This window comes from Triticum dicoccoides, chromosome 5B, assembly GCF_002162155.2.
Source record: "Triticum dicoccoides isolate Atlit2015 ecotype Zavitan chromosome 5B, WEW_v2.0, whole genome shotgun sequence".
NCBI lineage: Eukaryota > Viridiplantae > Streptophyta > Magnoliopsida > Poales > Poaceae > Triticum > Triticum dicoccoides.
The window spans coordinates 722,851,239-722,919,487 of record NC_041389.1 but is presented as its reverse complement, the minus strand read 5'-3'; the positions used below and the strand labels follow the sequence as shown (position 1 = coordinate 722,919,487).

Below are 68,249 nucleotides of genomic sequence, written 5' to 3'. Positions count from 1 at the left end.
ACACCAATATAAATAAAGAATGAGTTCATTACAGTACCTTAAAGTGGTGATTTATTTTCTTATACTAACGGAGCTCATGACATTTTCTGTTGAAGTTTTGTGTTGTGAAGTTTTCAAGATTTGGGTAAGGATTTGATGGAGTATGGAATAAGAAGTGGCAAGAGCCTAAGCTTGGGGATGCCCAAGGAACCCCAAGGTAATATTCAAGGACAACCAAGAGCCTAAGCTTGGGAATGCCCCGGAAGGCATCCCCTCTTTCGTCTTCGTTCATCCGTAACTTTACTTGAAGCTATATTTTTATTCACCACATGATATGTGTTTTGCTTGGAGCCTCATTTTGTCTTATTTTGTTTTACTTGCTGTTTGAATAATATTCCAAGATCTGAAATTCTTAAATATTAGAGAGTCTTCACATAGTTGCATAATTATTCGACTACTCATTGATCTTCACTTTTATCTTTTGGAGTAGTTTGTCGTTTTCTCTAGTGCTTCACTCATATCTTTTTTAGAGCACGATGGTAGTTTTATTTTTGAAGAAATTGATGAACTCTCATGCTTCACTTATATTATTTTGAGAGTCTTTTAGAACAACATGGTAATTTACTTTGGTTATAAAACTAGTCCTAATATGATAGGCATCCAAGAGGGATATAATAAAACTTTCCTAAAAAGTGCGTTGAATACTATGAAGTTTGGTTCTTGATGATTGTTTTGAGATAGAAGATGGTGATATTAGAGTCATGCTAGTAGAGTAATTGTGGATTGTAGAAATACTTGTGTTAAAGTTTGTGATTCCCGTAGCATGCACGTATGGTGAACCGCTATGTGATGAAGTCGGAGCATGATTTATTTACTGATTGTCTTCCTTATGAGTGACGGTCCGGGACAAGCGATGGTCTTTTCCTACCAATCTATCCACCTAGGAGCATGCGTGTAGTACTTCGTTTCGATAACTAATAGATTTTTGCAATAAGTTTGTGAGTTCTTTATGACTAATGTTGAGTCCATGGATTATACGCACTCTCACCCTTCCACCATTGCTAGCATCTCTAGTAACGCGCAACTTTCGCCGATAGCATACACCCACCATATACCATCCTCAAAATAGCCACCATACCTACCTATTACGACATTTCCATAGCTATTCCGAGATATATGTTGGGGAACGTTGCAGAAAATTAAAATTTTTCCTACGGTTTCACCAAGATCCATCTATGAGTTCATCTAGCAACGAGTCATGGGAGAGTGATTGCATCTACATACCACTTGTAGATCGCGTGCGGAAGCGTTCAATGGAACGGGGATGATGGAGTCGTACTCGCCGTGATTCAGATCACCGATGACCTAGTGCTGAACGGACAGCACCTCCGCGTTCAACACACGTACGGAGCGGATGACGTCTCCTCCTTCTTGATCCAGCAAGGGGGAAGGAGAGGTTGATGATGATCCAGCAGCACGACGGCGTGGTGGTGGATGCAGCAGAACTCCGGCAGGGCTTCGCTAAGCAACTACGGGAGGAGGAGGAGGTGTTGCAGGGAGGAGGGAGGCGCCAGGGCTTATGGGTGCGGCCACCCCTCCCTCCCCTCCCTTTATATAGGTGCAAGAGAGGGGGGAGGGCGCAGCCTTGCCCCTTCCTCCAAGGAAGGGGTGCGGCCAAGAGGGGGGAGGAGTCCATCCTCCCCAAGGCAACTCGGAGGTGCCTTCCCCCTTTAGGACTCTCCCCATTTTCTTATATCTTGGCGCATGGGCCTCTTGGGGCTGGTGCCCTTGGCCCATATAGGCCAAGGCGCACCCCCTACAGCCCATGTGCCCCCCCCCCGGGGGGCTGGTGGAGCCCCCGGTGGACCCCCGGACCCCTTTCGGCACTCCCGGTACAATACCGATAACGCGCGAAACTATTCCGGCGACCAAAATAAGACTTCCTATATATAAATCTTTACCTCCTGACCATTCCGGAACTCCTCGTGACGTCCGGGATCTCATCCGGGACTCCGAACAACATTCGGTTTGCTGCATACTCATATTCATACAACCCTAGCGTCACCGAACCTTAAGTGTGTAGACCCTACGGGTTCGGGAGACATGCAGACATGACCGAGACGGCTCTCGAGCAATAACCAACAGCGGGATCTGGATACCCATGTTGGCTCCCACATGCTCCTCGATGATATCATCGGATGAACCACGATGTCGAGGATTCAAACAACCCCGTATACAATTCCCTTTGTCAATCGATATTTTACTTGCCCGAGATCCGATCGTCGGTATCCTAATACCTCGTTCAATCTCGTTACCGGCAAGTCACTTTACTCGTACCGTAATGCATGATCCCGTGACCAAACACTTGGTCACTTTGAGCTCATTATGATGATGCACTACCGAGTGGGCCCAGTGATACCTCTTAGTCATACGGAGTGACAAATCCCAGTCTCGATCCGTGTCAACCCAACAGACACTTTCGGAGATACCTGTAATGCACCTTTATAGTCACCCAGTTACGTTGTGACGTTTGGTACACCCAAAGCACTCCTACGGTATCCGGGAGTTACACGATCTCATGGTCTAAGGAAGAGATACTTGACATTGGGAAAGCTCTAGCAAAACGAACTACACGATCTTGTGCTATGCTTAGAATTGGGTCTTGTCCATCACATCATTCTCCTAATGATGTGATCCCGTTATCAATGACATCCAATGTCCATAGTCAGGAAACCATGACTATCTGTTGATCAACGAGCTAGTCAACTAGAGGCTCACTAGGGACATATTGTGGTCTATGTATTCACACGTGTATTACGATTTCCGGATAATACAATTATAGCATGAATAAAAGACAATTATCATGAACAAGGAAATATAATAATAATACTTTTATTATTGCCTCTAGGGCATATTTCCAACAGTCTCCCACTTGCACTAGAGTCAATAATCTAGTTACATTGTGATGAATCACACACCCATAGAGTTCTGGTGTTGATCATGTTTTGCTCACGGAAGAGGTTTAGTCAACGGATCTGCGACATTCAGATCCGTATGCACTTTGCAAATTTCTATGTCTCCATCTTGAACATTTTCACGGATGGAGTTGAAGGGACGCTTGATGTGCCTGGTCTTCTTGTGAAACCTGGGCTCCTTGGCAAGGGAAATAGCTCCAGTGTTGTCACAGAAGAGTTTGATTGGCCCCGACGCATTGGGTATGACTCCTAGGTCGGTGATGAACTCCTTCACCCAAATTGCTTCATGCGCTGCCTCCGAGGCTGCCATGTACTCCGCTTCACATGTAGATCCCGCCACGACGCTCTGCTTGCAGCTGCACCAGCTTACTGCTTCACCATTCAACATATACACGTATCCGGTTTGTGACTTAGAGTCATCCAGATCTGTGTCGAAGCTAGCATCGACGTAACCCTTTACGACGAGCTCTTCGTCACCTCCATAAACGAGAAACATGTCCTTTGTCCTTTTCAGGTACTTCAGGATATTCTTGACCGCTGTCCAGTGTTCCTTGCCGGGATTACTTTGGTACCTTCCTACCAAACTTACGGCAAGGTTTACATCAGGTCTGGTACACAGCATGGCATACATAATAGATCCTATGGCTGAGGCATAGGGGATGACGCTCATCTCTTCTTTATCTTTTGCCATGGTCGGGCATTGAGCCGAGCTCAATCTCACACCTTGTAGTACAGGCAAGAACCCTTTCTTGGACTGATCCATTTTGAACTTCTTCAAAATCTTATCAAGGTATGTGCTTTGTGAAAGACCTATGAGGCGTCTCGATCTATCCCTATAGATCTTGATGCCTAATATGTAAGCATCTTCTCCAAGGTCCTTCATTGAAAAACACTTATTCAAGTAGGCCTTAATGCTATCCAAGAATTCTATATCATTTCCCATCAAAAGTATGTCACCTACATATAATATGAGAAATGCTACAGAGCTCCCACTCACTTTCTTGTAAACGCAGGCTTCTCCATAAGTCTGCATAAACCCAAACGCTTTGATCATCTCATCAAAGCGAATGTTCCAACTCCGAGATGCTTGCACCAGCCCATAAATGGATCACTGGAGCTTGCATACTTTGTTAGCATTCTTAGGATCGACAAAACCCTCTGGTTGCATCATATACAGTTCTTCCTTAAGATGCCCGTTAAGGAATGCCGTTTTGACGTCCATCTACCATATCTCATAATCATAGTATGCGGCAATTGCTAACATGATTCGGACGAACTTAAGCTTCGCTACGGGAGAGAAAGTCTCATCGTAGTCAATCCCTTGAACTTGCCGATAACCCTTAGTGACAAGTCGAGCTTTATAGATGGTGACATTTCCATCCGCGTCCGTCTTCTTCTTAAAGATCCATTTGTTTTCTATCGCTCGCCGATCATCGGGCAAGTCAGTCAAAGTCCATACTTTGTTTTCATACATGGATTCTATCTCGGATTTCATGGCTTCTAGCCATTTGTTGGAATCTGGGCCCGCCATTGCTTCTTCATAGTTTGAAGGTTCACCGTTGTGCAACAACATGATTTCCAGGACAGGGTTCCCGTACCACTCTGGTGCGGACCGTGTCCTTGTGTACCTACGAAGTTCAGTAGCAACTTGATCTGAAGTACCTTGATCATCATCATTATTTTCCTCTTCAGTTGGTGTAGGCATCACAGGAACATTTTCTTGAGCTGCACTACTATCCCGTTCAAGAGGTAGTACTTCATCGAGTTCTACTTTCCTCCCACTTACTTCTTTCGAGAGAAACTCTTTTTCCAGAAAGGATCCGTTCTTGGCAACAAAGATCTTGCCCTCGGATCTTAAGTAGAAGGTATACCAAATGGTTTCTTTAGAGTATCCTATGAAGATGCATTTTTCCAACTTGGGTTCGAGCTTTTTAGGTTGAAGTTTCTTGACATAAGCATCGCATCCCCAAACTTTTAGAAACGACAGCTTAGGTTTCTTCCCAAACCATAATTCATACAGTGCCGTCTCAACGGATTTAGACGGTGCCCTATTTAAAGTGAATGTAGCTGTCTCTAGAGCGTATCCCCAAAATGATAGCGGTAAATCGGTAAGAGACATCATAGATCGCACCATATCCAATAGAGTGCGATTACGACGTTCGGACACACCGTTACGCTGAGGTGTTCCAGGCGGCGTGAGTTGTGAAACGATTCCACATTTTCTTAAGTGTGTACCAAATTCGTGACTTAAATATTCTCCTCCACGATCCGATCGTAAGAATTTTATCTTTCCGTCACGTTGATTCTCTACTTCATTCTGAAATTCCTTGAACATTTCGAAGGTCTCAGACTTGTGTTTCATCAAGTAGACATACCCATATCTACTCAAGTCATCAGTGAGAGTGAGAACATAACGATATCCTCCGCGAGCCTCAATGCTCATTGGACCGCACACATCGGTATGTATGATTTCCAACAAGTTGGTTGCTCGCTCCATTGTTCCGGAGAACGGGGTCTTGGTCATTTTGCCCATGAGGCATGGTTCGCATGTGTCAAATGATTCATAATCGAGAGACTCTAAAAGTCCATCAGCATGGAGCCTCTTCATGTGCTTGACACCAATGTGACCAAAGCGGCAGTGCCACAAGTATGTGGGACTATCGTTATCAACTTTACATCTTTTGGTATTCACGCTATGAATATGTGTAACATTACGTTCGAGATTCATTAAGAATAAACCATTGACCATCGGGGCATGACCATAAAACATATTTCTCATATAAATAGAACAACCATTATTCTCGGATTTAAATGAGTAGCCATCTCGTATTAAACGAGATCCAGATACAATGTTCATGCTCAAACTTGGCACTAAATAACAATTATTGAGGTTTAAAACTAATCCCGTAGGTAAATGTAGAGGTAGCGTGCCGACGGCGATCACATCGACCTTGGAACCATTCCCGACGCGCATCGTCACCTCGTCCTTCGCCAGTCTCTGCTTATTCCGCAGCTCCTGTTGTGAGTTACAAATGTGAGCAACGGCACCGGTATCAAATACCCAGGAGTTACTATGAGTATTGGTAAGGTACACATCAATTACATGTATATCAAATATACCTTTAGTGTTGCCGGCCTTCTTGTCCGCTAAGTATTTGGGGCAGTTCCACTTCCAGTGACCCTTCCCCTTGCAATAAAAGCACTCAGTTTCAGGCTTGGTCCATTCTTTGACTTCTTCCCGGCAACTGGCTTACCGGGCGCGGCAACATCTTTGCCGTCCTTCTTGAAGTTCTTCTTACCCTTGCCCTTCTTGAACTTAGTGGTCTTATTGACCATCAACACTTGATGTTCCTTCTTGATTTCAACCTCTGCTGACTTCAGCATTGAAAATACTTCAGGAATGGTCTTCACCATCCCCTGCATATTGTAGTTCATCACAAAGCTCTTGTAGCTTGGTGGGAGCGACTGAAGGATTCTGTCAATGACCGCCTCATCTGGGAGGTTAATGTCCAGCTGGGACAGGCGGTTGTGCAACCCAGACATTTTGAGTATATGCTCACTGACAGAACTATTTTCCTCCATCTTACAACTATAGAACTTGTCGGAGACTTCATATCTCTCGACCCAGGCATGAGCTTGGAAAACTAGTTTCAGCTCCTCGAACATCTCATATGCTCCGTGTTGCTCAAAACGCTTTTGGAGCCCCGGTTCTAAGCTGTAAAGCATGCCGCACTGAACGAGGGAGTAGTCATCAGCGCGAGACTGCCAAGCATTCATAATGTCTTGGTTCTGTGGGACGGGTGCATCACCTAGCGGTCCTTCTAGGACATATTGTTTCCTGGCAGCTATGAGGATGATCCTCAGGTTCCGGACCCAGTCCGTATAGTTGCTGCCATCATCTTTTAGCTTGGTTTTCTCTAGGAACGCGTTGAAGTTCATGTTGACATGAGCGTTGGCCATTTGATCTACAAGACATATTTGCAAAGGTTTTAGACTAAGTTCATGATAATTAAGTTCATCTAATCAAATTATTGAATGAACTCCCACTCAGATTTGACATCCCTCTAGTCATCTAAGTGTTACATGATCCGAGTCGACTAGGCCGTGTCCGATCATCACGTGAGACGGACTAGTCATCGTCGGTGAACATCTCCATGTTGATCGTATCTTCCATACGACTCGTGTTCGACCTTTCGGTCTCTGTGTTGCGAGGCCATGTCTGTACATGCTAGGCTCGTCAAGTTAACCCTAAGTGTTTTGCATGTGTAAATCTGTCTTACACCCGTTGTATGTGAACGTAAGGATCTATCACACCCGATCATCACGTGGTGCTTCGAAACGACGAACTTTAGCAACGGTGCATAGTTAGGGGGAACACTTTCTTGAAATTATTATAAGGGATCATCTTATTTACAACCGCCGTTCTAAGTAAACAAGATGCATAAAACATAATAAACATCACATGCAATTATATAGTAGTGACATGATATGGCCAATATCATATAGCTCCTTTGATCTCCATCTTCGGGGCTCCATGATCATCTTCGTCACTGGCATGACACCATGATCTCCATCATCATGATCTCCATCATTGTGTCTTCATGAAGTTGTCACGCCAACGACTACTTCTACTTCTATGGCTAACGCGTTTAGCAATAAAGTAAAGTAATTTACATGGCGTTCTTCAATGACACGCAGGTCATACAAAAAATAAAGACAACTCCTATGGCTCCTGCCGGTTGTCATACTCATCGACATGCAAGTCGTGATTCCTATTACAAGAACATGATCTCATACATCACAATATATCATTCATCATGCATCACAACTTCTGGCCATATCACATCACATGACAATTGCTGCAAAAACAAGTTAGACGTCCTCTAATTGTTGTTGCATCTTTTACGTGGCTGCAATTGGGTTCTAGCAAGAACGTTTTCTTACCTAGGAATAACCACAACGTGATTTTGTCAACTTCTATTTACCCTTCATAAGGACCCTTTTCATCGAATCCGCTCCAACTAAAGTGGGAGAGACAGACACCCGCCAGCCACCTTATGCAACTAGTGCATGTCAGTCGGTGGAACCGGTCTCATGTAAGCGTACATGTAAGGTTGGTACGGGCCGCTTCATCCCACAATACCGCTGAAGCAAGATAAGACTAGTAGCGGCAAGAAAGTTGACAACATCTACGCCCACAACAAAATTGTGTTCTACTCGTGCAATAGAGAACTATGCATAGACCTAGCTCATGATGCCACTGTTGGGGAACGTTGCAGAAAATTAAAAAATTTCCTACGGTTTCACCAAGATCCATCTATGAGTTCATCTAGCAACGAGTCATGGGAGAGTGATTGCATCTACATACCACTTGTAGATCGCGTGCGGAAGCGTTCAATGGAACGGGGATGATGGAGTCGTACTCGCCGTGATTCAGATCACCGATGACCTAGTGCTGAACGGACAGCACCTCCGCGTTCAACACACATACGGAGCGGATGACGTCTCCTCCTTCTTGATCCAGCAAGGGGGAAGGAGAGGTTGATGATGATCCAGCAGCACGACGGCGTGGTGGTGGATGCAGCAGAACTCCGGCAGGGCTTCGCTAAGCAACTACAGGAGGAGGAGGAGGTGTTGCAGGGAGGAGGGAGGCGCCAGGGCTTATGGGTGCGGCCACCCCTTCCTCCCCTCCCTTTATATAGGTGCAAGAGAGGGGGGGAGGGCGCAGCCTTGCCCCTTCCTCCAAGGAAGGGGTGCGGCCAAGAGGGGGGAGGAGTCCATCCTCCCCAAGGCACCTCGGAGGTGCCTTCCCCCTTTAGGACTCTCCCCTTTTTCTTATATCTTGGTGCATGGGCCTCTTGGGGCTCGTGCCCTTGGCCCATATAGGCCAAGGCGCACCCCCTACAGCCCATGTGGCCCCCCGGGGCAGGTGGACCCCCCCGGTGGACCCCCGGACCCCTTTCGGCACTCCCGGTACAATACCGATAACGCACGAAACTATTCCGGCGACCAAAATAAGACTTCCTATATATAAATATTTACCTCCTGACCATTCCGGAACTCCTCGTGACGTCCGGGATCTCATCTGGGACTCCGAACAACATTCGGTTTGCTGCATACTCATATTCATACAACCCTAGCGTCACCGAACCTTAAGTGTGTAGACCCTACGGGTTCGGGAGACATGCAGACATGACCGAGACGGCTCTCGAGCAATAACCAACAGCGGGATCTGGATACCCATGTTGGCTCCCACATGCTCCTCGATGATATCATCGGATGAACCACGATGTCGAGGATTCAAACAACCCCGTATACAATTCCCTTTGTCAATCGGTATTTTACTTGCCCGAGATTCGATCGTCGGTATCCCAATACCTTGTTCAATCTCGTTACCGGCAAGTCACTTTACTCGTACCGTAATGCATGATCCCGTGACCAAACACTTGGTCACTTTGAGCTCATTATGATGATGCACTACCGAGTGGGCCCAGTGATACCTCTCCGTCATACGGAATGACAAATCCCAGTCTCGATCCGTGTCAACCCAACAGACACTTTCGAAGATACCTGTAATGCACCTTTATAGTCACCCAGTTACGTTGTGACGTTTGGTACACCCAAAGCACTCCTACGGTATCCGGGAGTTACACGATCTCATGGTCTAAGGAAGAGATACTTGACATTGGAAAAGCTCTAGCAAAACGAACTACACGATCTTGTGCTATGCTTAGAATTGGGTCTTGTCCATCACATCATTCTTCTAATGATGTGATCCCGTTATCAATGACATCCAATGTCCATAGTCGGGAAACCATGACTATCTGTTGATCAACGTGCTAGTCAACTAGAGGCTCACTAGGGACATATTGTGGTCTATGTATTCACACGTGTATTACGATTTCCGGATAATACAATTATAGCATGAATAAAAGACAATTATCATGAACAAGGAAATATAATAATAATACTTTTATTATTGCCTCTAGGGCATATTTCCAACAATATATTGCCATGCAACTTTTCACCGTTCCGTTTATTATGACACGCTTCATCATTGTCATATTGCTTTGCATGATCATGTAGTTGACATAGTATTTGTGGCAAAGCCACCTTTCATAATTCTTTCATTCATGTCACTCTTGATTCATTGCACATCCCGGTACAGCGTCGGAGGCATTCATATAGAGTCATATTTTGTTCTAAGTATCGAGTTGTAATTCTTGAGTTGGAAGTAAATAAAAGTGTGATAATCTTCATTATTAGAGCATTGTCCCAGTGAGGAAAGGACGATGGAGACTATGATTCCCCGAAAAGTGGGATGAGACTCTGGACGAAAAATAAATAAAATAAAATAAAATAAGAGGCAAAAAAGAGAGTGCCCCAAAAAAGAGAAACAAAAAAGAAAACAAAAAAATGAGAGAGAAAACGAGAAGGGACAATGCTACTATCCTTTTACCACACTTGTGCTTCAAAGTAGCACCATGATCTTCATGATAAAGAGTCTCCTATGTTGTCACTTTCATATACTAGTGGGAATTTTTCATTATAGAACTTGGCTTGTATATTCTGATGATAGGCTTCCTCAAAGTGCCCTAGGTCTTCGTGAGCAAGCGAGTTAAATGCACACCCACTTAGTTTCTTTTTGAGCTTTCATACACTTATAGCTCTAGTGCATTCGTTGCATGGCAATCCCTACTCGCCCACATTGATATTTATTGATGGTCATCTCCATAGCCCGTTGATACGCCTAGTTGATGTGAGACTGTCTTCTCCTTTTTGTCTTCTCCACAACCACCATTCTATTCCACCTATAGTGCTATGTCCATGGCTCACGCTCATGTATTGCATGAAGATTGAAAAAGTTTGAGGATATCAAAAGTATGAAGCGAAACAATTGCTTGGCTTGTCATCGGGGTTGTGCATGATTAAATATTTTGTGTGATGAAGATAGAGCATAGCCAGACTATATGATTTTGTAGGGATAGCTTTCTTTGGCCATGTTATTTTGAGAAGACATGATTGCTTTGTTAGTATGCTTGAAGTATTATTGTTTTTATGTCAATATTAAACTTTTGTTTTGAATCTTCTGGATCTGAATATTCTTGCCACAATAGAGAATATTACATTGATAAATATGTTAGGTAGCATTCCACATCAAAAATTCTGTTTTTATCATTTACCTACTCGGGGACGAGCAGGAATTAAGCTTGGGGATGCTTGATACGCCTCCAACTATTATATTGTCCATCTTGGATGTTTTATGTGCATTTATATGCTATTTTATATGATTTTTGGTACTAACCTATTAACCTAGAGCCAGTGTCAGTTTCTGTTTTTTCCTTGTTTTTGAGTTTTATAGAAAAGGAATATCAAACGGAGTCCAATTGACCTGGCAATTTTTGTGGATTTTTTATGGACCAAAAGAAGCCCCGAAAGTGAAAGAGTTGGGCCAGAAGAGTCCTGAGCCATCCACAAGGGTGGAGGGCGCGCCCCCCTATCACATGGATGACTCGGAGACCCCCCTGACGTGAGACCGACGCCAAAAATTCCTATAAATACAGAAACCCCCGAAAAGAAACCTAGATTGGGAGTTCCGCCGCCGCAAGCCTCTGTAGCCACGAAAAACCAACCACGACCCTGTTCCGGCACCCTGCCGGAGGGGGGATCCGTCACCGGTGGCCATCTTCATCATCCCGGCACTCTTCATGACGAGGAGGGAGTAGTTCACCCTCGGGGCTGAGGGTATGTACTAGTAGTTATGTGTTTGATCTCTCTCTCTCTCTCTCTCTCTCTCTCTCTCTCTCTCTCTCTCTCGTGTTCTTGATATGGCACGATCTTGATGTATCGCGAGCTTTGCTATTATAGTTGGATCTTATGATGTTTCTCCCCCTCTATTCTCTTGTAATGGATTGAGTTTTCCCTTTGAAGTTATCTTATCGGACTGAGTCTTTAAGGATTTGAGAACACTTGATGTATGTCTTGCGTGGGATACCCATGGTGACAATGGGGTATTCTATTGATTCACTTGATGTTTGTTTTGGTGATCAACTTGCGGGTTCCGTGACCTTGAGAATCTATGCATAGGGGTTGGCACACGTTTTCGTCTTGACTCTCCGGCAGAAACTTTGGGGCACTCTTTGAAGTTCTTTGTGTTGGTTGAATAGATGAATCTGAGAATTGTGTGATGCATATCGTATAATCATATCCATGGATACTTGAGGTGACATTGGAGTATCTAGGTGATATTAGGGTTTTGGTTGATTTGTGTCTTAAGGTGTTATTTTACTACGAACTCTGGGGCTGTTTGTGATACTTATAGGAATAGCCCAATGGATTGATCGAAAAGAATAACTTTGAGGTGGTTTCGTACCCTACAATAATCTCTTCGTTTGTTCTTCTCTATTAGTGACTTTGGAGTGACTCTTTGTTGCATGTTGAGGGATAGTTATATGATATAGTTATGTTATGATTGTTGAGAGAACTTGCACTAGTGAAAGTATGAACCCTAGGTCTTGTTTCGAAGCATTGCAATACCATTTTCGCTCGGTTTTATTACTTGCTACCTTGCTGTTTTTATATTTTCATATTACAAAAACCTATATCTACCATCCATATTGCACTCGTATCACCATCTCTTCGTCGAACTAGTGTACATATACAATTTACCATTGTATTGGGTATTTTGGGGACACAAGAGACTCTTTGTTATTTGGTTGCAGGGTTGTTTGAGAGAGACCATCTTCATCCTACGCCTCCCACGAATTGATAAACCTTAGGTCATCCACTTGAGGGAAATTTGCTACTGTCCTACAAACCTCTGCACTTGGAGGTCCAACAATGTTTACAAGAAGAAGGTTGTATAGTAGACATCACGCGGCCGTGTTGATCGCATCTTTGCGCAACGTGGGTGTGAACCGGGGTGTGTGGATCGTTGGGGTGTGTGAGTGGGGGTGCACCGTGGCGCGTTTGTGCGTGCATGTATAAGACACCCCCCCCCCTTGCTGTTGAGCTCAAACAAGGTCTCCTTGCTCTTCAGTGAGATCTGGCCAATTTAAACTAGAGATCAGATCAAGGGATTTTTGGAAGTAGAGACTGCCACCTTTGAGAGCAAATATCCGGGTCTTCCCACTCCTAAAGGCAGGATGAAAGAAGACAGCTTCGAGCCAATTATGGATAAGTATGGGAGGAGATGCAACGACTGAAATAACTACATATCACATCCCTTGTCCAAGCCCTCCCCACCTTGGCCATGGGATTTTCAAAACTATTTCAAGGTTTTTGCGAGAAGTATGAGAAACTGATCCGTGATTTTTTGGTGGGGAGATGAAGGTCACAAGAAAGTTCATTGGATGCCATGGGACTGCATCACGAAACCGAAAAGAGCGGCATGCATTCGGTTCAAGGATATGCATCTTTTTAGCCAAGCATTATGTGCTAGGGCACTCAAGTCTAAGTATTATTCTAACGGCAAAATACCGAGACAAGGTTTTGGCTTCGGATGCGTCCCCGACATGGAGGGGAATAGGTCTCATCCAACGTGTGGGAAATGGCAATAGGATTCAATTTTTAGTGAGATCAATGGCTGAAGAGGAAAGAGGTGTTGGAAATAAGCCATCCCCGTGGTGGTGGCGACCGGGGTGACCGAAACCTGATAGACCGAAGAGTAACTTGTTACCACATACATGCAAAAGGGTTCTTGTGATTCCTAGCCACAAACGTGAAACAAGACACGTGAATATACATTCATTTGGCAGGTAGAGTGTTTTAGGAACAACAAAACGGGAAAAGTCAGAAAAAGGCACTCATGAACAACAAGGAACTAAGACCATATGAACCTCTCGCAACTCATTGAAGGTGCTAGCATCTCCAGCATGTCACCAATGTTGGTCTCAAATGTCAAGAGTACATCGGATCTTGAGTCATGTTCTGATAAGCAAGTTCTTCCATCCATGCTTGAAGAAGATGCGACCATCAAGTGCGGTGGCGCTTCGATTCCTACAACTAGCGGTGGCCAGAAAACTGCAAGTCACAAAGTTGTGAAGATGCGGGTTGTGGAGCCGCAAAGGCGCAGTTTGCGAAGCAGCAAAGACGAGGGTGGTGGAGACGCACGTCCAATGCCATGAGGATGATGGCCGGGGGGCACATGCCGCAAAGTTATGAAGACACATGTTGATAGGCCGTGAAGATGCATGCTGAGAAGCCGCGAAGACGCCAGGCATGAAGCTACCAAGATGTCACTGCAAAATCGGAGCCTCCGAAGTTAGGGAGCCCCAGAGCACGGGGATTAGAAGCTCCGAGACCCCGACGAACCATTCCTACAGGTGGCACCATCGTCAAAGCCCGAAGGATATCGAAGCCAGGCTGCCAGAAAATGGCCCGCACTTATCTCTCATGTGAAAGGATCCTGCCTGTATTTTGCTCTCAAGGGTAGAGGCCCCAAAACTCCACACAAGCTCGGGGACTACTGGTGGTATAATATATCAGGGGTGGCCCATGGCACCTACGGTTTTCTGCACCGTCAGTTTGCATGAACTAGGTAGCATAGATGGACTAAACGGATGATAGGAGACTGGAGTCAATCAGCAACGCAACTGAAGTTCATATTGTCTAGGTCGTAGGGCTCAGACGCACCCCTTGTGCGCCACTCCTCGGCCGCCCGCGTGATGTGTCTCTATGGAGGCCAAGATCACACAAATGTCTTCCTCCTCCTCCTCCTCCTCCCAGTGGTCGAGTTGTTGGAGGTAGGAGAGATGGGGCTGCTCGACGGACTCGAGGTAGGGGGGGACTCGGAAAAAAAAGGGAAATATTGTCTTGAGCATCCAACACATTTGTTTTTGACAACAAAGGGAAAGACGACGAAAAGAAGTGGGTTTGGTTTACCAAAAGCAGATCGAGGGGCTCAAGAAAGTCGGCTCCAACGTCCTCTCCTACGTAGTAGTACGTGCAGAGGAAGCAACTGACTTGCGGGCCCCACACGCTTCTCCTTCATCCGTCTTCTTCCTCCTCGTGACAATCCAAGACCGTTTGGGTTTCTTGTTCCCGTGGGATGCTTTGCTCTTGCCGCCCGCCTCCGCCTCTCTCCATCCATCCTTGTACAGCAGCACAGCACAAGACCGACAAGGAGACCAGCACGCGCACTACTTGCGGGGATACTACACACACAACGTATAAAGATTCGATTTGGTATATATTGATTTCAAAGCCCATTCAATCCTGTTTCGTCGTTCGTCGCGAGCAGGGCCTAATCTAAATCGCCGAATTGCTTCGTCGCCAATCAACCGATCAATCAATCAAGAGTAAGAGCAATCCAATCCCCCCGGTCCTTCTTGATCCGCTCGCCTCCTCTAATCTCCGCCCAAATCACACGAATTTTCTCCATGATTCTCGTTCTTCTTCTTGGGGAGGGATAACTAACCGCAGGTTGATTTTTTTTCCTTTGTTCCGCTGGCGCAGGCTCGCCACTCGTCGACGGACACCGACCAAGCCCCGGCCGGCCATGGTGGTGCGGGGCCAGCAAGATCTGGACATCAACATCGTCCGCTGGGGGCTCCACCACCTCCTCGACGGCGGCGCCTCTCCCGGCGGCGGCGGCTGCGTGCACCGCCCTCAATCCCCCACCACCGACTACGCCCCGCCGCCGCCGCAGCCCCACCGCGCCCGCGCCCTTCTCGACGGCTACGACATGGCCCCCGCACCCGCCCCCGAGGTCAGGGTCGACGCGGTCGAGAACGACGAGGTCATCGCGCACGCGCTGCAGGAGGAGCTCGCGCAGGTCGCCATGGCCGAGGCGTCCGGGGCCGTCGGCGGCAGCGAGCCCGAGCGCCGCGCCACCGTCCTCGCGCAGCAGTGGTTCCGCCCCGAGGTCGTCAGCCATCTGCCCTCAGGTACTACTAATCTTCAGTTACCAACATACACGCAACACACAGTAAATTCAGACATGTCATCCCCTCCTGACTCGTTCCCCTTTCCTGAACAAACGCCGGTGCACCACCGCCGTATGTAGAAGAAGCAGAGGGCTCAAGTCCACGTTCGAGCCCCGAAGAAGATCGCAATGCGCGCGACGGCCACGGGTGCTCGATAGAGCTCGTGGACGATTTCTCTGCTCTCGACGACGAAGTCGGCAAAAGACTGAATGACATGGTCCCTGTCCCTGTAAGTAGCACCGCTCTCTTCCTACTGATCCCAGATTATATATCATCCATTATGACAGAACAATTGCTAGAATGGTTGGGACATATGCTAGAATTTATTCACTGCATAATGGGGTTAAGTACAATAGTTTTGGGTTTCTACAGTTTCAAGGGGATTCAAAGTTCCACCTCTGATAGATATCTTATCAAACCATACTCTGAAATTTAGATGGGTTTGGGGATTGCTAGTTCCTGCTAGGTCATCAGAATAGTGCTTCGGCCATTGACTTGAGGATGCCAGACACTATTTACGGTAGAGATCATATGTTAAATGCAGACAATGCTTTTGATTTATGTGAATTATCAATCAACCTAGTAGATCCCCGATCATATATCTGTTCCTATCAATGCCAATGCTGAGCCCTGTTCCACTTTCACTGCCCTACATTATAGTTTCACAGCCTGAAGGGGTTAAGTACAGCAGTTTTGGGCTTCTACAGTTTCAAGGGGTTCAGAGTTCCAGCTTTGGTGTATTATCTAAATTGTCAAATAACCATGCTCTGAAGTTTAGGGGAGTTGGTATTGCTAGTTCCTGCTAAGTAATCATAAGAATGCATGGGTTATTGCTGAAGGATGCCGGACACTATTTGCGGTTCAGATAATATGTTAAATGCAGAATTATCGTTCTACCTAGTAGATGCCCATGGTCCGATCTTATGTTTGTTCCTATCAATACAAATGCTGAGCTATGTTCCATTTTTACTGTTCTGTGTGATGATTTTTGCAACTTTACTTCCCATCTTAAGGCAAGCCCCATTTTAACATTTAATAATCAGTTTGTGACTCATCAAACTAGAAAATAAAAGTTCAGAACCTGCATCTCTAACTCTCCGTCGATTATTAAGAAGCTCATTCTTTGACGAATTTTCATTAACTTGCATGTGTTCCCTTGAAGATCAGTGTTATGTCTTACAATTTTGTTACTTGCTCACTGTGCTACTGCAGCATGTCCCTAAAACAAACGGAGACATTCCTTCTTTTGATGAAGCCTTTTCAGATCACCGAAGACTTCTTGACAGGTAAATACCCCTGCAGTATACTTGTCATCCCATAAATCTCTACATGAAGACATGTTCTGTATACTCTCTGTGCTCTGTGGTAGGTCTTTTCAGATTGTCTGTCATTTGATCCCAATATGATTTCTTATTTAGGTTGGTGCTGTATGGCCTGGTTGAGCTCAAGGTTAACGGAGATGGCAATTGTCAGGTATATTTACAGGATTCAGTTCTCTGTTTACTTTTCGAGAATAGCATATTTGGTGTCATCAGTACAGACCTGCTCTACAAGTGCTTATCTCGTTCTGAACCTTCCTGTTAAACAGTTTCGGGCATTGTCTGATCAATTCTACCGAACTCCTGAACACCATAGATTTGTACGGCAACAAGTGGTCAATCAGGTTAGTATATTCAAAATGGCTGCTTATATCAGTCTCCTTCTTACAGTAATGTGATACACTATTAGAATCACTTTGTCGGTCGATATACAGAGCTATGAGAACAGCTTGTGTCTCACTGTACTATTAAGAAGATGAAATTTTGTTACTTGTCAGATTCTCTTGTTCTGACAGTAATATGTTTCCATTCGCAGCTTCAGTCTCATCCTGAGATATATGCTGGATATGTCCCTATGGATTACAGAGAATATCTTAAGAAGATGCCAAAGTCCGTGCCCGCTCTTTCTCTACTAGTTACTAGTATTTATTTATCTCAGTAAATGTTAATTGATTAGAGTGTGAATATGCACATTCTTACTATTTTATGCTTACCAGGAATGGAGAGTGGGGTGACCATGTTACACTGCAGGCTGCTGCAGACTTGGTAAGCATGATTCCTCCTTCCTCACCATTTTTACTAGTAGTTGATCTGTCGTACCTGTACATACATTCTCATGGTATCTATGCAGCGTATATAGTACATCATTGACTAATAATTTACTCCCTCCATTCCATAATAATACAAGATGTTATTACTAGCAATATACTCACATATTGGTAGTAATAGCATATTATATTATAGGATGGAGAGAGTACCTTTCACTGCCATCATATATATATTAGAAGAGCTACGTTGCAATTTCACCACATGATTTTACAATGTGATTGAACTATCTCAATATGAGGTCATGGGTTCGAGTCCCGGAAATAACCTCTCGCAGAAATGTAGGGACAGATTGCGTACAAAAGACCCAAAGTGGTCGAACCCTTCCCCAGACCTTGCGCAAGTGGGAGTTACGTGCATTGAGCTGTCCTTAATTGTTGTTGTCAAAGACCTTCGATTTTATACCGTGTTGATCTTTCTGTCGGACTTTCTGACCCTCCTAGGCGCACCCTGGGGAAGTCTGTTTTAAACCTTGAATTTGTATGGGTGGTCGAAATCAAACCCCAACCTCTCAATCCTTGAGATCCCCATCTGCCACGCCTATATTGCGTGGCACATGACCTTATCGCTTGCCTCTTCACAAAGGATCTTTGCCGCCCACCTTAGGGTCACATCACAGCGCCACCACCGACGTGAAAGGCGTGCCCCTTCTTCATGAGTCTCAAATGCGCGCCTCTCCGACTGTCGCGGTCGCCCAGCACGTTGCTCTGGCCTTTTTCGAGTTTCGCATATGTTGTCGCCTCCCTGAGCCAACGCTGGTGACCGGAGACAAACCCTCGGAATCATCGTCAGACCACATCCAATGGCATGCCTGAATTAGTGACCAATGGCCTCCCCGGTGCCACGTGTGCAATCCCTGTTTGGAAACTGACGTAAACCCTAGTCTCCCCGGTGCCACGTGTGCAATCCCTGTTTGGAAACTGACGTAAACCCTAGTCTCCCCGGTGCCACGTGTGCAATCCCTGTTTGGAAACTGACGTAAACCCTAGTCTCCCCGGTGCCACATATGCAATCCCTGTTTGGAAACTGACGTAAACCCTAGTCTCCCCGGTGCCACATATGCAATCCTTGTTTGGAAACTGACGTAAACCCTAGTCTCCCCGGTGCCACATATGCAATCCTTGTTTGAAAACAGACTTAGCCGTGCTACTGACCGGGATTGTCGATTTCGGGATTGAGAGGTTAGGGCTTGATTCCAACAAGGCGTAAAAGTTCAAGGTTTATTTCATACTAGCCAAACCGGCTGGGCCCACAGGTCAGTGTGGCCAAACCGGGTGGCCCCACCGGTCAGCGAGCGGCGCACGGGGGCCACCATCCATCCACGTGAACCGCACCAGCCACCCAGAAAAAACCGAACCCACCACCGCCCCTGGCGGCCTCGCTCGCCCTTATCCCCCCGCCCGCCTCCACCACCCGCCGCCGCCGCCATTTACTCCACCACCACTCCCTCCCTCCCTCTTTCCCCCAGATCCAGATCTGAACCGCCGCCCGCCGCCGAGGGGCCATCCGATGGAGGCGAGGAAGAGCGCGCCGGGGCAGCCCTGGTCGGACGGCGAGACCATGCACCTCATCGACGTCTACGAGGACCGCTGGACCAGGCTGCGCCGGGGCCAGCTCAAGGCGCACCAGTGGGAGGACGTGGCCGCCGACGTCACCCGCCGCTGCGGCGGCCAGCGCAAGACCGGCACCCAGTGCCGCCACAAGCTCGAGAAGCTCCGCAAGCGCTACCGCACCGAGGCCGCCCGCCCCGTCACCTCCCTCTGGCCCTTCTTCCGCCGCATGGAGCGCCTCGAGCGCGGCCCCGTCCCCGTCTCCACCAACTCCTTCCCCGCCTCCCCGCCCGCCTCCGACGACGACCAAGACCAAGACCAGGACCACGATCTGGACCTGGACCTGGACCAGGAGGAGGAAGAAGAAGATGAAGAAGAGGAAGAGGATGGCGAGGAGGACCAAGAAGAGGAGGAGGAGGAGCAATTGCTCGTCGCCAGAAACAGGAGCATCAACGGCCTCGTGCGCGACGCCGGCGGGTTCAGGGGCCATCAGCAGCAGCAGCAGCGGCGGCGCCCGTCGCCGCCTGCTGTCACGCTGTCCACCGCGCCTCCACGCAAGAGGGTCTCCTATGAGGCCGCCATGTTCCAGTCCAAGGCCGCCGCTGCAGACAGGGTCAAGGCTGAGGAGGCTCCCGCCGTGGACCACCACTCCGTCGCAGGCGTGTTGAGGGACATCGGCGAGGGAATCAAGCGGCTGGAGAGGCGGAGAATGGAGGTGCAGTGGGAGATTGAGCGGGGGTGGAAGGAGACGGAGGCCCGCAGTAATCAGATGCTCCAGGACGCCCAGCGGCAGTTACAGGACACTCTCGCCGCACTGCCGCCGACGGGGAAGAAGGCCAGGAGGGACCATGGCAGCAGTGCAGACGGCTTGCAGGAGGCTAGCTAGCGATCGCTCGATCTCGATTGGGGGATAGGCAGGTTGAAAGCTGTTTATTTTCTTATCTGGTGGTAGTGAAGGGAGGCAAATAGATTGTTCCTAGTCTTCATCCTCTGCTCGGGATGTATGTATTTAGTTCTCGTCGTGAACGATTCTGACCATTGTTGCTTACTTCGGTACGCATGGCAAACCATGCTTCTTACCAGACCAGTTGCATTCTGTCTCTACTTTGGTTGGTCTTTGCAGTGATTGATGTCTTGGACAATTGCCATAACTTAATTGTATGCCCGTCACCTGATATGAGTGAAAAAATGTGACTTTTTGGGCAGCATCTCTTAAGAACCTCTTCTTGATGATGTGTAGTTTCTTGGCATTATTACCAGTGAGCTGCTCATGTCATATGACTGCTCTGCTATTTGTATATGCATTGATTTTTTTTTCAGTATGGTGTGAAGATTTTCATCCTAACATCATTCAGAGATACATGCTACATTGAAATTCTCCCAGTCGTTCAAAAATCAAATAGAGGTAATGTGTGTTTGTCATTGCTATGTTATTATTGATGAATTGATTTCTAAGTTTCACCAGATATTTCAGTCCATTTGTATCTAATAAGATTTTTCTTTCTTTCTTTCTGGACTCCAGTTATATGTTTGAGTTTTTGGGCCGAGGTGCACTACAACTCGATATATCCGGAAGGAGGTATATACGATCTATTGTATCATCGTTTGGATATCATTTTACCTTTTTATTCCCTTGGCTCTTGTATCTCACATGCTGATGATGATCTGCTGCATCCAGAGTTGCCAGTCGTGGAGAACAGAAAGAAGAGGTGGTGGCACTTGGAGTTCTAGACTTGTAGTGCTAAAACCAAAAGGGGAATAGAAGATTTGATTTGTTCTTTTGATCTCATGGCAGCTTGTCGGATCGACGGTCGTTTTGTTCGACCATGTGATTACGAGGGATCTGAGGAGCTGCGATGCCGTAGCACTGATGAAGAGATTGACTGACAGTTCGTTTGTACATATATAGCAGTATCTGCACTGTTGACTGGGTCTGTGATATGTGATGTGAACATTTGTTGTAGTACTTATAATATATCTATATACATCACTTATTTTTCTAGGAGAGGTTATGTCAATATTAGCAGAAAGCGTTGACAAAATGATACTCCCTCCATCCCAAAATGTAAGATCATTTTTGACACTATGGGACGGAGGGAGTATATTTCTTTGCACTTTGACACACGCCTTGTGGCACTGACAAGTGGCTTCAGGTCCCACATGTCAGTGATACAGGACGTCTCATTTGGGATGTCTGTGGTGCAAGGCACGCCAGTTTGTCAAAGCAAAACAAAAGTGGTGTAGGTCATTTTGTCAAATTCCCTGTAAATTGATCCATCGTCTTCGGCGTGGTGTGTGGTGCTCATGTTTTGCAATTAATTTAGTTAAATGTATTTTTAGTTTGAACTTTGATCCTGCTAAAGCCAGTTAATCTAGAGCAGAGCAGTGCTATCCTATACCTATAGTTGCCAGATATTTCAGTTGTGTGTTTTAGTTGTACTTGATCATATACTTTATAGTCTATCTATGTACTCACCTATGTACACTAATGTAAGACGTTTTAGAGACTTGACAATGTGTTAAGCTGGTGTTAACTTTTCTCCGAGCTCCGGTTAAATGTTCGAGTATTTGGGTCAAAGTGCATGGGGTGGGCAAAAAGCTCGAAGCTCGGTAAGTTTTGTCGGCTCATTTCAACCCGTGCTTGTTTTGCTAATGAGCCGAGCCAATCATTGTTTTTATGTAGTTTACTTGATCCGGACAAAGGAGTTTCACAAGCTGCCCGTCAAGCTTGTAACAATTCGTGTTAGAAGCTTTAGTCCATCCAGTCACAGTTAGTCAAGCCATCTCACAAACCTCAGCGCGCAAGTCTCCTATTATTTGACCCTTTTTTTTTTGCGAGAATCCTATTATTTGACTTATTATACCTGCTTGCTATGCTATGTTGATTTGTTGGTAGTTGCTAAAATATTAATGCATTTGTGATGCAGTCGTTTAAATTATCGTAAACTGTCGTTGAAGTGATGTGCTACTTGTACTTTTAAATGAGCTGTAATGAAAACGAGTTTTTTAGATTGTTAATGAAAACGAGCCTACCTATCCAATCCTTAACGAGCCAATCTTCTTACTAATTCATCCCTAAGATCCTCTCTATCCATTCTCTTATAAGTTATATTTGAGGAGAAAAAAAAACTCCCCCGGGCAAGTGTTCTTAGGACAAGTCGCGCTGCCTCCCGCTCGCCTACAACTTTCTTGCCTAGTCCTGATGTTGCCATTGCTCGGCCCGTCATCGATCATCCCCCTTCCCGATGATCGACGGAATGGAAAGCCCCTCCCACACTGCACACCCCTTGGCACCCATGTCGGCGCCAGAGACCCACCACCGGCCACGAATTTGAGCCGCTAGTGTCGGTGCTAAAACCCGCAGATCTCGGGTAGGGAGTCTCGAGCTAGTGATCTGTGCACTATGGTAACAGGAAGTAAAGGGGGCATAGTTTTACCTAGGTTCGGGCCCTCCCGAAGAGGTAAAACCCTACGTCCTGCTTGATGGTGGATGGGGATACAAAGTACAGAATGATCTACATTGAGATCGTATAAATGAGTTCTAACCTCTCAAAACCTTGCCTCTACAGACTAAACCCCTCAGCATATACAGGCATCAGGGGTATCTAGGGTTACAAGTAGGTCGGCTACAACTAGGGATAACATGCCAACCATTCAAATACGCCTTGAAGTGTACGCCAAGTCTTCGTAGGAGTACGCCGAGGGCCAGGACATGTGTGACGCATTCTTCAGTTGTTGGTGGGTCCTTGGCCCGGCCCATGACTGGCAGGCCGCGTGGTGTGCACCCCCAATCCAGGACACCGCCAGCTACCACCAAAATGGCGGTGATAAGGCATGGACATCATCAACAGAGGTTCGTCGCCGGCGGCTGTCATCACTCGCTCGGTCGCGACCATCCTACCGCCCTAGCACAAAGCTGATCAGCAAAAGGGACCATTGGCCATCGGGCAAGGCGTCCGGATAAAAAGAAGGGTGCAAACTCCCTGGTGCTTCCCCCTCGACCTCCCGTGGTGTCGGGAACTACTACACGGCCTCCGGCGGCCATGTTGCCACCCCTTTCACCCCTGACGGCTGAGGATGAGGTGGATTCATTCAAGACCATGAGCTAGACCGACATGCCCGAGGAAATACCCGCAAGGTAACATGATATGTCTCCAATGTATCTATAATTTTTTATTGTTCCATGCTATTAAATTATCTGTTTTGGATGTTTTATGTGCATTAATATGCTATTTTATATTATTTTTGGGACTAACCTATTAACCTAGAGCCCAGTGCCAGTTCCTGTTTTTTCCTTGTGTTTGGGTTTCGCAGAAAAGGAATACCAAACGGAATGAAACCTTCGCGATGATTTTTTTTGGACCAGAAGACAACCAGGAGACTTGGAGATGAAGTCGAAGGAGCCACGAGGCGGCCACAGGGACGGAGGGCGCACCCAGGGGGTAGGGCGCGCCTCCCACCCTTGTGCCCCCCCTGTGACCCTCCTAACCTAATTCTTTCGTCTATATATTTCCATATATCCCCAAACCACTAGAGGCATCCACGAAAACACTTTTCCGCCGCCGCAACCTTCTGTACCCGTGAGATCCCATCTAGGGACCTTTTCCAGCACCCTATCGGAGGGGCATTCGGTCGCGGAGGGCTTCTACATCAACTCTATTGCCCTTCCGATGAAGCGTGAGTAGTTACCACAGACCTACGGGTCCATAGCTAGTAGCTAGATGACTTCTTCTCTCTCTTTGATTCTCAATACCATGTTCTCCTCGACGTTCTTGGAGATCTATTCGATGTAATACTTTTTTTGCGGTGTATTTGTCAAGATCCGATGAATTGTGGATTTATGATCAGCTTATCTATGAATATTATTTGAATCTTCTCTGAATTCTTATATGCATGATTTGATATCTTTGTAATTCTCTTTGAACTATCGGTTTGGTTTGGCCAACTAGTTTGGTTTTTCTTGCAATGGGGGAAGTGCTTAGCTTTGGGTTCAATCTTGCGGTTGATAATCCCCAAGTGCAGGGAATCATTGTAGCAATTCCCAAAGGTGAAAGTGATAAGTATGGAGTGTCGAACCCACAAGGAGCTAAAGGCAAGATCATTATTCTCTCAAGTCCCATCTGCCACTGATACGACTCTACATACACCGAACGTTTGCTTCCAATTAAAAACAAGAAATAAACCTATGTTGTGGGTATGAAGAGGATAACTTTGCATGATATCGGAGAGCTAAAATATAAAAGTAGGTGTTGTTATCATCAAGTTAGAATGTATTACTAAATATTAGAAATAGCGAGTGTGGAACAATGATGGGTCGGTGCGGAATTATCCTAGGCAATTGTTAACAAGACTGGTAATCACTATTGCAATTTCATATGAGGGAGATGCATAAGCTAACATACTTTCTCTTCTTGGATCATATGCACTTATGATTGGAACTCTAGCAAGCATCCGCAACCACTAAAGATCATTAAGGTAAAACCCAACCATAACATTAACATATCAAGTCCCCTTTATCCCATACGCAACAACCCCCTTACTCGGGTTTATGCTTCTATCACTCAAGCAACCCACTATAAGCGAATCATGAACGTATTGCAACACCCTACAGCGGGAATCCATCATGCTTGCGTGACACGGAGGGCACAATAGGATAGAACCAAAATAAAACATACAACTCATACCAATCTTGATCATCAATCAACCCAAAGACAAAGGATATCTACTCAAAACATCATAGGATGGCAACACATCATTGGATCATAGTATGTGGCATAAAGCACCATGTTCAAGTAGGGATTACAGCAGGGTGCGGGAGAGTGGACCGCGTAAAAGAGATGAGGATGGTGATGATGATGAAGACGATCACCGCGGCGATGATTCCCCTCCTGATGGCACTCTGGCACCACCGAGAGAGAGAGGAGGAGAGGTTCTCCCCCTTGTGCTTCCTCCTCCATGGCCTCCCCCTGGATGGGGAGAGGTTCTCCCTCTGGTCCTTGGCCTCCATGGCGATGATGGCCCCTCCGAGATCGTTCCCCATGGTCTCCGGTGATGATGGCCCCCTCCGGCAGGGTGCCAGAGAGGGCCTAGATTGATTTCTCATGGCTACAGAGGCTTGCGGTGGCGGAACTTACGATCCAGGTTATTTTCTTTAGGTTTGGGAATTTATAGGAGAGGTTGGCATCAAGAACAAGTCAGGGGGGCCCATGGGAAGTCCACGAGGCACATGGGCGTGCCCTAGGGGGGTGGGCGCGCCCTCCACCCTCGTGGGGCCCACGGGACTCCCCTCCAGTAACTCTTTGTTCCATTATTTTTTATATTTTCCAGAAAAATTCTTCGTTGATTTTCAATGCATTCCGAGAACTTTTATTTCTGCACAAAGACAACACCACAATAGTTCTGCTGAAAACAGCGTCAGTCCAGGTTAGTTCTAATCAAATCATATAAAACTATTTTAACATGGCATGAATACTTCATAAATTATAGATATGTTGGAGACGTATCAGCATCCCCAAGCTTAATTCCTGCTCGTCCTCGAGTAGGTAAATGATAAAAGAAATAATTTATGAAGTGTGAATGCTAGCAAGTGCTTAAGTTTGATCAATGATAGTTTTAATCACTTTTCTAGCATCATTATATATCATAACAGTAGCACAACTCATAAAACTTCTCATGATCAAGTAACAAGCTACTCACATGTTAAACTATAGATCATAAACTTTCTTGAGAACTAAAAACCATGCTCTTGGTCATCAAACAATTGCAATTCATCTTATTTTCGAGAAGGGTCTATGTAAGAGCTTTGATTCAGCAAACTCCACATACTCAACTATCATTTAATCTTTCACAATTGCTAACACTTATGTGATATTTATGGGTTCAAAGTTTCAATTATATAGCTCCAACACAAAGTGCTTGCCAAAGGAAAAAGTGTAAAAAGCAAAGGTGATGATCACCATGACTCTTGTATAAGGGTAGAAGATAAAAGTAAAAGATAGGCCCTTCGCAGAGGGAAGCAGAGGTTGTCATGCGCTTTTAAGGTTGGATGCACAAAATATTAATGCAAAAGAACGTCACTTTGTATTGCCGCTTGTGATAAAGACCTTTATTATGCAGTCTGTCGCTTTTATTTCTTCCCTTTCACAAGTTCGTATAAAGCTTATTTTCTTCACACTAATAGATCATACATATTTAGAGAGAAATTTTTATTGCATGCACCGATGACAACTTACTTGACGGATCTTACTCAATCCATAGGGAGGTATGGTGGACTCTCATGGCAAAACTGGTTTAAGGGATGTTTGGAAGCACAAGTAGTATTTCTATTTGGTGCAAATAATTTGGCTAGCATGAGAGGGAAAGGCAAGCTCAACATGTTGGATGATCCAAGACAATATAACGTTTCAGATATAGGAAAACATAACCCATTAAATTGTCTTCCTTGTCCAACATCAACTCTTTAGCATGTCATATTTTAATGAGTGCTCACAACTACAAAACATGTCAAAGATAGTATATTTATATGTGAAATCTCTCTTCCTTCAATATTCTTTCATGAATTGTTCAAGTGACCAATACTATGTTTGCTAACTTTCAATAAATTTACCACTTATACTTATTATGTGGGAGGTCATTACTCCCCATGGTATAAGCATATGAAACATATATAAATTCAGATTTATGATATTCAATTCATTCAACCATTTACTCATAGGATATACGTGAAGCACGTGAGTAAATGACAAACTACTCTAAAAAGATATAAGTGAAGAATACTGAATAGTCGAATAATTAACTAGCTATGGGGGGATTCTTTTTCATTCAAGATTTCAGATCCAGTGATTTTATTCAAACAGCAAGTAAAATTGAAAATACGCTCCAAGAAAAACACATATCATGTGACGAATAAAAATATAGCTCCGAGTAAGGTATACCGATAGTTTTGAAGACGAAAGAGGGATGCCTTCCGGGGCATCCCCAAGCTTAGGCGCTTGAGTCTTCTTTGAATATTACCTTGGGGTGCCTTGGGCATCCCCAAGCTTAGGGTCTTTTCACTCCTTATTATCCTCATATCGATATCTCACTCAAAACTTGAAAACTTCAATCACACAAAACTTAACGGAACCTTGTGAGATGGGTTAGTATGAAAAGAGTAAATCATTCACTTTGGTACTACCAAAGACAAGATTCATAATTTTTCTCACACAATGCCTACTATACCATATCATTTCTACAATTTATATTGAGAAATATAAGCCATAGACACTAGAAAACAAGCAAACTATGCAATGAAAACTGAATCTGTCAGAAACAGAACAGGCTGTAATGATCTGAACAGCAACCATACTTCTGCTACTCCAAAAATCATAAAATAAATATTTGGACGTGAGGAATTTGTTTATTAATCTTCTTAAAAAAGAATCAACTCAAAAACACTCTTATGTAAAAAAATGACAGCTAATCTCGTGAGCGCAAAGTTTCTGTTTTTTACAGCAAGATCACATTAACTTTCACCCAAGTCTTCCCAAAGGTCTTACTTGGTACTTTATTGAAACAAAAGCTATAAAACATGATTAATACAGTAGCTTAATCATTTGAACACACAAAAACGGTAAGGGTAAATATTGGGTTGTCTCCCAACAAGCGCTTTTCTTTAATGCCTTTTAGCTAGGCATGATGATTTCAATGATGCTCACATAAATGATAAGAATTGAAACATAAAGAGAGCATCATGAAGAATATGGATAGCACATTTAAACCTAACCCACTTCCTATGCCTAGGGATTTTGTGAGCACACAATTCATAGGAACAAGAATCAACTAGCATAGGAAGGCAAAACAAGTATAACTTCAAAACTTTAGGCACATAGAGAGGAAACTTAATATTATTGTAACTCCTACAAGCATATATTCCTCCCTCATATTTTTTTCCAGTAGAATAATGAATGAATTTAACAATATAACCATCACAAAAATCATTCTTTTCATGTTATACAAGCATTGAAATTTTACACTCTCCACATAAGCAAAATTCTTCTCATTCAGAATAGTGGGAGTAAACTCAACAAAATAACTGTCATGTGAGGCATACACCAATTGAAAATTAAGAGCATGATGACAAGTTTCATGGTTAACATTATTCTTTATAACATACATGTCATCACAATAACAATCATAGATAGCAACTTTTGTTCTCATAATCAATTGGAACATCTTTCGAAATAGTGGAATCATTACTAATTAAAGTTGACACTCTTCCAAATCCACTTTCATAAATAACATACGAAGATTCAACACCCTCCAAAATAGTGGGATCACTAATTCCTAAAGTTGACACTCTTCCAAACCCACTTTCGATGATAGTATTATTCATACTCCAAAAGGTAGAAGTGAAGTTCATGGAGCATTCTACAATTAATAAAGACTAGCAAATATCCAAGCTCAAAATATATAAGTGAAGCACACGAAGCATTCTATAAAACCATACTCAAAAGATTTAAGTGAAGCACAAAGAGCATTCTATAAGATCATACTCAAAAGATATAAGTGAATCACATGAAGCATTCTATAAATCAATGAAGGGCTATCTCATACTAGCATCGTTCCTAAAGAAAAATAAAAACACAAAGGACACAAATCATGTGAACAAAACAAAAACCGAGGTATACCGATAATTGTTGAAGAAGAAAGATGGGATGCCAACCGGGGCATCTTCAAGCTTAGATGCTTGAGTATCCTTGAAATATTTACTTGGGGTGCCTTGGGCATCCCCAAGCTTGAACTCTTGCCTCTCTTTATTCTTCTCACATCGGTAACTCCTCGTTCCTCGAACACTTCATCCACACAAAACTTAACAAAAACTTTGTGAGAGCCGTTAGTATAATAAAGCAAATCACTACCTTTAGGTACTGTTGTAAAATCATTCCAATTTCATATTATCACTATATCTACTTTATTCCAACTTCACCATGGTTCATACCCCCCGATACTACCCTTAGATTCATCAAAATAAGCGAACACCACATAGAAAACAGAATCTGTCAAAAATAGGACAGTCTGTAGTAATCTGGAAATTTCGTATACTTATGTAACTCTAAAAATTCTAAAAAAATATGAAAATTTTAAAAAAATTGTACAGAAGTAATGTGCAAAAATTTCCATACCCATTTGAATTTCCAGTAAAAAAATGTAAATTCACATGCTACAGCCAAAGTTTCTGTTTTTGTACTGCACATATAGTAAACAAGCAATCTAATCATCCTAAAACCAAAGCTTGGCACATTATTTTTATAATACAATGGATATATAAAAGGCGATAATTATTTTCAAAGAAACTTCCATGAAAAATTCTACATTGTTTCCATGAGCATGAGCACAAGTGTTCAAGGTCGACCCTCACTTCTCCGATGCATAACTTTCCAACCACTTCTCTTTTTTGAAAAACTTTTTAGGCATATGAGGCAAGTAAATCTTTTTTTATTTTCATTTTTTAATTTTTTGTATGTTTCACCCACAACTAAGCAAAACAAAAAAAGAAAAAAAACTACTTAGTGAAGAAAGCAAACAAGCACACATAAGAATATCAATCCCACGCTATTGCTCCCCGGCAACGGCGCTAGAAAAGAGCTTGATAATCCCCAAGTGCAAGGAATCATCGTAGCAATTCCCAAAGGTGGAAGTGATAAGTACGGAGTGTCGAACCCACAAGGAGCTAAAGGCAAGATCAATATTCTATCAAGTCCTATCTGCCACTGATACGACTCTACGTACACCGAATGTTTGCTTCCAACTAAAAATGAGAAATAAAACTACGTTGTGGGTATGAAGAGGATAACTTTGCATGATATCAGACGGCTAAAATATAAAAGTAGGTGATGTTATCATAAAGTCAGAATATATTACTAAATATTATAAATAGTGAGTGTGGAATAATGATGGGTCGGTGTGCGGAATTATCCTAGGCAATTGTTAACAAGACCAGTAATCACTATTGCAATTTCATATGAGGGAGAGGCATAAGCTAACATACTTTCTCTTCTTAGATCATATGGACTTATGATTGGAACTCTAGCAAGCATCCGCAAATACTAAAGATCATTAAGGTAAAACCCAACCATAGCATTAACATATCAAGTCCCCTTTATCCCATACGCAACAACCCCTTTACTCGGGTTTATGCTTTTGTCACTCAAGCAACCCACTATAAGCGAATCATGAACATATTGCAACAACCTACAGCGGGAATCCCTCACGCTTGCACGACACAGAGGGCACAATAGGACAGCACCAAAATAAAACATACAACTCATACCAATCTAGATCATCAATCAACCCAAATACAAAGGATATCTAGTCAAAACATCATAGGATGGCAACACACCATTGGATCATAATATGTGGCATAAAGCACTAAGTTCTAGTAGGGATTACATCGGGGTGCGGGAGAGTGGACCGCATAAAAGAGATGAGGATGGTGATGTTGATGAAGACGATCACCACGACGATGATTCCCCTCCCGATGGCACTCCAGAGCCACCGAGAGAGAGGAGGAGAGGTTCTCCCCCTTGTGCTTCCTCCTCCATGGCCTCCCCCTTGGATGGGGAGAGGTTCTCCCTCTGGTCCTTGGCATCCATGGTGATGATGGCCCCTCCGAGATCCTTCCCCATGGCCTTCGGTGATGATGGCCCCCTCCGACAGGGTGCCAGAGAGGGCCTAGATTGATTTCTCGTGGCTACAGAGGCTTGCGGCGGCGGAACTTCCGATATAGGTTATTTTCTGGAGGTTTGGGCATTTATAGGAGAGGTTGACGTCGAAAACAAGTCAGGGGGCCCCACGAGAAGTCCATGAGGCACAAGGGAGCCCCAGGGGGGTGGGCGCACCCTCCACCCTCGTGGAGCCCACGGGACTCCCCTCGAGTAACTCTTTGTTCCATTATTTTTTATATTTTCCAGAAAAATTCTCCGTTGATTTTCAGCGCATTCCGAGAACTTTTATTTCTGCACAAAAACAACACCACGGTAGTACTGCTGAAAACAACATCAGTCTGGGTTAGTTCTAATCAAATCATACCAAAATCATTTAAAACTACTATGAACATGGCATGAATACTTCATAAATTTTAGATACGTTGGAGACGTATCAGCGGTGTCCTTTCCCAGTGACAGTAGGGGCAGCAAGGCACGTATGGTATTGTTGCCATCGAGGATAAAAGGATGGGGTTTTCATCATATTGCTTGAGTTAATTCCTCTACATCATGTCATCTTACTTAATACGTTACTCTGTTCTTTGTAAACTTAATACTCTAGATGCATGTTGGATAGTGGTCGATGTGTGGAGTAATAGTAGTAGAAGCAGAATCATTTTGGTCTACTTGACACAGACATGATGCCTATATTCATGATCATTGCCTTAGATATCGTCATAACTTTGCACTTTTCTACCAATTGCTAAGCCTCTAGTGAAACCTATGGCCTCTGGGTCTATTTTCCATCATATTAGTTTCCGATCTACTATTTTTGCAATCTTTAACTTCCCGATCTACAAACCAAAAGTACCAAAAATATTTACTTTATCTCTATCAGATCTCACTTTTGCAAGTAACCGTGAAGGGATTGACAACCCCTTTATCGCGTTGGGTGCAAGTTGTTTGATTGTTTGTGAAGGTATTTGGTGATTTGTGCGTTATCTCCTACTAGATTGATACCTTGGTTCTCAAACTGAGGGAAATACTTATCTCTACTTTGCTGCATCACCCTTTCCTCTTCAAGGGAAAAACCAACGCAAGCTCAAGAAGTAGCAGGAAGAATTTCTGGCGCCGTTGCTGGGGAGATCTACGCCAAGTCAAGACATACCAAGTACCCATCATAAACTCTCATCTCTTGCATTACATTATTTGCCATTCGCCTCTCATTTTCCTCTCCCCCACTTCTAAAATGATTTTTGAAAAGATTTACCTTTTTATTCGCCCTTCTTTTGTTCGATCTTATGTTTGCTTGTGTTTCCATGTGCGTTCTATTTTGCTTGCATCTCTGCTTGCTAAAAATCTATTGATATGGATCCACTCAAAGTTTTCTACCTGGATCATCTTCAATCCATTTGTGCTTGTGCTAAAACCCCAACTAGTTTAGTTAAGGAAAAATCTTTAGACGAGCATACTCATTTTTTGTGTCATCGTTTGTCTGAAAAAGGGAAGCTCTTAATGAATCAAATAAATTGTTTGCTTTGCGATGCTTGGAATCTTTGTGAAATTTGTGATTTTACTTGTTGCTCTAAGAACCCTAAAAAACACCTTCCCTGCCTATGTGAGCTTAATGATAATGAAATCTTATCTTCTTATGAAAAGGGTGTTTATATTTATTATGATATCGAACAAATTGAAGAATTTGTTGTTTTTAAGGGTGCTTATGAAGTTGTTTCTTTGATTGAAAAGTATGATATTACTCTCTACAAATCTGAAATTTTTGACATACTTAAATATTACTATGAGAACTATGCTCATAATGTCTATGTTCAGGAATTTATGAGAGAATGACCGTTGCTTTGGAAGAAAATAATGATATGCATGAATCTATAGATAATTATGATTCCGATGATTTGATTGAAATATCCCTTGATGAACATGATGCTTGCTATGCTTATGGCCATGATGCCAATATTAATTATGCTTATGGAGGTGAACTTGCTATAGTTCCTTTTGTTAAACATGAAATTATTGCTATTGCACCCACACTTGATAGTTCCTTCGATGAAAAGCGTGATTGCAATGATGTTATTATAAATTCTATTAATGTCAGTTGTGTTAATGATATGCAAAACCCTAAGCTTGGGGATGCTAGTTTTGCTATGTCCACTACTTGTTGCAATGATCATGATTGGGGTGATTCTTCTTATGATCTTGAAAAATTATTTAAGCCCTATGATGAATATGAGATAGATAATAGTGTTTGCAATAATATTGAAAGTGGGTTTGGAAGAGTGTCAACTTTTGATCCCACATATTTGGAGAATGTTCAATCTTATGATTTTTTATTAAAGTGGGTTTAGAGAGGTCATGAGTTAGTTAATGTTAATCCCACTATTTTGAAAGAGTGTCAACTTTGCATGCATGTGGATCATATAGAGAATATTTTATATGATAGCTATATTGTTGAATTTTTTTATGATCCTACATGTAATTATTATGAGAGAGGAGAATATGGTTGTAGAAATTTTCATGTTACTGAATTACCTCTCTTAATGTTGAGATTGCTATCGTCTCTTTCTTCTTCCTTGCATATGCTAGTTTTTGCTTGCCATGATAATTTGTTTGCTTATAAAATGCCTATTCATAGGAAGTATGTTAGACTTAGATGTGTTTGTCACGTGTTTTATGATGCTTTCTTTGCACTTCAGTTCTTGTCTTTCATGTGAGCATCATCGAAATCTCAATGCCTAACTAAGGGCATTAAACAATAGCGCTTGTTGGGAGGCAACCCAATTTTATTTTTTTGTTCCTTGCTTTTTGTTCCTGTTTTGTTTTGAATAATTCATCTAGCCTCTCATTAGATGTGGTTTTATGTTTTAATTAGTTTTTGTGCCAAGTAAGACCTTTGGGGTGGCTTACGGTGATAGTTGTTTTAACCTTGCTGAGAAACAGACTTCTGCACCCAGGAAAATAATTTTCATAATTCACAGAAACGTGATTTTCATCTGATTCTTTTGCACTGGATTGTTACACAAATTTCTCAGTTTATCCTAATTTTTTAGAATGATTGGAGTTACATAACTATTCGAGTGTAACAGATTGCTACAGACTGTTCTGTTTTTGACAGATTCTATTTTCTATGTGTTGTTTGCTTATTTTGATGAATCTATCTGTATATCGGGGGTATGAACCATGGAAAAGTTGGAATACAATAGATATTACACCAATATAAATAAATAATGAGTTCACAATAGTACCATAAAATGGTGATTTATTTTCTTATACTAACGGAGCTTATGAGATTTTCTGTTGAGTTTTGTGTTGTGAAGTTTTCAAGTTTTGGGTAAGGATTTGATGGACTATGGAATAAGGAGTGGCAAGAGCCTAAGCTTGGTATGACCAAGGCACCCCACGGTAATATTCAAGTACAACTAAGAGCCTAAGCTTGGGGATGCCCCGGAAGGCATCCCCTCTTTCATCTTCGTCTATCGGTAACTTTACTTGAGGCTATATTTTTATTCACCACATGATATGTGTTTTGCTTGGAGCGTCTTGTATGATTTGAGTCTTTTCTTTTTAGTTTTCCACAATCATCCTTGTTATACACACCTTTTGAGAGGGACACGCATGAATCGTGATTTATTAGAATACTCTATATGCTTCACTTATATTTTTTGAGCTAGGCAATATTGCTCTAGTGCTTCACTTGTATCTTTTAGAGCATGACAGTGGTTTTATTTTATAGAAATAGTTCAACTCTCATGCTTCACTTATATTATTTTGGGAGTCTTTAAACATCATGGTAATTTGCTTTGGTTATAAAATTAGTCCTAATATGATAGGCATCCAAGAGAGATATAATAAAAACCTTCATATAAAGTGCATTGAATACTATGAGAAGTTTGATTCCTTATGATTGTTTTCACATATGAAGATGATGATATTAGAGTCATTCTAGTGGAGTAACTGTGAATTTGAGAAATACTTGTGTTGAGGTTTGTGATTCCCGTAGCATGCATGTATGGTGAACCGTTATGTAATGAAGTTGGAGCATGATGTATTTTTTGATTGTCATCCTTTATGTGAAGGTCGGGATCGCGCAATGGTTAACTCCTACCAACCCTTCCCCTAGGAGCACGCGCGTACTGCTTGGTTTCCATGACTAATAGATTTTTGCAATAAGTATGTGAGTTCTTTATGACTAATGTTGAGTCCATGGATTATACACACACTCACCTTTCCACCATTGCTAGCCTCTCTTGTGCCGTGCAACTTTCGCCGGTACCATACACCCACCATATACCTTCCTCAAAACAGCCACCATACCTACCTATTATGGCATTTCCATAGCCGTTCCGAGATATATTTCCATGCAACTTTCCACTGTTCCGTTTATTATGACACGCTTTGTCATTGTCATATTCCTTTGCATGATCATGTAGTTAACATCGTATTTGTGGCAAAGCCACCCTTCACAATTCTTTTGTACATGTCACTCTTGATTCATTACACATCCTGGTACACCGCCGGAGGCATTCATATAGAGTCATATTTTTGTTTGAAGTATCGAGTTGTAATTTTTGAGTTGTAAGTAAACAAAAGTGTGATGATCTTCATTATTAGAGCATTGTCCTGATAAGTCCATTTTGCATCATGCTTTTATATCAATATTTATTGCATTATGGGCTATTATTACACAATATATCTCATTACTTATGGCTATTCTCTCTTATTTTACAAGGTTTACCATGAAGAGGGGGAATGCCGGCAGCTGGAATTCTGGCTGGAAAAGAAGCAAATGTTGGAAACCTATTCTGCACAACTCCAAAAGTCCTGAAACTCCATGAATCATTTTTTTGGGATTTATAAGAATTTCTGAGCAAAAAAATAGGCCAGGGGGCCCACACCCTGTCCAGGAGACAGGCCCCCTCCCTATGGGGTGCGCCCCATATCTCCTGGGCCCCCTGGCGGGCCTCCGGCGTCCATCTTCTGCTATATCATCACTTTTACCCTGGAAAAAATCGTGGGCAAGCTTACGGGACGAAACTCCGCCGCCACGAGGCGGGACCTTGGCGGAACCAATCTAGGGCTCTAGCAGAGCTGTTCTGCCGGGGACACTTCCCTCCGGGAGGGGGAAATCATCACCAACGTCATCACCAACGATCCTCTCATCGGGAGGGGGTCAATCTCCATCAACATCTTCACCAGCACCATCTCCTCTCAAACCCTAGTTCATCTCTTGTATCCAATCTTGTATCCAAAACCACAAATTGTTACCTGTGGGTTGCTAGTAGTGTTGATTACTCCTTGTAGTTGATACTTATTGGTTTACTTGGTGGAAGATCATATGTTCAGATCCTTAATGCATATTATTACACCTCTGATTATGAACATGAATATGCTTTGTGAGTAGTTACGTTTGTTCCTGAGGACATGGGTGAAGTCTTGCTATTAGTAGTCATGTGAATTTGGTATTCGTTCGATATTTTGATGAGACGTATGTTGTCTTCTCCTCTAGTGGTGTCATGTGAACGTCGACTACATGACACTTCACCATTATTGGTCCTAGAGGAGGGCATAGGGAAGTAATAAGTAGATGATGGGTTGCTAGAGTGACAGAAGCTTAAACCCTAGTTTATGCGTTGCTTCGTTAGGGGCTGATTTGGATCCACATGTTTCATGCTATGGTTAGGTTTACCTTAATACTTTTGTTGTAGTTGCGGATGCTTGCAATAGGGGTTAATCATAAGTGGGATGCTTGTCCAAGTAAGGGCAGTACCCAAGCACCGGTCCACCCACATATCAAATTATCAAAGTACCGAACGCGAATCATATGAGCGTGATGAAAACTAGCTTGACGATAATTCCCATGTGTCCTCGGGAGCTTCTTTCTCATTATTAGAAATTGTCCAGGCTTATCCTTTGCTAAATAAAGGATTGGGCCACCTTGCTGCACCTTATTTACTTTATTTACTTGTTACTCGTTACTATTTATCTTATCATAAAACTATCTATCACCTACAATTTCAGTGCTTGCAGAAAACCTTACTGAAAACCGCTTATCATTTCCTTCTGCTCCTCGTTGGGTTCGACACTCTTACTTATCGATAGGACTACGATAGATCCCCTACACTTGTGGGTCATCATGTCCCATGTGTGGAAATTAAAAAAAAAGAGAAAAGGGCCAAAAAAAAGAAGGCCCAAAAAAAGGGGGAAAAGAAAAAATGAGAGAAAAAGAGAGAAGGGAATGTTACTATCCTTTTTCCACACTTATGCTTCAAAGTAGCACCATGGTCTTCATGATAGAGAGTCTCCTATTTTGTCACTTTCATATACTAGTGGGAATTTTTCATTATAGAACTTGGCTTGTATATTCCAATGACGGGCTTCCTCAAATCGCACTAGGTCTTCATGAGCAAGCAAGTTGGATGCACACCCACTTAGTTTTTCTTTTTGAACTTTCATAAACTTATAGCTCTAGTGCATCCGTTGCATGGCAATCTCTACTCACTCACATTGATATCTATTGATGGGCATCTCCATAGCCCGTTGATACGCCTAGTTGATGTGATACTATCTCCCTCTTTTTGTCTTCTTCACAACCACCATATTCTATTCCATCTATAGTGTTATGTCCATGGCTGATGCTCATGTATTGCCTGAAAGTTGAAAAAGTCTGAGAATACTAAATTACGAAACAATTGCTTGGCTGAAACCGGGGTTGTGCATGATTTGAATATTTTATGTAATGAAGATGGAGCATAGCCAGCCTATATGATTTTGTAGGGATCAGCTTTCTTTGGCCATGTTATTTTGAGAAGACATAATTGCATTGTTAGTATGCTTGAAGTATTATTGTTTTTATGTCAATATTAAACTTTTGTTTTGAATCTTATGGATCTGAACATTCATGCCACAATAAAGAAAAATTACATGGATAAATATGTTAGGTAGCATTCCACATCAAAAGTTCTGCTTTTTTCATTTACCTACTCGACGACGAGCATGAATTAAACTTGGGGGTGCCTGATATGTCTCCAATGTATCTACAATTTTTGATTGTTACATGCTTTTATATTATCTGTTTTGGTGTTTTATATGCACTAATATGATATTTTATATTATTTTGGGGACTAACCTATTAACCTAGAGCCCAGTGCAAGTTCCTGTTTTTTTCCTTGTTTTGAGTTTCGCAGAAAAGGAATACCAAACGGAATGAAACCTTCACGATGATTTTTCTTGGACCAGAAGACAACCAGGAGACTTGGAGATGAAGTCGGAGGAGCCACGAGGCGGCCACAAGGATGAAGGGCATGCCCAGGGGGTAGGGCACGCCCCCACCCTTGTGGGCCTCCCGCGACCCTCCTGACCTAATTCTTTCGCCTATATATTCCCATATATCCTCAAACCACCAGAGGCATCCACGAAAACACTTTTCCACCGCCACAACCTTCTGTACCCGTGAGATACCATCTAGGGACCTTTTTCGGCACCCTGCCGGAGGGGAATTCGATCATGGAGGGCTTCTACATCAACTCTATCGCCCTTCCGATGAAGCGTGAGTAGTTTACCGTAGACCTATGGGTCCATAGCTAGTAGCTAGATGTCTTCTTCTCTCCATTGATTCTCAATACCATGTTCTCCTCGATGTTCTTGGAGATCTATTGGATGTAATACTTTTTTTGCGGTGTGTTTGTCGAGATCCGATGAATTGTGGATTTATGATGAGCTTATCTATGAATATTATTTGAATCTTCTCTGAATTCTTATATGCATGATTTGATATCTTTGTAATTCTTTTCAAACTATCGGCTTGGTTTGGCCAACTAGATTGTTTTTTCTTGCAATGGGTGAAGTGCTTAGCTTTGGGTTCAATCTTGCGGTGTCCTTTCGCAGTGACAGTAGGGCAGCAAGGCACGTATTGTATTGTTGCCATCGAGGATAAAAAGATGGGGTTTTCACTATATTGCTTGAGTTAATTCATCTACATCATGTCATCTTACTTAATGCGTTACTCCGTTCTTTATGAACTTAACACTCTAGATGCATGCTGGATAGCGGTCGATGTGTGGAGTAATAGTAGTAGATGGAGAATCGTTTCGGTCTACTTGACATGGACGTGATGCCTATATTCATGATCATTGCCTTAGATATCGTCATAACTTTGCGCTTTTCTATCAATTGCTCGGCAATAATATGTTCACCCACCGTATTATTTGCTATCTTGAGAGAAGCCTCTAGTGAAACCTATGCCCCCTGGGTCTTTTCCATCATATTAGTTTCCGATCTACTATTTTTGCAATCTTTTACTTTTCGATCTATAAACCAAAAATACCAAAAATATTTACTTTATCTCTATCAGATCTCACTTTTGCAAGTAACCGTGAAGGGATTGGCAACCCCTTTATCGCGTCGGGTGCAAGTTGTTTGATTGTTTGTGCAGGTATTCGGTGATTTGTGCGTTGTCTCCTACTGGACTGATACCTTGGTTCTCGAACTGAGGGAAATACTTATCTCTACTTAGCGGCATCACCCTTTCCTCTTCAAGGGAAAAACCAACACAAGCTCAAGAAGTAGCATTACACTTTGTCCTTCTTTTCATTTTTATTTGCAATTTTCTTAGGAAAGTGGTGCATGATTTTCTATTGATTGCTAGGTTCTTTGTATACTTTCGTAGTGAGCAATTAAATGATGATGTGGCCGCTTTTCATGCAAAAATTGAATGTAAGCCTCAAAACATGGCTTTGATGGCATTGCCATGTCAATAGCATATAGCAAAATGAGAGAGGCCATGGTGGTGGATGAGGTCGAGGAGATGAGGGGAGTCAAGTAAACAAGAAGAGGAGTATGTTGTGCAACTGCAAGATCAAGGAAGACAAATGCTTGTGTGAAGCTTGGGTCAACATCTCTCTCGATGCCACATTCAGTGCCTTCCAAACAATGGAGAACTTTTGGTAAAGGATAGAGGAGTACTACAACAACAAGGGCCGAGGAGCGTGCTATCATGTGGATGGATCCTAGCAAGATGGACGAGAAGGTGAGACAGTAATGGGTGTTTACTCGTGGGGACATCTTTGATAAGATGTGTAGTGGCGGCGGTAAGGGTGCTGTCGACGGTGACAACGACGTGAGTGCATGAGTCTCATTTGAACTACGAAGTGGATTTTGATCCATCATGTGTTTGTGGTTTTTTGGAATGAACTTGTTCATTCGGTGCCTTTCGACACAAATTATGGTTATGTTTGAAGGATTCGATGAACATTTTTTATGCTCGTAACTGAATTATTATGTAGTGCATTCAAGTTGTCTATGTTTGTGTTGAAATGGGATCAATTTATTTTAATTATTTGAGCAAAGGTTTTGATGAATTGACAAAAAAATTGGATAGGGATCTGCTAGATGAGCAAGAGTCATTTCCCTATAACAGTTTGGGGAAAACAAGGAGAAGGTTTTGGACTTTTAGGATAGGGGTCTGGTAGAGATGCTCTAACTACGACTCAATTTTACAGTTTACGGAGAGAGGTGCCATTTTACAGTTTACGTATTTTTTCTGCTTCTTAACTACTATTACCTCCGTCCCAAATTTAATTCGGCCAGAGATATCATATGCGAGGATCAATTCACTAGCCGGGAGCGGGCTAACATCATTTCGGTTATGTGGTCTGTTTGGCACTCAAGAAACAAGCTGACACATGGGGAAGACATACTTGATCCTGCGAATTCAGTTCGGAGAACCAGGTAGTCGCTCGCACTCCTGGACGTACCTCTTCGTCATGGTCTAGTCTTGCCAGGACATGGTTGGCGACCCCCGGATTCTGCTTGGGGTAAAGATCAACACCGACGCCGCTGTTCAGCGAGACGAAGGCGTTTGGGGTGGCAGAGGAGTTGCAAGGTCACTGAGTTCCTTCCAGGGGGCTTGGAGCAAACCATATCTAGGCGTAACAGATCCTCTCATCGCGGAGGCGATGGCAGCAAAAGATGGTGTCATCTTCGCCAAGTTGAGGGGCTTTTCGAGAGTCGTCCTCGAGACGGATTGCCAGGAGGTTGTAAACCTCTGGACCAATCGCCATGATTCATCCTCAGTCGTGGCACCGATCATAGTAGAGATTGGAGAGCTAGCTAGTAGTTTTACTTCTTTTGTAATCCAACATGTATCAAGGTTAGCGAACGGTCCGGCTCATATCTGTGCCAAGCATGCTTGCACGATTGACGTGACCGAGAGTTGGCTAGACAGTACTCCTAGCTTCTTGATCAGCAGCCTTTTGGCTGACTGCGTAGAGAATGCTTTTACTTAATAAAGCTCTCAAGTTTCCCCCGCAAAAAGAAATCGGGACGAAGGGAGTATATCTCAACATGCTAATCATGACCTGTTGCAAAGTTTCCCGTCGTAGAGAACATGAGGAAGAGTTGGTGGCATTTTGAGTTCTAAGGGCGGTTCTAACCCTTCCCTACAATATACCACACCTCCCTAAACTAAACACCGCAAAGTTTGAGTCGGATGACAATGGGCCTGTTTTCCACCATGGCACCATCTTCCTCGAGCATAACACCGCAAAGAACCTTCATTTTGAGCTCTAGAGCCTGATCCAAGGCGATGGAGAGGAGCACTGGAGGAAAAAGGGGCACCATCCATGGAGAAAAAGGCGGAAGACAAAGAAGGAGGAGGCCCGAGCTCCACCACGAGATCCATGGCGACTTACTAACGGAGCGGATGATGAGGAACAATAGAAGACGAGTAATCCAATGGAGGAAATGCTGCAGAAAGACACGTAGTGAAGAGAAGGAGCAAGTAGGCAACCATCCGTCGGTCCATATTACAGAACGATTTGTCACCATATGTGTATAAATCATTTGTCCAAACACATGTTACTTGTCTAGCCTCTATGTACAAAGAAAAAGAGTATATATGACTGCAATATGCAAGGAAACTCCGCTATTCTCAAAATGTTGCACTAATTTCATTAGCCTTTTGGTTTCGTGTACATTACATGGTACTATAACTAAGTTGAACGACTGAGAACCGAGAATACATGGAATGATGGAAAGGAGCTAAAACCATTAATTTGAAGCTCCAAAAACATTATATGGATGTTCATCTCAAATATCATGCATAACAAGAAGAGGCCAAAGCACAGCCATCAAGACAACAATGGCGCCGGCGGATCCAAAGCCCGCCGGCGCGGCCCCGCTGGGGGGCCCCGACGGTGGCTGGGCCTTGTCGGTGACCTTGACGACCAGCTTCTGCCCGCCCTGGCAGTGGCCGGTGACGCCGCTGATGAAGTAGAAGGGGCCGGGGCGGTCGAGGCGCACCTGGGTGTTACCGCTGTTGGAGAAGAAGATGGGGTGCGACGACTCGCACTTGTTGTACCCCTCCTCCGTCACCACCATCACCGAGTCCTGATTGTACTTGAAATCTATGCACGCAAGCACGATCACGCCACATACAAAAAAACAATTTATCAACCAAGATGTCGGTAGATCAACGACGGTGGGTGGGTCTTACGGACGATGTCGCCGACGTGGAAGTGGTTCTTGGACGCCCAATGGTTGTACGTTTGGGAATCGCCGGCCTGCGGGAGGACCCACTCGGCGTCGCCGCCGACCTCAAAGTTTGTGGCGCGCGACGTGTCGAGGAGCGCGAGGAGCAGCACGATGGAGAGGAGGCTCGCCATGGCTGGCCACCAAATTGCTGGCTACCTGATGAGACGCGCAGAGCGAACCGAGATTGACATGCAAGGGGAAGAAGATTAATAGGTGGTGGCGAGTTGGGGAGGCGTCGACGAGTATGTGGTGCATGTGTGGAGCCCGAGTTGGGTCGCCGCGGGAAAGCATCAGATCGATCCATCCTTGCTTTGACCCGCGCCCAAAGCCTATGTGGTGAAGAGTAAAAATAGGTGGGGATATGCATGCAGACCCTTTTGTTTTCTACTAGTACTAACTTAAATATTACAGTATATTTCTGGCCATCGTCTTATATTTGTTTACAAGGGAATAATGTATAAGATGTTTATTTTAAAAAAATGCACTCAAAAATATGCATGACTTCTAAATAGAAAAAGAAATATTTGTGGTCCCTCAAGTTCTTCAAAAGTAGATCTGGTTCCTCAAGAATTTTTGAGCGATATTTGATCCCTCCAGTCTCATAACCGAGTAACTTTCGTCCAAAACCGAGGCAAAGTGATATTCAGGTTGATGTGGTTGTTGAATCCCACCAGCCACATGAGTAATCCAAGTCAAATATCTCTCTCTCTCTCTCTCTCTCTCTCTCTCTCTCTCTCTCTCTCTCTCTCTCGGATGCACCGGCGAGCGGCAACAACCAACGCCGCCCTAGCCCCGGCTACCTCCCACCGCAATCACGCCTCGTCTCCGTACCATCTACAACCACCAACCCTCACCACAGCGCCCCTGCACCCCAAGGATCTGTCCACATGGGAGTTTGATGCGGCAGTTGCTTCCCTGCGGCGGATCGGGGTTGTTGACGACGGCGTATGTGTAACCAGACGGTGCCAATTCTAGGCCGATGGCGTTCGACTACGATGCTGCCTAGCTAGGCCAGCTGCATCTGATGGTCCCTGAAGACGGGCCCTAGATGGCGGGCAGGCTCAACCAGCTTTGACCCACATTTGGCGTATAGCAGCGTCGGCGTCTTGGTTTAGCTTGATTTTAGGGAGTCCCTATGTCTTGGTTGGGGCGGCGAGGCGGTGGCGTTGCCCAGTATAGGAATAATGTCCTTCCCATCATATCCTCGTTCTTTCAGTGTGCTTACCGTCAACAGATAACATGTGGAGGTGCGTCTCCGATGGATTTTCCTGGAACCCGACGACATTGGTCTCCAATGGATCCGTCTAGATTTGGTCGACGTTCATGGTCTTCTGAGCATCTACATGTTCTCTTCGGCATCTTCTCTTAGGGCCGGCTATTTCCAATGTAGACTATGACCGTTTGCGTCTTCTGGTCAATGTTACTTCCCGGGCGCTGCTTCTACAAGCTCCCGGTTTTTGACAATTTTGCTCCTCCCAGGCGAGGCCCAGAGGTGACATCGAGCTTTGTCTAAGGCACGCAGCCGGTGGATATATGAAGAAGCTTTTGCGACCCATAAGGATTTGGATGTAATCTTTTTCCTATAAAAGTGTGTTTGTAAGGACTTAGGATACTTAATGTATGCCCTTAGTCCTTTCCACAAAAATGTAATTTGTATGTGCGTTGCGTGTACAACTACTTATGTTACACAGTAAATTGTAGTGTACATAGGTTGCATGTCAAACCACTATTAGGAAGCGTAATGGTAATCAAATTTAATATACTTGTCTAAAATACATTTTCAGTCAAACCACTTTAATACCTTTACAACTCTTTTCAGGTTGCGGTATTCTGGATTTTAAATTGATTTTAACGTAAACCTAAAAAGAGTTTACTATACTTAACTTTCTTGGACGTAAGTTATATGGAAAATTCTAGATCGTGATTTGTTTTGTCTTGTTGAGTCCAAGGAACACGGCTATAAAGTTGCCCTATCGAGGGTAAATTTTGGACAAATTCCATCTGATTTTACTGACGGACGGGGTTTCACCCTATAACATAATTAAATAAAAAGAAAATCATAAATCCAATACAACAATGAATACAAAGCTTAGCGATGTCCTTTTTTTCATTGAGACAAAGGTGGTGTACCAATCGGGACACCATCCTTGATCGACAAAAAAAGAGTCTAAATTTACATAGAAAAATGTTTCTTATATGTAAATAAAATAATTACCCTTCTATTCAAATCCAAAGTTGATAATAGAAGAATATTGTAATCATTTGTGTGTATTGATTATGGTAACTTCAATAACGTATCTAATTTGCTTACCGCAGGGTTATCTTTATATTCAGTTAGGTGTCGAATATTCTACTCCCTCCATGCCATAATATAAGATTGTTTTGCAACAACTTGCAAAACAATCTTATATTATGGCATGGAGGGAGTAGATGGTATAATGTTTTGAAAGTTAAGAGGTAAGGACACCACACATGTCCAATGTCCAATTTTGCTAGTGGGTCTAGGCATTGTGCGGATATTCCGGTGTGTTGGAGCAGGGTCAGCAAGAACACAACACATATTTATTTCAATGTTGTCGGCGGTTTAAGGCATCGACTTAATAACCCACAATACTCAATGCATGAATTCCAAGGTAATCTTAGTGCAGTTTTTGAAAATACTCCTACTATAAAGAAGTATAAGATCATTTAGACCACTAATATAGTGATCTAAATGATTATATATTTCTTTACCGAAGGAGTGGTTGATTTTAATCAAAGGCAAGTTGTTGCTATTCGTCAACACTATTACATTATTCGCTCCAACCTGCAAGTACCGCCCTTTTTTTACCCATGCTTGCATTTTATTTGGTTTTCAAGGGCTAAGCAACCAAAGAGCCCGTGCAGCCTCGATGCAGGGTGTAGTTTTCTGACAAAACGTTATACCTCTCTACCTCACACTGTGATAATAACAAAAAAAAAGGTTGACATGCCTTGTGTCATTGACGGGTGACCCCAAACCACCCATGTCATTCGAAGCGTGAGGGGTGCCATTTTGTCAAAACTAAACGAAGACGTGTCATTCTGTCAAATTTCCCTGGAACTAATGGTTTTCAGTGCAGCGCACATAACCCGTAGTTAGCACAGCTAAATTTATTTGATTAGACCATTGATTTTGCTAAATTAAAGTTCATCTACAATAGAACAGAGCAGGAAAGAGCTGTTTGTAGTCGTCGCTAAATGGTGTATATGAATCTGGACGTAATTTTTATTTCTGATGTTTTTTGTACTACCTTGATAGTTGACGTATAAATTGGAAGTTTTCTAGGGAAAAAAAGAGAGCTGTTTGTTGGTTTTGTTTGAGCCGGCCGAGTGCACACATGAGACATGCACGGGGTGGGTTGGTGGGGTGGGGTGGCCGCAACGTTCTAGAATCTTCACAAACCCTCAACAAGGTTCCCCTCCCCTCCCTCCCTCCCCTGCTCCCCCCTCCTCTGTTCCTCCGCCCCATCACCGCAGCCGCCGCTCGCCCCCATCCAGAAAAGCCCTAGCTAGCTAGCTAGACCCCATCCATGGCGACCATCCCCACAACTGGCTCCGCCTCCCTCCTCCGGGGCTCCTCCGCCCTCCAGGTACCCTGATCCAATCTCTTTCTTTCTTTCTCCTCGTCCCGCCGGCGGCCGCCGTCTCTTCTTCTTGTGTTCCTTTTAAAAGCTGACCCCTTTTTCTTGCTCCTGCCTGCGGCAGAGGGACGGGAGGTCAACCAGGCCGTCGTCGGCGGCCAGGCCGCTCCCCGGGCGCCGCGCGCGCTCGGTGTCGGTGGTGCGCGCCTCCGCCAAGGACATCGCCTTCGACCAGGCCTCGCGCTCCGCCCTCCAGGCCGGCGTCGAGAAGCTCGCCGCCGCCGTCGGCGTCACCCTCGGCCCCAGAGGTTGCGCCCGCGATCCTCCCCACCCTGCATGATCCCCCCTTCCCCACCTCCCTTTCGTCCGAGCTTCATGTCGCTGTCTGCTCTTGTCCGTAGTGCCCCACGAATCTGTTTTTGGATGATGTCGAAACTTGGCAGTATACTGTTTACCTAATGATTAGTAGCATATCTGATCTGTGGTAGGATGTTTTATTTATGATTTAGCTGAGGTAAAAATTTCAAGATTTAGGACTTATAAGGCTGAATGTATGCTTCCACTCATTTAGAGGTTTAGTTTAGGCACAAAACTGAAGACCTTTTTATTTATATAAGGCTATGGTGTATGTGTGAGCTTATCACAGTTGACCGCCTAGGATGTTAGGATGGCCGATGGCCTCGTAGGTTCTCATGTGTTATTCTAGTGCGCCTTCCTTTGGGAATTTCTGGTCAATTGGTACATATGTATATCTGTGTGATTTTTTTACTCTGCTTGTGCAAGGCTCGCTGGTTCTTCCCCTGACCTCTACTCATTGCTTTGGTTTTATTGCAGGAAGGAATGTCGTTTTGGATGAGTTTGGCAGCCCCAAAGTGGTTAACGACGGTGTTACGATTGCTCGGGCTATTGAGCTTGCTGATCCCATGGAGAATGCTGGTGCTGCTTTGATTCGTGAAGTAAGCATTATGTTCTTGTTCTCTGTCACGCACAAATCAAAACCAATATGTGTTTTTTGGATGAGAATTTTTTTTTAATTATCACTTGATTCCTTACCTTACACATTTTTTTATCTGTCAAATGCAAGGTTGCTAGCAAGACAAATGACTCAGCGGGTGATGGGACCACGACCGCATCTGTTCTGGCTCGCGAGATCATAAAATTGGGGCTGTTGAGTGTTACCTCAGGGGCAAATCCAGTATCAATTAAGAAGGGCATAGATAAGACTGTTCAAAGTTTAGTTGAGGAACTTGAGAAGAAGTCACGACCTGTCAAGGGCAGTGGGGACATTAAAGGTGAGAGAGACACAGCTTTATAATGATGATGATTTCGATGCTTTTCATCTAACGTGGCCCTGATAGCTTGCTCTCTGTACAAGGAAGGAATATATTGTAAAACTCTTTGCTCTTCCATTTCAGCTATTGCTGCCATATCTGCTGGAAACGATGACTTTATTGGGACCATGATTGCGGAGGCTATTAACAAAGTTGGCCCTGATGGTGTCCTCTCCATTGAGTCATCATCGTCGTTTGAGACTACTGTTGAAGTTGAAGAAGGAATGGAGGTAAGCACTGCTATCTTGCTTATTCCGTTGTGTGGTTGAATATTTACATTACTTTTTTGTGATGTTGAAGTGGTAACTTGTTTTCACCCAATTGTACAGATTGATAGAGGATACATCTCTCCTCAGTTTGTCACAAACTCTGAGAAGTCAGTTGTTGAGTTTGAAAACGCTAGAGTTCTTGTCACTGATCAGAAGATTTCGTCAATTAAAGAAATCCTTCCTTTGTTGGAGCAAACCACACAGTTGAGAGCACCACTTCTCATAATTGCAGAGGATGTGTCTGGTGAGGCTTTGGCGACGCTGGTTGTCAACAAGCTTAGAGGAATTCTGAATGTAGCTGCGATTAAAGCTCCTGGTTTTGGTGAAAGGCGCAAGGCCCTCCTTCAGGACATTGCCATTGTTACAGGTGAGACTAGTCTCTACCGCTGATTGGGCTTCGGTTTTTATTCTCACATGATGCTCATCTTATTGCTACAATGTTTCTCCCCTGTCTCTTATGTCTCTTTAGCTTACGTTTAACTATAACATAGTCTTGGGTATACACATTACCTATTGTACTAGATAGAATATGGAAAATTAATGTGCTCCTCTGCTTTCTAACAAGCTATAATGTTTTGAATACCACCCTTTGTATTGATAGGAGTGGTGGTAAGTGATAGAAACAACATTGATTTCTTTGTACTTCAAGTTTCCAGTTCAGAAGTTAAAACAAAAACAACCTTATTTGCTCTGCAACTGGGGTTCCAGCTCTTTAATGTTCTAATCTGGAATATACTCATCTGTCCTTCTCTTTTATCAGGTGCTGAATTTCAAGCCAAAGATCTTGGCCAACTGATCGAGCAGACAACAGTGGAGCAGCTCGGCATAGCCAGGAAGGTGACAATCTCCGGGTCATCCACAACCATAATAGCAGATGTTGCCACCAAGGATGAGATCCAGGCTAGAATTGCACAGCTGAAGAGAGAGCTTTCTCAGACAGACTCGACATATGATTCTGAGAAGCTGGCAGAGAGAATAGCAAAGCTCTCTGGTGGAGTTGCTGTGATCAAGGTTGGAGCTGCAACCGAGACGGAGCTCGAGGACCGCAAGCTCCGCATAGAGGATGCCAAGAATGCAACTTTTGCGGCCATTGAGGAAGGTATAGTACCTGGAGGTGGTGCGGCCTATGTTCACCTGTCGACATTCGTACCAGCCATCAAGGAGAAGCTGGATGACCCTGAGGAGCGCCTCGGTGCTGATATCATTCAGAAGGTATTACTCCAAATGAGATGACTATACTGCAAATTGCTGCCCCTTAGTTTGTAGTGTTAAACAGTTAATTTGTTTATTATTACTGTGTATTATTAAAGTAAGAGCAGTTGTCAGTTTTAACTTTGACAGCATTCACAAGTCAGTAGTAGCTGGAGCATATTTAACTGTTCATTTATCTGACTGACGAGACTGCATTGGTGATGTGCAGGCTCTGGTGGCACCGGCATCATTGATAGCGCACAATGCCGGAGTCGAAGGGGAGGTGATTGTGGAGAAAATCAAGGACAGCGAGTGGGAATTCGGCTACAACGCGATGACCGACAAGCACGAGAACCTGGTTGAGGCTGGAGTCATCGACCCCGCGAAGGTGACGAGGTGCGCCCTGCAGAATGCGGCATCTGTGGCCGGAATGGTCCTGACCACCCAGGCGATCGTCGTGGAGAAGCCTAGCAAGAAGGCCCCCGCGCCCGCCGGGATGCCCCAGGGTATGATGTAGAAGCGCAACGATACGGTAGCAACCTGGGGGCATGCAATTTTAGGTGTTTTGCCAGGGGAGAGAAGTGTGGCACCTTAAGGAGGAAATCATGGTGTGTAATGGGTAACGATGATCTGTTCTATTGTCTATTTGGTACCGCTTCACGGTGAATGCCATGTTGAAACTATTTTGCCTAGCTGAGCTTGAGAAGAGTAATAAACTATTGATTTTTCTCTGATTGTTTGATCTGGGATTATAGGCAGCTGAATGTGCGCCAAAGGATTATAATTTGCTTACTCTTGCCTCATCTTGCTCGCCACGGTGGGCTTCTTTACGGGGTCAAGACCACGGTGGGCTCTTGCCTCATCATGCTCACCACTAACTTTGTATTAAAGTTAATGCAAAGTTGAGTCACTTATTTTGGGACGGAGGGAGCACATCAATATTTATAGAAAATGTGAAAAATGTTAAACTTATATGAGAATTTATTTAAATATACAGACCTTTCCAAAATTACTCAAACATATCACCGAAGATGTGAGCACTTTCTAAAAATATAAAAATGTTTCCAAATTCATAATTTAATTACATGTATTTTTTAAAATTATTGTGTAGATATTTTATGAAATTACATAAACTTTTAAATGTATTTTATTTTAATTATTAAGTAAATATTATTTATAACGCATAATTATAATTTACATATTTTTTACAAACTTTAAAAACAAAAAACTAACATGTTGAAAATGTGCTGCACTACGGTCCGTTTTAGCCACACGAGCCCATTATGTTACAAAAAGAAAATTATCCTAATTTTTAGTTGGAAATTTTTTCCTTATTATCAAGGGACTTTGTGTGCTGGTGTGGTATTTGCGACCGCTATATAGCCTTAGGTTGCAGGTTCAGATCATGCACTGCTCACCAATTTTGTTGGAATAAATTTCTTAAGGCCAGCGCTAGACGCTGGTCGACCGGCCCGAAATTCTGGGCCGGTCTCCGCGTAGCCGCTTTGATGGGAGTCATTGTCAGAGCTTAAGTCGATGGTGAGGAGGGCGACGGGGAAGCAGGATTTGACAGTGGTGGACACTCAGTATACAATTCCCAAATGTGATACTCCCTTCATTTTGCGTTTTTCGAGATTCAAGTTTGACCATAAATTTAACCAACATTGGCGGCTATGGCAGGAGCAAAAATTATACCATTGAATTCGTATTCGAAAGAAGTTTTCAACGGAAGTGCAGATCCAAACAAGTTGTAGAGTGTAAGGCGGCACAATACTAATAGCAGGTTGCACTGAATATAGTCAAAATGGCTGGAAAAACACTGGAAGGGGTTTACAATTGGATAATCGCCGGATTTTTAAGGCCAAGCAAACCATGACGCAGAGCTGTGTGAATTTTTGTTTGCCTCTTGCTCTGAAATGGCTTAATTACTGCCCTAGAAAACGTAAAGGGTCAAAACTAACCACTAGCCCAGTTAATTGGGAGAAACTTTCCCAAAACGTAAAGGTTCAAACACGGTTCAGGTGTAAAGAAAAAAAATGAAACTTAATTCCTCCACCAGTCTTCTAACCAGACTCTACAATGACTTTAACCAGTGTATGACTATCTATCATGCTTTGCTGCCACAAATTTTTGGGAAGGTTGTTGCTAATGCGAAATGCTAGAATTAAGAGCTTGTCCTGCAGGTGGCTCTCCTGAAACTATTGCTCTACTTGTGGCTGCGCTGCCTGCCTTAGACAATTCAAGATAGTGATAATCTGTTTCTCGTATTGAGGAACGTTGTCCCTCATAGCAGGCTGGATGATACTCTTGCTAATTTGCAGCATTTGTAGTATACGTTCCAACAATGTTTTAAAGCTCTTCATTCTACCATGCAGCTCAGATGGAACCGGAGGCGGTGTAATGCTCTCAACATGCTGTAGCTTCACACATATCTTATTGTACAGTTCACTGAGGTCTGCAAAGTATTGGTCCTTCAACATCTTGACCTGTCGAAAACACAGACCACGTACACGCACGCATAAATTTGGTGCAGAAACAAACTATATACAGATGAAAACAGAACAGCTAGTAGGCCATGGTTGGCTGTTAAGTCGGTGTGGCAAGATATTTCAACTAGCTTTTACAAGCATATACAAATCTAAAACAAAATAAGAAACTATGATGCCCATTAAATATTATTTTTTTTTTGCTAACTGCCTTTGAGGCTTTACTGCATCTAGATACTCTGTATGGTTGTATGCTCCATCCTCCGCTTCCATGCAGAATTCCATATACATATAATAAAGTATCTTGTAAGAAGACTGCCAGAATGTAGTGCATCTACACACGTGTTGTATGAAATTCCGGTTTCAATTCCAGAAGAGCAGCAATTTGTTGGAATACAGACCAAAAAGAAAGGAGATGGGCAACATGAAGTGCAAAAGTAAAAGGCCCCAACACCAAACATCTGGCGTGTTGTTTCATCTTCTAAAATCTAGATCGGGCTAATCTCAACCTCTTTGTTCTAGGGGCCACTGTCTACGAATTTTAGGAAGTTCCAAGGGAGGGAGTGCCAAAAAGGATGATAGCAGTATCATGTCTTACCATTTGATATATCTCCTCTTGCCAATAATCTACATCTGCATCTGCATGACCTGTTTCAGCAGTAGAGTCCGCAGATGCTGCATAAAAAGCAAGGTGTTCGAAGAGTATCACGATACAATGAACAAACCAGCAAATAAACTGCTACAAGTACATTGTAGGATAGAATGCAGGGGCTGGAGAACTTGTGAACCAAACCAAACAATCACAGAAGATCAATATGGTCAGCTGAACAGAAGTCACAGAGGATCATTAGGGTCAGTTTAGTCAACATGATGATTACAGAGCACTGGATCACTAAACATCGCAATATATAGTTCCATCTTCAAGCTGTCCTTCTATAACCGTAGTTTAGGCAAAAGAAGAGTGAAATGAAGTTTTGATGCTTTAGGACTAACTTCACACCCATCGATAGTTCTAGGACCTGTAGCGCATTTCACTTTTCAAAAAACATATAATTGCATCTGAATTATGAATCTGGTTGTCATCTTCAAAGAAGTTTCAAAAAGATTTAAAGCTAGTTCATGTACCATAAACATTAACTTAATAAACTATTTGAGTCATACTTAGGGAAAACCCAGTGCAATGATGCCGGTTGTATCTAAAACATGCCACCTAGGCAAAAGTCCAAATACCATTGGGGAAGCCTAGTTAGTGAGGAAAATGAGATAATTATTATTTTTCTCCCACAGAAGATATAAAATGGCAGCTCCATTAGATATAAGCCATTGGAAGAGTTATATCTAAACACACATTTAATGCATATGATACAATGAAGATACAATGCACCGGGAGTGCCCGAAGGGTTCAATAAAGAGTTAAGATCCAAGAATTCAGGTTATATTATAGTCCAACAGAACTGTTAGCACGATAATTAAGGGTGTGGGGGTCCTGATGGACAACACACATTTTCCCCTAAACTTTTCTATGTAAGTAAGGTGAAAATAATGAGAGGCCAGATCGATAAGCAGCTGGTTTAAACTGCAGAAGGAATGTAAGGCCACAACAGGAAGATAGATATAAGAACACAGAGAAAAAAGAAGACGGGAACAATAAGAGCATATGATGGGTCCCATAAAGAAAGTATATGTGAAAACTTACTACTAGAGGAAACTTCTTGAAGGCCTCTCTGTGCCTGAATCGGATCCATGTTATTTTGTTGCAAGAGCATGTAAGGCACAGTTCCAAGAAGTTGCTGATGCTGCAGACTCGCCATGTTTGCCTGAGAGCCCAATTGATGTGGCTGATGCAGAAGCATATACTGCTGATTCAACATCTGCTGTGCTTGCTGCACGTTCAAAAGATTATTTGACTGAACTGGTAGCCTCTGTTGCTCCTGCATCTCCACAGCACCATTATGTGGACCAATTAGCTGATCTTGTTGTGAATTTGGCTGGTGCCCCATCAACTGCTGTTGCAGCTGCTGTAAAGGAATATTGGGCTGCTGACTCTGCAGCGAAGGCTGTTGATGAATGGAGGGATGTGCTTGTTGCTGCTGCCTCCCAACAATTTGCTGGAGTAATTCTGTTTCAGAAAAGGTACCATATGTGTGTTAATAAAGTATCTTGTGAACAAATACATCTTGTGGAACTGTCACAGGCACACAAAGCGCTGAAAGCAGCATCTTACAGATCTTGTACATTTTCAATGAGAAAAATAAATGTACCAACGCAATTAAAGGGCTGCAACCAGATTTGCTTTCAAGAGCATGCAATTCTTTTCAATAAGACAGAGTCAACGTAAATACAGTTGAGAGCTGACCAACTGATTTAACAACTAATGGTTAGTTCCTTTGTAGCAAGCTGAGAGCTGACCGACTAATTTGAGAAGTAGTAGCAAGGACAAGGAGAGAATAAACATAATCCTACAAAGTGTTGAAGATGGTTCAATCCAATGTTACTGTAACTTAATGGTCGCAGCATTGCAAACTAACTTAATGGTTCTTTTGCGGCTTACTTATGGGAGAAGCGGGGGAGGAGGCAGATAATCCGCAAAAAGAACTGGGGTTTAGCCTACCATATGGTAGTAATCATTTCATGAGTGTAAATTGACATCCAAGCAAAGATGATAAATTGTGCAACACTCAGTTTACTGTATATGGTACCTTACCTGAGTTGTTTTGATTTGGAATCACTTGAGCATTTCCAGGAGCTAGTTGTCTGTTCGTCTCCATAGAGAGCATTTTCAGAGAAATCTTCCGCACATAATCAGACTGAATAATACAAAAGAAAATGATGTAAAATTCTATAACAAATTACTAATAGTGGCTTGCGACCAACAGTTCCAGTGTGATTGGCAGTTTAGCACGGTCAAGAAGGTGTTTCAGCTTTTAACATTTGAATTCAAAAAATGTCATCTAAGCAGAGAAACACACTGCCTCAAGTAAGCGATATGAAGAGAAAATCCAAATAAAAAATAGTGACAGTGTGCCCCAACTTCATCAACTAAACCCCAACTTTATTATGAACTAAACAAATATTCACCATAAGTGAGTTAGGCAAACATGATGAAGAGTTGCAGATTGCTCCACGAACAGAGATTCGAAACGGAAATAGTGATATGCAACCAAATAAATCCATTTTAAATTATTTTTTTACCAGACTGGAAGAGTAGATGAAGCTAAGCAAGCCCGTTCAGAGAGAGTAAGGTATTATTTGATTTTCGGTCCTAGATAAATGATTGCTAGGGTGGGAACTGCTAAAGGTACTACTAAAACGTCATGTAAAAATTATTGTATGCCAGTTGGAGCCCATTACTAATGTGTGCTCTGCTCCGAAGAAGGTACCTGATTGGTTGCTTCAGTGTAGATCCTCTCTTCGAATTGCCTGGCGATTTCTTGAAGTTCCTTCAGTTCGTCTGGCACGGATACTGGCAGGGTCTTCCTCAGAGTCTCGAATCTACACGCATATAATAATACAAAATGTGAATAAATTGGGTGGGGGGGATGCATTGCTTTTCAACTGTTGTATCCTTGAGGAAGATAGCATAGGATAGGAGAAACTCTGGTTTCAGAACAAAACTGCATCCCGGAACAGTACTAGTAGAATGGTTTACCCAGCGTTTCATGTCACAGCGTATATAAAGGCCCACCTCTGCTTTGGTTGGATGGAGGTGGTCTCTCTCCTCCGGTTAAGAAACAAAACAATCCTTTTGCAGGTTATTTTAGCTTGCAAAACAATTTTATATTATGGGACGAAAACACTACTCCCTCCGTTCCAAAATAGATGACTCAACTTTGTACTAACTAACTTTAGTACAAAGTTGAGTCATTTATTTTCGAACGGAGGAAGTAGATGTTAAACAAAAACTAGCTATACACTACTATCTATGTGGGCTAAGTCAAAAAAAAAAATGATGCCTAAATTTTGTTATAGGCATGTCGATCAGCCGACCAAAATTGTCGGTCATGCCACGCATGTAAAATAACAAAATTTTCCTTTAAAAATATTTCAGCTTTGCTAGCTAATTCAAAGATCCAAGATACGCTGACTTACATGCACATAATCTTCTACAGCATCTTATACCATTGTACTACCACCTTATAGCTCAGTTTGTGCACATGGAAGGATATACACCGCAGTTTGGATAGGCTCTTTCCCGGATGTATTGTTAGAACCCATTTGTCGGTATTGTAATGATTTGTGCGTTATGACAACGCGGTTGATGTAGTCGTACGTCTTCATAATCTGACCGATCCTAGCACCTAAGGTACGGCACCTCCGCGATCTGCACACGTTCAGTTCGGTGACGTCACACGAACTCTAGATCCAGCTGAGGTCGAGGGAGAGTTTCGTCAGCACGACGGCATGGCGACGGTGATGATGAAGTTACCGGCGCAGGGCTTCGCCTAAGCACTACGACGATATGACCGAGCTGGAAATCTATGGAGGGAGGGAGCACCGCAAACGGCTAAACAATCAACTTGTGTGTTCTAGGGTGCCCCCTGCCCCCGTATATAAAGGAGCAAGGGGGGAGGCCGGTCGGCCCCTGTAGGCGCGCACCAAGAGGGAGTAGTCCTAGTAGGATTCCACCAAGAGGGGAGGAGGGGGAAGGAAGGAGAGGGAGAGGGGGAAGGAAAGGCCCCCCCTTCCTTGTCCTATTCGGACTCAAGGGGAGGGGCGCACGGCCATCCCTGGCCGCCCCTCTCTCTCTCCAGTAAGGACCATCGAGGCCCATTAGTTCCCTTGGGGGTTCCATAACCCTCTGGCACTCTGGTTTTATCCGGAACACTTCCGGTATCCGAATATAGTCATCCAATATATCAATCTTTATGTCTTGACCATTTTGAGACTCCTCGTCATGTCCGTGATCACATTCGGGACTCTGAACGATCTTCGGTACATCATATCACATAAACTCATAATACCAATCGTCATCGAACGTCAAGCGTGCGGACCCTACGGGTTCGAGAACTATGTAGACATGACCGAGACTCACTTACGGTCAATAACCAATAGCGGAACCTAGATGATCATATTGGTTCCTACATATTCTACGAAGATCTTTATCGGTCAAACCGCATAACAACATATGTTGTTCCCTCTTTGTCATCGGTATGTTACTTGCCCGAGATTCCATCGTCGGTATCATCATACCTAGTCCAATCTCGTTACCGGCAAGTATCTTTACTCGTTCCGTAATACTTCATCCTGCAACTAACTCATTAGTTACAATGCTTGCAAGGCCTCTCCGAAACACAGAGTGACAAATCCTAATCTCGATCTATGCCAACCCAACAAACACCTTCGGAGACACCTGTAGAGCACCTTTATAATCACCCATTTACGTTGTGACGTTTGGTAGCACACAAAGTGTTCCTACGGTATTCGGGAGTTGCATAATCTCATAGTCTGAAGAATTTGTATAAGCACTAGTAGAAACCGGAGCTTTAAAACCGGTTCGTAAGGGCCTTTAGTGCCGGTTCTGCAATCGGCACTAAAGGGTGGAGACTAAAGCCCACCCCCCCTTAGTACCGGTTTGGCACGAACCGCCACTAAAGGCCCACCACGTGGCATGAGCTCGCGCCGTGGTATGGGGGACCTTTAGTACCGGTTGGTGTTACCAACCGGTACTAAAGGTATTTTTTTTAAAAAAATTGAAAATTTTGTAAGAAATATTTGATTTTTTTATTTTCAATTTTCTGAATTATTTGATGATTTAGTCTCTAATCACCCCACTTAACTGCTCAAGTGTGGATCACTCATTCCAAATCGTCTAACTTCCCGGCCGGTCACTGATAACCCACAAGTGTAGGGGATCGCAACAGCTTTCGAGGGTAAAGTATTCAACCCAAATTTATTGATTCGACACAAGGGGAGCCAAAGAATATTCTTGAGTATTAGCAGTTGAGTTGTCAATTCAACCACACCTGGATAACTTAGTATTTGCAACAAAGTTTAGTAGCAAAAGTGGTATGATAATAAAGGTAACGGTAGCAACAGTAAAGATAAATGTTTTTGGGTTTTTGTAGTAGTTGTAACAATAGCAACAGAAAAGTAAATAAGCGAAGAACAATATATGAAAAGCTTGTAGGCAATGGATCGGTGATTGATAATTATGCCGGATGCGATTCCTCATGCAATAGTTATAACATAGGGTGATATAGAACTAGCTCCAATTCATCAATGTAATGTAGGCATGTATTCCGTAAATAGTCATATGTGCTTATGGAAAAGAACTTGTATGACATCTTTTGTCCTACCCTCCCGTTGCAGCGGGGTCCTTACGGAAACTAAGGGATATTAAGGCCTCCTTTTAATAGAGAACTGGACCAAAGCATTAACACATAGTGAATACATGAACTCCTCAAACTACGGTCATCACCGAGAAGTATCCCGATTATTGTCACTTCGGGGTTGTCGGATCATAACACATAATAGGTGACTATAGACTTGCAAGATAGGATCAAGAACACACATATATTCATGAAAACATGATAGGTTCAGATTTGAAATCATGGCACTTGGGCCCTAGTGACAAGCATTAAGCATAGCAAAGTCATAGCAACATCAATCTCTGAACATAGTGGATACTAGGGATCAAAGTCTAACAAAACTAACTTGATTACATGGTAAATCTCATCCAACCCATCACCGTCCAGCAAGCCTACGATGGAATTACTCACGCACGGTGGTGAGCATCATGAAATTGGTGATGGAGGATGGTTGATGATGACGACGGCGACGAATCCCCCTCTCCGGAGCCCCGAACGGACTCCAGATCAGCCCTCCCGAGAGAGATTAGGGCTTGGCGGTGGCTCCGTGTCGTAAAACGCGATAAAACTTTCTCTCTGATTTTTTTCTCCCCGAGATGGAATATATGGAGTTGGAGTTGAGGTCGGTGGAGGTCCAGGGGGGCCACGAGATAGGAGGCCGCACCCTAGGGGGGGCGCCCCCCTGTCTCGTGGACAGGCTATGGGCCCTCTGGCATTAATTCTTTCGCCAAAAATTCTTATTAATTCCAAAAAGTGCCTCCGTGGATTTCCAGGACATTCCGAGAACTTTTCTTTTCTACACATAAAACAACATCATGGCAGTTCTGCTGAAAACAGCGTCAGTCCGGGTTAGTTTCATTCAAATCATGCAAGTTAGAGTCCAAAGCAAGGGCAAAAGTGTTTGGAAAAGTAGATACGTTGGAGACATATCAACTCCCCCAAGCTTAAACATTTGCTTGTCCTCAAGCAATTCAGTTGATAAACTGAAAGTGATAAAGAAAAACTTTTACAAACTCTGTTTGCTCTTGTTGTTGTAAACATGAAAAGCCAGCATTCAAGTTTCAGCAAATATTATGAACTAACCATATTCACAATAACACTTAGCTCTCACAATTACTCATATCAATAGCATAATCAGCTAGCGAGCCATAATAATAAAACTCGGATGACAACACTTTCTCAAAATAATCATAACATGATATAACAAAATGGTATCTCGCTAGCCCTTTCTGAGACCGCAAAACATAAATGCAGAGCACCTTTAAGATCAAGGACTGACTAAACATTGTAATTCATGGTAAAAGAGATCCAGTCAAGTCATACCCAATATAAACCAATAGTAATGAATGCAAATGACAGTGTGCTCTCCAGCGGGTGCTTTTAATAAGAAGGATGATGACTCAACATAAAAATAAATAGATAGGCCCTTCGCAGAAGGAAGCAGGGATTTGTAGAGGTGCCAGAGCTCGATTTTAAAATAGAGATTGAATAACATTTTGAGCGGCATACTTTTGCTGTCAACGCAACAACTATGAGATGGCTGTATCTTCCATACTACATGCATTATAGGCAGTTCCCAAACAGAATGGTAAAGGTTTATACTCCCCTAACCACCAACAAGCATCAATCCATGGCTTGCTCGAAACAACGAGTGCCTCCAACATACAACAGCCCTGGGGGAGTTTTGTTTAATTATTTTGATTTGCTTTGATCTTTTGGGATCATGGGACTGGGCATCCCGGTTACCGGCCCTTTCTCGTGAATGAGGAGCGGAGTCCACTCCTCGTGAGAATAACCCACCTAGCATGGAAGATATAGGCAGCCCTAGTTGTAACATGAGCTGCTCGAGCATACAAAACAGAATTTCATTTGAAGGTTTGGAGTTTGGCACATACAAATTTACTTGGAACGGCAGGTAGATACCGAATATAGGTAGGTATAGTGGACTCATATGGAACAACTTTGTGGTTTAAGGAGTTTGGATGCACAAGCAGTATTCCCGCTTAGTACAGGTGAAGGCTAGCAAAAGACTGGGAAGCGACCAACTGAGAGAGCGACAACAGTCGTAAGCATGCATTAAAATTAATTCACACCGAGTACAAGCATGAGTAGGATATAATTCACCATGAACATAAATATCGTGAAGGCTATGTTGATTTGATTCAACTACATGCGTGAACATGTGCCAAGTCGAGTCACTCAATTCATTCAAAGGAGGATACCATCCCATCATATCACATCATAATCATTCTAATAGCATGTTGGCACGCAAGGTAAATCATTATAACTCATAGCTAATCAAGCATGGCACAAGTAACTATAATCTCTAAATGTCATTGCAAATATGTTTACTTCATAATAACTAACTCAGGAACGATGAACTCATCATATTTACAAAAACAAGAGAGGTCGAGTTCATACCAGCTTTTCTCATCCCAATAAGTCCATCATATATCGTCATTATTGCCTTTCACTCGCACGACCGAATGATGTGTATAATAATAAGAGTGCACGTGCATTGGACTAAGCTAGAATCTGCAAGCATTCAACTCAAGAGAGAAGACAAGTGATATGGGCTCTAAATTAAATAAACAATCGTGCATATAAGAGCCACTAAGAATTTTCAATATGGTCTTCTCGACCCTCAAACGAAAGAAAAGAAAATAAAACTATTTACACGGGAAAGCTCCCAACAAGTAAAAGAAGAACGAGAAATCTTTTTGGGTTTTCAATTTAATTCTACTACAGGCAAGGGAATTAAACTAACTAATTTTTTTGGTTTTTCTTAAGGTTTATCAAACACACAAGAAGAAAACTAGAAAAAAAAACTTAAACTAGCATGGATAATACAATGAAAGAGTATGAGCACCGACGACTAGTGTGTGAACATGAATGTAAAGTTGGTGAGAAATACGTACTCCTCCAAGCTTAGGCTTTTGACCTAAGTTGGTTTAATACCAAGGACCGCCTGGCTGATATCCATAAGTGAAACTGGGGTAGTATTGAGATGCAGAGGCGACCGCCTCCTGAGCTGCAGCGTGTTGGCGAGCTGCCTCCATTCCCCTCTCATATCTAGTTGCTTCTTCCCTGGTGACAACATATCTTCCTTTTGCCTGATAATCAAAAAGGTAGGGAGTGCTACGTCTTGAGCTTGCGTTGGTTTTCCCCAAAGAAAAGAGGGTGATGCAGCAAGTGTAGCGTAAGTATTTCCCTCAGTTTTGAGAACCAAGGTATCAATCCAGTAGGAGGCTCCTCAAAAGTCCCACGCACCTACACAAACAAACTGAGAACTCGCAACCAACGCAATAAAGGGGTTGTCAATCCCTTCACGGTCACTTACAAAAGTGAGATCTGATAGAGATAGTATGATAAGATAAATATATTTTTGGTATTTTATAATATAGATGCAAGAAAGTAAAGATGCAAATAAAAGTAGATTGAAAGCAAATATGATAAGAGATAGACCCGGGGGCCATAGGTTCCACTAGAGGCTTCTCTCGAGAGCATAAGTATTACGGTGGGTGAACAAATTACTGTCGAGCAATTGATAGAAAAGTGAATAATTCTGATGTTATCTAGGCATGATCATGTATATAGGCATCACGTCCATAACAAGTAGACCGACTCCTGCCTGCATCTACTACTATTACTCCACACATCGACCGACTCCTGCCTGCTTCTAGAGTATTAAGTTCATAAGAACAGAGTAACGCCTTAAGCAAGATGACATGATGTAGAGGGGTAAACACATGCAATATGATATAAACCCCATCTAGTTATCCTCGATGGCAACAATACAATACGTGTCATGCAACCCTTTCTGTCACTGGGTAAGATCACCGCAAGATTGAACCCAAAGCTAAACACTTCTCCCATGGCAAGAAAGATCAATCTAGTAGGCCAAACCAAACTGATAATTCGAAGAGACTTGCAAAGATAACTCAATCATACATAAAAGAATTTAGAGAAGATTCCAATATTATTCATAGATAAACTTGATCATAAACCCACAATTCATCGGATCTCGACAAACACACTGGAAAAAGAGATTGCATCGAATAGATCTCCAAAAGAGAGGGGGAGAATATTGTATTGAGATACAAAAAGAGAGAAGAAGCCATCTAGATAATAACTATGGACCCGTAGGTCTGTGGTAAACTACTCACAACTCATCGGAGAGGCTATGGTGTTGATGTAGAATCCCTCCGTGATCGATTCCCCCTCCGACAGAGTGCCGGCGAAGGCTCCAAGATGGGATCTCGCGGATACAGAAGGTTACGGCGGTGGAAATTGTGTTTCGTGGTGCTCCTGGATGTTTTCGGGGTCCGTGGATATATATAGGAGGAAGAAGTACGTCGGTGGACGCTCGAGGGGCCCACGAGACAGGTGGGCGTGCCCTACAGGGGGGCGCCCTCCTATCTCGTGGGGCCCTCGGAGCTTTCTTGACTTGCACTCCAGGCTCTCCGGATCAGATTTGTTCCAAAAATAACGCTCCTGAAGGTTTCATTCCGTTTGGACTCCGTTTGATATTCCTTTTCTTCGAAATACTGAAATAGGCAAAAAAACAGCAATATACTAATATTCTGGTTGCATCATATACAACTCTTCTTCTAGAAATCTATTCAGGAATGCAGTTTTGACATCCATTTGCCAAATTTTATAATCATAAAATGCAACAATTGCTAATATGATTCAGTCAAACTTAAGCATTGCTACAGGTGAGAAAGTCTCATCGTAGTTAACTCCTTGAACTTGTCGAAAACCTTTCGCAACAAGTCGAGCTTTGTAGACAGTAACATTACCGTCAGTGTCGGTCTTCTTCTTGAAGATCCATTTATTTTCTATGGCTTGCCGATCATCAATTTCTTTGCCTCTTGCATATCTTCAGCTTTGATAGATTCTTAACATCTTCAGCTTTAATACCTTTTTCTTTCATAGATTTCTTTGCCTCTTGCATATCTTCTGGACTGAGAAATAGAACACCTCTTTTCTTCAGAGTTGGCTTAGGAGTTGGTTCAGGAAGTGTCCAATTATTTTCATTAGTCAACATATTATTCAATAGCAATTCAGCTTGATCAATAGTTCTTTCCCTGAAAACATAACCAGCACAACTATCCAGGTGGTCTCTGGAAGCATCGGTTAGTCCATTATAAAAGATATCAAGTATTTCATTTTCCTTGAGAGGATGATCAGGCAAAGCATTAAGTAATCGGAGAAGCCTCCCCCAAGCTTGTGGAAAACTCTTTTCTTCAATTTGCACAAAATTATATATTTCCCTTAAGGTCGCTTGTTTCTTATGAGCGGGGAAATATTTAGCAGAGAAGTAATAAATCATATCCTGGGGACTACGCGCACAACCAGGATCAAGAGAATTAAACCAAGTTTTAGCATCACCCTTTAATGAGAATGGAAATGTCTTAAGGATATAGTAGTAGCGAGTTTTCTCATCGTTGGTGAATAGGGTGGCTATATCATTCGATTTAGTAAGATGTGCCACAACAGTTTCAGATTCATAGCCATAAAAAGGATCAGATTCAACCAAAGTAATTATCTCAGGATCAATAGAGAAATCATAATCATTATCAGTAACACAGATAGGTGAAGTAGCAAAAGCAGGGTCGTTTCATTCTAGCATTCAGAGACTTTTGTTTCAGCTTAGCTAATAACTTCTTAAGATCAGATCTATCATTGCAAGCAAGAAAATCTCTAGCAGTTTCTTCATCCATAACATAACCCTCAGGCACAACAGGTAATTCATATTTAGGGGGAGAATCTTCATCATTACTTTCATCAATATTATCAGTTTCAAGAATTTCATTCTCTCTAGCCCTAGCAAGTTGTTCATCAAGAAATTCATCTAATGACACAGTAGTATCAAGCATAGAAGTAGTTTCAGCATAAGTATCATGCATAGTAGAAGTGGCATCATCAATAACATGCGACATATCAGAATTAATAGTAGAAGCAGGTTTAGGTGTCGCAAGCTTACTGAAAATAGAAGGAGAATCAAGTGCAGAGCTAGATGGCAGTTCCTTACCTCCCCTCGTAGTTGAGGGATAAATCTTAGTTCTTTCGTCTTTCAAGTTCCTCATAGTGACCAGCAGATATAAATCCCAAGTGACTCAAAGTATAGAGCTATGCTCTCCGGCAACGGCGCCAGAAAATAGTCTTGATAACCCACAAGTATAGGGGATCACAATAGTTTTCGAGGGTAGAGTATTCAACCCAAATTTATTGATTCGACACAAGGGGAGCCAAAGAATATTCTCAAGTATTAGCAGTTGAGTTGTCAATTCAACCACACCTGGATAAATTAATATCTGCAGCAAAGTATTTAGTAGCAAAGTAGTATGGAAGTAACGGTAACAATAGAAAAAGTAGCAGAGTAGTATGGAAGTAATGGTAACAGTAGAAAAAGAAACAGTAGCAGTTTTGTAGTAATTGTAACAGTGGCAATGGCAAAGTAACTAAGCAAAGAGCAATATGTGAAAAGCTCGTAGGCATTGGATCAGTGATGTATAATTATGTCGGATGTGATTCCTCATGTAATAGCTATAACATAGGGTGACACAGAACTAGCTCCAGTTCATCAATATAATGTAGGCATGCATTCCGAATATAGTCATATGTGCTTATGAAAAAGAACTTGCATGACATGTTTTGTCCTACCCTCCTGTGGCAGCGGGGTCCTATTGGAAACTAAGGGATATTAAGGCCTCCTTTTAATAGAGTACCGGACCAAAGCATTAACACTTAGTAAATACATGAACTTCTCAAACTACGGTCATCACCGAGAGTGGTCCTGATTATTGTCAATTCGGGGTTGTCGGATCATAACACATAATAGGTAACTATAGACTTAGAAGATAGGATTAAGAACTCACATATATTCATGAAAACATAATAGGTTTAGATCTGAAATCATGGCACTCGGGCCCTAGTGACAAGCATTAAGCATAGCAAAGTCATAGCAACATCAATGTCAGAACATAGTGGATACTAGGGATCAAAATCTAACAAAACTAACTCGATTACATGGTAAATCTCATCCAACTCATCACCGTCCAGCAAGCCTACGATGGAATTACTCACGCACGACGGTGAGCATCATGAAATTGGTGATGGAGGATGGTTGATGATGATGACGGCGACGGATTCCCCTCTTCGGAGCCCCGAACGGACTCCAGATCAGCCCTCCCGAGAGAGTTTAGGACTTGGCGGCGGCTCCGTATCGTAAAACGCGATGAATCTTTTTCTCTGATTTTTTTTCTCCCCGAACGTGAATATATGGAGTTGGAGTTGAGGTCGGTGGAGCTTCATGGGGCCCACGAGGCAGGGGGCGCGCCCTAGGGGGGGCGCCCCCCACCCTCATGGACAGGGTGTGGCCCCCCTGGTGCTGATTCTTTCGCCAGTATTTTTATCAATTCAAAAAAGTTGCTCCGCGAATTTTCAGGTCATTCCGAGAACTTTTATTTTTGCACAAAAATAACACCATGCCAGCTGAAAACAGCGTCAGTCCGGGTTAGTTTCATTCAAATAATGAAAGTTAGAGTTCAAAACAAAGGTAAAAGCGTTTGGAAAAGTAGATACGACGGAGACGTATCAGGGGCCGACACGCAGGCCCGTAGACAGACGACGAGGCGACGCGTGCGTGTTCGTCCAGTGTCCATCTGGATCAAATCCGGCCCAAATATGCGACTAGTTTATGTCCGTTTGAACTACAATTTGAGTTTGCTCCCAAGCGGAAAAAAGTTCAAAATAAACCTTGAATTTGTAGAGGAAAGCTAAATCAAACCCTGAACTTGTAATTCCGGAAATCAGCACACCAAACTCTCTGATCTTGGTCTATTTTAAACCTTGAAGGTGTTTAGCGGCTATACTCGCTGACGTGGCAAGGATACTTGACTGTCTTTTTTTTTTTGAAAAAGATACTTGACTGACTTGCTGGATACTAGGATAAATCGGGCCAGCCCATCAACGCAGTTGCTTGGGCGTACGTAATCTGCATGACAGGATTCGAACTAGTAACCTCGGGCTAGTGGCGGCCGCAGCTAGCCAACGCAACTGAAGGATGCAATTGATCTGACATAGCACATTACTTATAAGAACAGAGAGTATCGTTCATATATGATTTGTTTTTTGAAAAATTACGAAACATTTCTTGGAAAAAACGTGAACAGTTTGAAATACAGAATATTTTTTAAAAGCAAATAATTTACGAAATTCAAAAAACATTTTTTGAACAATGTGACACAACAACATTTTGCAAACTACACGTTTTACATTTACTTAATGACAATAACATTTTTTTACATTGTACAAACTTGAAAAAAATGTTGAGGTTTCAGAATTTGTACCAGTTTTTATTTTAAAATATTTAAGTCCGAAATAGTGTTCTCTTTTTAAAAATTGATTGTGTTTTAATACAATCAATTTTTTGAAAAACTATTCAGAAATTTTAAACAATGTTCACAGTACAAGAAATTGTTTAGGGCAGCATGTCTTCAATATTTTCTGCTACAGTACCTCCTAGTTGTTCAAAAAATGTTTGCTACGGTTCCTCCTAGGTTTTATTATTTTTTCCATCTTTCAGAAAATGTTCACGTTTTGAAATGTTCAAAACTTGGAAAACAGTTCAAGATTGAAAAAATCTTATAGTTTAAATTTTTTGCTCACGATGTCGCAAAATATCTGCGCTCTATTTTTTAAAAAATTCTGAACAATTTTCGAAAAACACTATTTAAAAAAAATTGTGACAGAAAATACAAAACAGGAAAATAAATAAATTACTGTACATTTTTTAAATGCACGAATTTCTTTATGATTGAAAGGAAGAACATTTAAAAAATACACAATTTTAAAACACGAACATTTTTTCATTTTTCAAAAATGCAAGTAGTGAGGCGGCCCAAATACTCGTCAGTGAGAGTAGTACCTTATCTGGCCAAATTGTTATATTCCCGGTGCCCCAAATAGGTCTGGGTCTAAAATAGACCGGGATTGATAAGTTTAGAATGTCAATTTTCGAAATTCAAAGTTGAGGGTTCAATTTATGTTTCATCTATTAATTCAAGATTCGTTTTGGACCGCTGAATCTATCAGTTTCACCCCAAACGAATAAGTTCCTTGCGCAGCAAAGCAAAGAAGAAGGGTTACCTCAAAAAAGGAAAAAAAAAAAAAAGCAAAGAAGTTCCTTGCGCCGCCGGTGGTCCACACTGCTGCGCGCCTCCGCGACGGCCTCGTCGCCGACGTGCACCGGCGGCGTGAACCTCAGCGACTGGCTCGCGGGCAGCGCTCCGGGCTGCATTATTAAAGAGCCAAGAATCGGTCAGCTCAGGCCGTAATCTCGTCGACCAGCGTTGCGTGCCCGCAGGGTGTTCGGCGGAATGCCCACCTCGAGCTCCACCGAGGTCGAGGTCGCCACCGGTTGGACGACCGGGACCGCGAGCCCGGCGAGGCGCATCCCGCCGCCGGCGGATCCAACCTTCATTCAGGTAAAGTAAAAAAGTTGCTATTTTGAGGATAATCACTACAAGGAAATCAAGCGATTTGCACACGTGTGGATCTGCGGGTCCGGCTTGGCAGCAAAATCCATGGTGCTGGTTGCGCGCCTTATCCTCTCTCGCTCGCTCGCTCGCTACAGCAGCCTCCACTCCTCTCCCCTCCCTCCATAACCATATCACTCAATCAATCGGCCGCTGTTGCTCACTGCTCTGCTCAGCTGGAGTAGGAGCATGGGAAGTAGTCTAGCCTCTAGGTAGGTGGTAAAGAGGGAGAGGGAATCATCATCGCTGATCCCTCATCTAGTGAACACCATCTCCCTCACCAATCAAAACACCTCTGATGAAAACGGATAGGACAGGAGGAGGAGGAGGAGGACACTGAACCAGACAGACACCAAGCTCTGCTCACCTGTGAGCTGCTGCTTCTTCTTCTTCTTCTTCTTCTTCTTCTTCTTCCCCGGACATGAATTCCAGCCGGAGCTTGCTTTCGTCGCCGCTCTTCCCCACCTCATCTCCAAACTTCAGGGGCGCCGCCTCCTCCCCATCCCCCTCCCGCGCATCAGGTATCTTCAGTACTGGGTATCTTACTGCTACAAACTTTCCTCGCCTCTCCTTTCTTTCTGGTATCTGTTGGCCTAGGCCTGAGGCTCATCTGTTTTTGTGCAGTTCCGATGATACACGACAGCACCGGCGGCAGAGCATCCACGGCGTGCCACTACTCGCCCTCGCTCGTGGCCGAGGAGCAGGCCCATGGCTCCGT

General features: G+C 43.1%; 6 protein-coding genes across 7 annotated transcripts in view; 4 read left to right on the top strand and 2 right to left on the bottom strand.

The window, feature by feature from the left end:
- Positions 1-14,891: 14,891 nt before the first annotated feature.
- LOC119313016 (OVARIAN TUMOR DOMAIN-containing deubiquitinating enzyme 12-like) lies at positions 14,892-21,597 on the top strand. Of its 2 annotated transcripts, none has more exons than XM_037588825.1 (12): positions 14,892-15,253; positions 15,411-15,841; positions 15,946-16,109; positions 17,093-17,166; positions 17,299-17,353; positions 17,469-17,543; positions 17,735-17,808; positions 17,916-17,964; positions 20,895-20,979; positions 21,097-21,153; positions 21,253-21,283; positions 21,370-21,597. In XM_037588825.1, exons 2-12 carry the CDS (start codon positions 15,454-15,456, stop codon positions 21,404-21,406), a joined length of 1,089 nt encoding a protein of 362 aa, XP_037444722.1. In that variant the 5' UTR covers positions 14,892-15,253; positions 15,411-15,453; the 3' UTR covers positions 21,407-21,597. The 2 variants fall into 2 exon arrangements, with proteins under 2 accessions (XP_037444722.1, XP_037444723.1); XM_037588826.1 differs by having other exon boundaries at positions 14,893-15,253; positions 15,961-16,109.
- Positions 18,006-20,790, top strand: LOC119313017 (bromodomain-containing protein 2-like). Its single transcript, XM_037588827.1, has one exon. It carries the CDS (start codon positions 19,534-19,536, stop codon positions 20,458-20,460), a length of 927 nt encoding a protein of 308 aa, XP_037444724.1. The 5' UTR covers positions 18,006-19,533; the 3' UTR covers positions 20,461-20,790.
- A 20,595-nt stretch (positions 21,598-42,192) lies between the features above and the next one.
- LOC119306867 (mavicyanin-like) lies at positions 42,193-43,066 on the bottom strand. The gene is made up of 2 exons (XM_037582978.1): positions 42,762-43,066; positions 42,193-42,672 (listed from the first exon to the last, which is right to left on the bottom strand). Exons 1-2 carry the CDS (start codon positions 42,928-42,930, stop codon positions 42,356-42,358), a joined length of 486 nt encoding a protein of 161 aa, XP_037438875.1. The 5' UTR covers positions 42,931-43,066; the 3' UTR covers positions 42,193-42,355.
- Positions 43,067-46,258: 3,192 nt separating this feature from the next.
- On the top strand, positions 46,259-49,927 carry LOC119313015 (ruBisCO large subunit-binding protein subunit alpha-like). The gene is made up of 8 exons (XM_037588824.1): positions 46,259-46,410; positions 46,526-46,709; positions 47,236-47,357; positions 47,486-47,693; positions 47,817-47,962; positions 48,062-48,368; positions 48,762-49,213; positions 49,422-49,927. The coding sequence occupies exons 1-8, from the start codon at positions 46,351-46,353 to the stop codon at positions 49,707-49,709; spliced, it is 1,767 nt and encodes a 588-aa protein (XP_037444721.1). The 5' UTR covers positions 46,259-46,350; the 3' UTR covers positions 49,710-49,927.
- A 1,318-nt stretch (positions 49,928-51,245) lies between these two features.
- On the bottom strand, positions 51,246-55,343 carry LOC119306866 (mediator of RNA polymerase II transcription subunit 15a-like). Its single transcript, XM_037582976.1, has 5 exons — positions 55,059-55,343; positions 54,383-54,485; positions 53,375-53,797; positions 52,277-52,353; positions 51,246-51,678 (listed from the first exon to the last, which is right to left on the bottom strand). The coding sequence occupies exons 1-5, from the start codon at positions 55,221-55,223 to the stop codon at positions 51,391-51,393; spliced, it is 1,056 nt and encodes a 351-aa protein (XP_037438873.1). The 5' UTR covers positions 55,224-55,343; the 3' UTR covers positions 51,246-51,390.
- A 12,198-nt stretch (positions 55,344-67,541) lies between these two features.
- Positions 67,542-68,249, top strand: part of LOC119313014 (RNA polymerase sigma factor sigF, chloroplastic-like) — a 3,285-nt gene continuing 2,577 nt past the window's right edge. Inside the window, exons 1-2 of the mRNA XM_037588823.1 lie at positions 67,542-68,052; positions 68,156-68,249. The exon at positions 68,156-68,249 is cut by the window's right edge and continues 46 nt beyond it. Coding sequence (XP_037444720.1) covers positions 67,953-68,052; positions 68,156-68,249 — 194 coding nt within the window. The 5' untranslated portion in view covers positions 67,542-67,952. The remainder of the gene's footprint in view (positions 68,053-68,155) is intronic.

Bases quoted from the DNA above. Each gene is read 5' to 3' on its own strand.
- LOC119313015 (XM_037588824.1), top strand. From the start codon at position 46,351: ATGGCGACCATCCCCACAACTGGCTCCGCCTCCCTCCTCCGGGGCTCC. The intron at 47,358-47,485 runs GTAAGCATTATG...GTCAAATGCAAG, and splicing joins GTGCTGCTTTGATTCGTGAA to GTTGCTAGCAAGACAAATGA. The intron at 49,214-49,421 runs GTATTACTCCAA...GGTGATGTGCAG, and splicing joins GTGCTGATATCATTCAGAAG to GCTCTGGTGGCACCGGCATC.
- LOC119306867 (XM_037582978.1), bottom strand. From the start codon at position 42,930: ATGGCGAGCCTCCTCTCCATCGTGCTGCTCCTCGCGCTCCTCGACACG. The intron at 42,673-42,761 runs GTAAGACCCACC...TTGCGTGCATAG, and splicing joins CCACGTCGGCGACATCGTCC to ATTTCAAGTACAATCAGGAC.
- LOC119306866 (XM_037582976.1), bottom strand. From the start codon at position 55,223: ATGCATCCCCCCCACCCAATTTATTCACATTTTGTATTATTATATGCG. The intron at 53,798-54,382 runs GTAAGGTACCAT...TTTCTGAAACAG, and splicing joins TCCAAATCAAAACAACTCAG to AATTACTCCAGCAAATTGTT. The intron at 51,679-52,276 runs GTAAGACATGAT...TGTTTTCGACAG, and splicing joins AAGAGGAGATATATCAAATG to GTCAAGATGTTGAAGGACCA.
- LOC119313017 (XM_037588827.1), top strand. From the start codon at position 19,534: ATGGAGGCGAGGAAGAGCGCGCCGGGGCAGCCCTGGTCGGACGGCGAG.
- LOC119313016 (XM_037588825.1), top strand. From the start codon at position 15,454: ATGGTGGTGCGGGGCCAGCAAGATCTGGACATCAACATCGTCCGCTGG. The intron at 17,544-17,734 runs GTTAGTATATTC...TTCCATTCGCAG, and splicing joins GGCAACAAGTGGTCAATCAG to CTTCAGTCTCATCCTGAGAT. The intron at 21,154-21,252 runs GTATATACGATC...TGCTGCATCCAG, and splicing joins CTCGATATATCCGGAAGGAG to AGTTGCCAGTCGTGGAGAAC.